This window comes from Mizuhopecten yessoensis, unplaced genomic scaffold (assembly GCF_002113885.1).
Source record: "Mizuhopecten yessoensis strain PY_sf001 unplaced genomic scaffold, ASM211388v2 scaffold10921, whole genome shotgun sequence".
Lineage (NCBI taxonomy): Eukaryota > Metazoa > Mollusca > Bivalvia > Pectinida > Pectinidae > Mizuhopecten > Mizuhopecten yessoensis.
In genome coordinates this window covers 1,083,503-1,155,591 of record NW_018408788.1, presented here as the reverse complement: position 1 = coordinate 1,155,591, position 72,089 = coordinate 1,083,503, and the positions used below count along the sequence as shown (strand labels likewise).

The window sequence follows — 72,089 nt, the reverse complement described above, 5'->3', positions numbered from 1 at the left end:
ATATATCACATACATAACTACATATACACGCGTACTACATATCACACACATGTCTACATATACATGTATACTAAATATCACACACATGACTACATATACATGTGAACTACATATCACACACATGCCTACATATACATGTATACTACATATCACACACGTGACTACATATCACAAATATATACAACATACACATGTTTACTACATATCACATCAGTGTTCTTAATATCACATACATGTTCTACACGTAACATACTTGTACAACATGCCAAACACGTGTACAACATATCACACACATGTATTATGCATCACACACGAGTACAACACATCACACACGTGTACAATATATCACACACGTGTACAACATATCACATACGCGTACTTCAAATACCACACGTGTTCTACATACAACACACGTGTACTACATATTACACAGATGTACTAGACATCACACACGAGTACAACATATCATACACGTGTACTACATATCACACAGATGACTACATATACACGTGTACTACATATCACACACGTAACTACATATACACATATACACATGTACTACATATCACACAGATGACTACATATCACATACGTATACTACATATCACACACGTATCTATATATACATGTAGACCATATATCACATACATGACTTCATATACACGCGTACTACATATCACACATGACTACATATACATGTAGACCATATATCACATACATAACTACATATACACGCGTACTACATATCACACACATGTCTACATATACATGTATACTAAATATCACACACATGACTACATATACATGTGAACTACATATCACACACATGCCTACATATACATGTATACTACATATCACACACGTGACTACATATCACAAATATATACAACATACACATGTTTACTACATATCACATCAGTGTTCTTAATATCACATACATGTTCTACACGTAACATACTTGTACAACATGCCAAACACGTGTACAACATATCACACACATGTATTATGCATCACACACGAGTACAACACATCACACACGTGTACAATATATCACACACGTGTACAACATATCACATACGCGTACTTCAAATACCACACGTGTTCTACATACAACACACGTGTACTACATATTACACAGATGTACTAGACATCACACACGAGTACAACATATCATACACGTGTACTACATATCACACAGATGACTACATATACACGTGTACTACATATCACACACGTAACTACATATACACATATACACATGTACTACATATCACACAGATGACTACATATCACATACGTATACTACATATCACACACGTATCTATATATACATGTAGACCATATATCACATACATGACTTCATATACACGCGTACTACATATCACACATGACTACATATACATGTAGACCATATATCACATACATAACTACATATACACGCGTACTACATATCACACACATGTCTACATATACATGTATACTAAATATCACACACATGACTACATATACATGTGAACTACATATCACACACATGCCTACATATACATGTATACTACATATCACACACGTGACTACATATCACAAATATATACAACATACACATGTTTACTACATATCACATCAGTGTTCTTAATATCACATACATGTTCTACACGTAACATACTTGTACAACATGCCAAACACGTGTACAACATATCACACACATGTATTATGCATCACACACGAGTACAACACATCACACACGTGTACAATATATCACACACGTGTACAACATATCACATACGCGTACTTCAAATACCACACGTGTTCTACATACAACACACGTGTACTACATATTACACAGATGTACTAGACATCACACACGAGTACAACATATCATACACGTGTACTACATATCACACAGATGACTACATATACACGTGTACTACATATCACACACGTAACTACATATACACATATACACATGTACTACATATCACACAGATGACTACATATCACATACGTATACTACATATCACACACGTATCTATATATACATGTAGACCATATATCACATACATGACTTCATATACACGCGTACTACATATCACACATGACTACATATACATGTAGACCATATATCACATACATAACTACATATACACGCGTACTACATATCACACACATGTCTACATATACATGTATACTAAATATCACACACATGACTACATATACATGTGAACTACATATCACACACATGCCTACATATACATGTATACTACATATCACACACGTGACTACATATCACAAATATATACAACATACACATGTTTACTACATATCACATCAGTGTTCTTAATATCACATACATGTTCTACACGTAACATACTTGTACAACATGCCAAACACGTGTACAACATATCACACACATGTATTATGCATCACACACGAGTACAACACATCACACACGTGTACAATATATCACACACGTGTACAACATATCACATACGCGTACTTCAAATACCACACGTGTTCTACATACAACACACGTGTACTACATATTACACAGATGTACTAGACATCACACACGAGTACAACATATCATACACGTGTACTACATATCACACAGATGACTACATATACACGTGTACTACATATCACACACGTAACTACATATACACATATACACATGTACTACATATCACACAGATGACTACATATCACATACGTATACTACATATCACACACGTATCTATATATACATGTAGACCATATATCACATACATGACTTCATATACACGCGTACTACATATCACACATGACTACATATACATGTAGACCATATATCACATACATAACTACATATACACGCGTACTACATATCACACACATGTCTACATATACATGTATACTAAATATCACACACATGACTACATATACATGTGAACTACATATCACACACATGCCTACATATACATGTATACTACATATCACACACGTGACTACATATCACAAATATATACAACATACACATGTTTACTACATATCACATCAGTGTTCTTAATATCACATACATGTTCTACACGTAACATACTTGTACAACATGCCAAACACGTGTACAACATATCACACACATGTATTATGCATCACACACGAGTACAACACATCACACACGTGTACAATATATCACACACGTGTACAACATATCACATACGCGTACTTCAAATACCACACGTGTTCTACATACAACACACGTGTACTACATATTACACAGATGTACTAGACATCACACACGAGTACAACATATCATACACGTGTACTACATATCACACAGATGACTACATATACACGTGTACTACATATCACACACGTAACTACATATACACATATACACATGTACTACATATCACACAGATGACTACATATCACATACGTATACTACATATCACACACGTATCTATATATACATGTAGACCATATATCACATACATGACTTCATATACACGCGTACTACATATCACACATGACTACATATACATGTAGACCATATATCACATACATAACTACATATACACGCGTACTACATATCACACACATGTCTACATATACATGTATACTAAATATCACACACATGACTACATATACATGTGAACTACATATCACACACATGCCTACATATACATGTATACTACATATCACACACGTGACTACATATCACAAATATATACAACATACACATGTTTACTACATATCACATCAGTGTTCTTAATATCACATACATGTTCTACACGTAACATACTTGTACAACATGCCAAACACGTGTACAACATATCACACACATGTATTATGCATCACACACGAGTACAACACATCACACACGTGTACAATATATCACACACGTGTACAACATATCACATACGCGTACTTCAAATACCACACGTGTTCTACATACAACACACGTGTACTACATATTACACAGATGTACTAGACATCACACACGAGTACAACATATCATACACGTGTACTACATATCACACAGATGACTACATATACACGTGTACTACATATCACACACGTAACTACATATACACATATACACATGTACTACATATCACACAGATGACTACATATCACATACGTATACTACATATCACACACGTATCTATATATACATGTAGACCATATATCACATACATGACTTCATATACACGCGTACTACATATCACACATGACTACATATACATGTAGACCATATATCACATACATAACTACATATACACGCGTACTACATATCACACACATGTCTACATATACATGTATACTAAATATCACACACATGACTACATATACATGTGAACTACATATCACACACATGCCTACATATACATGTATACTACATATCACACACGTGACTACATATCACAAATATATACAACATACACATGTTTACTACATATCACATCAGTGTTCTTAATATCACATACATGTTCTACACGTAACATACTTGTACAACATGCCAAACACGTGTACAACATATCACACACATGTATTATGCATCACACACGAGTACAACACATCACACACGTGTACAATATATCACACACGTGTACAACATATCACATACGCGTACTTCAAATACCACACGTGTTCTACATACAACACACGTGTACTACATATTACACAGATGTACTAGACATCACACACGAGTACAACATATCATACACGTGTACTACATATCACACAGATGACTACATATACACGTGTACTACATATCACACNATTACATAGTTATTCACGTGTTCTACATATCACATACGTGTACTACATTTCACCCTTATGTAAAACATTTTACATAGTAGTTCGTGATACACATGTTTTTTGTTTTCCTATATAAAAGCGTTTATTTCGTTACTACCTTCTTAGATATCATGCCTGAGATACCTCGTGCTGAAGTCCAAGGTTCACGAGCAAAACTATTTAGAAATTTATATTTTATATTTGTTATCAACTTCAACAGGATTTTCCCCGTTTTAAGTGTCGTTTTTGCCTTTATTTTAAGTAATGATCATTTGAAATCCACGATTATACATTTGTTTTAATTGTAGAATGAATATTCATTGACCATTGATTAAGATTTTTTTTATCTTAAAGTGCTCTGAAGCTTGATACAGCAGCTGGGCCCATCATACCTGCCGCAGGAAAGACAAAACAAGTCAATTAAATACCCCGTCATGTCAATCTAAACCCGTCTGTAACGGTCTATAACCCCGCCATTAATAATTCACCCAGACAATAGCGCGTTAGATATACCTTTATAGCGTATCTGTCGAAATTTATTCGAAAATACATTTCAAAGCGAATACGCACCAATTTACGTTTGCTTGGCCGGGTTCATTGGGTGTGTGTTTGGGTGACTACCTGGGAAGATGTATGTGACTTCAAAGTCCCCACACCAGCTTGCCCCAGAGTGGTACGCGGTGGGGACAGTCTCGTGCTGCTGATAAGCGACGTAATGAAATAGAAAGTGATTAGTATAATTAATTAATGAGCAAGGTTGACACTATTCCCGGGGCATTAGGTGCATACATTCTGCTGATACTAACATATGGGGTTGTTTTTCAAACTTTTTAAATGTCGGAATGTTACCGATGCTGCACTGTACACATGCTACATTGACATTCACGCCTAATTTTACTCCGGTAATAAATGCCGGGGTTGTATCTGTTTGTAGGTATTCAACGGTTCTATAGCACTGATCGAATGTAAAGTTTATTTACAGACAGGGAAAATTTCACAAGAATGTCAATATTTTTTTCTTTGCAAAGTGATGTTTATATCAGTGGCAATCCTTTCAGTGTGAAGAATGTTGACACGTGACCTCGACCTCGACCCAAGGTTCATTTTTTAAGTGTGTACAATGCTGTATATATAACCGTTGAACAACCCTTATTCATATTATTGATTAGTTTCGCTCATGCACGCGACGTTATGTGTAGTTGTTTTTAGATCATCGGGACCTTGACCTCAAACACGTGCAATTCATAACATCTGAGTTAAAATTACTGCATGCCACGACCTTGACACAAATAGCTTGTCTGGTATCATTGCTTCATATTGTGACTTTGACGTAATGATCTGTTCTAAATCATATTTACTGTAATGTTTTGTACAGTTATCTTTAACTAACTATGGAGTTTATTAACCAGATGTATCACCGCTCAAAGGCCATGACCTTAACCTTAATACCATATGTCCGAATGTATGGCATGCAATGACCTATGTCCAGTGGTTGTGCTCCCTTACATTTGTTTCATGGCCTTGATGCACGACCTGAATGTTTTGACTGCACAATTGGCCGGCATACATGTTAACATGTTGCCAAAAACCTTCATTATTAAATATGACATCAACATGGTTTTTATTTTTCATATTTCTTAATTTATGACATCTATTTTCATACAAAGACAAGTTTGAGTTGCGATCCTCTTTAGGTTGTTAAATTAGTTAGAAATACTCGAGGAATGTTGCAAAATTGTATTGCCTTAACAAGTATAATGACCGCTAGCTCAGAAAATACAACCCTATAAACAAGTACAGGGGCAGAAATATACATAATGTCAACCGCTGCATGTTGTAAGAGTGCTATGTAACCTTCTTAATTGGGGATAGATTTTGTGTCCTCTATTTGGGGACACAAAAGTGACCAAAATAAATCTGCTGCATCAATTGAAACAATTGAGATCTTTGTATATTCTTTTTACTTCCAAACAACAGTTTTGTTTTCTAATACCTTGGCTTGGCAATACCTCATCATCACTTTTGGTCTCAGTGTTAAACGTCCTGTGAGGGAGGCAATGGATTCTGTCCCCAGTCCAGGCTATACAAGAATCCTTAAAAATGGTAGCTGTCATTCTTTATAAAACTTTTAGCATTTTGGGTAATGACAGCAACTGGTTAACCCGTTGTCAGTATAATGTGAACGGATGGAATATTGTGATTGGTGCCTTCGGCATGGTATTTCAGAGAGGAAGCACTCTAAATTAGGCATCAGATCCGCGCTATCGCAAGGAGGCAAATACTTCAACATACCCTGTCTCAAGCACACATACACGCACACATTTCACATATTGAGGCACGCAGTTAAAGGACATTGGCTGTTAGTAGGACGTTACACCCTGTAAAAGATCAAGTCTTCGCGCCAGAGATAATGTTTTTAATGAAAGGGAGAAGGAAATCATATTAAAGTTATTTCTAACCTAGAACTCAGGGTGCCTGGACTCTCTGCCTCAATGGAATTGACATTATGTTCTTTCGTAAGACGAGTATGTTTATGTATGAATGGTCTCATTCACAATCTGCATGCGGACACTGACTCACCTCCAGCGCATGTAAAGAAATATATATAGAAGACCGTTTGAATAAACGACACGTCACGAGTCTCGGCACCGGTTACGACTGTTTCGTGTGTTATTAAGTACAGACATATGTTTAGTGCATTGGTCGTTTGTTTTCTTACTCCCCCAACTATCACGCATTGTCGCCAACGATTGCCTCCGTGATTATTTTGAACCACCTGGAATAGTATCTGATTAGTGCAAATACGTGTTGTAACACTAATGGGGAGTCTTTTGTCATACTCGTGCGCAAATCACTAACTCACTGGAAGTAACGTACGCGCAACATCCTCTGTGGGTACTGTAAAATATGGCGGAGTGTCACATGAAACGTTCCATGAATAGAAACTAGATGTTATGAAGGATGTGTTTTATAATCAGAGTTGTCATATAGGTCAGACCAACACAGCAACACAGACAACACAGCAACACACCAGTATTAGTACTCACCCAGACTGAGAACTAATAATGGGATTAGTAATACCCCATCATTTCAATGATGTGTGGTTGACAATATACAATGTATATTAAGCAACTGCCAAACGTGTTCTTTTCGACACCATCTCAGTGATGACCATATCTCTATAGCGAATTGGCAAAATGCTGCATTTAAGAATGTTTTTTCCCAAAACGACACAGATATTGCTAAATTTGTAGGGGTTGGATGGCGCAGTGGATGGCTGGATGGCGCAGTGGATAGCTGGATGGCGCAGTGAATTGCACACCCGCCTTTCACCAGGACGGCCGGGGTTCGATTCCCTGATCGAGCTTGAAAAGTCATAGGTCACCAGCCCGACCACTTGGGGGCCGCGTTGGCCAAGTGTTTGAGGCGTCTGACATTCTGCTACCACTAGCCCTCCACCACTGGTTCGACGACTACGTTGGGCAGTCACCAGATACTGTCCGTAGGTCGATGGTTTTTCTCCTGGAACTTCGGCTTTCCTCCACCACCAAAACCTGGCACGCCCTCAAATGACCATAACTGTTAATAGGACGTAAAACACAAACAAACCAAACCACAAACCAAACCGACCACTTGGGGGGTTTATATTCGGATCTGATCATCCGGTTATTAGACCAACCATTGACGAAAATGACATTCATCAATCTTGATACACAACAATGACGTAGCACAGCGCGTACTTGGTTCAGGTCCGCCGTGAAACAGCCCTCGATGTTTGTTATGCTAATGTGAATTAACATTAAACATGATTGGCTTGATTTTAAAGCTGAAATAAGTTGTGTAAAGTATATGATAATAATATGCGACTGATAAATTCTGCACTTTAAATGTTGAAAATGGAACTTATAATTTGTTTGTTTTGTTGTCACGCTGTTGTTAGAATCCAAGCAAAAGTTTTACATTTTCCCGCGAAAACACGCCCTTCTCTCCACTGCGTTGCCCCCATGTATAAATAGAAATGTACCCGTACTTTTTCTTCTTCGTATGCTTGCATCGGAAAACTCAAAGCACTTGAAATATTAATATAAAGCCGATATTGTTATGACTTCACGATTATTGAAAACAAATTGCATTCCTTAATTAACCCCCGTGCGCTACAATCCACTAATTACATTAGTGTTGTTAAAATAAAAAGTGTAACATCTACTGCTTAATTGTTGGTTATTCCTTATTTTGGTGTCAGTTTCTTACATTTTAAATCGTCCTAGCCCATGTGATGATTTTACGCATTCGGACGAAAATTATGGTAATAATAAGCTTACAACAACTTAAGTACCAGATTCATTTTGAATTTTTCAATAGTATCTGCTAAATATATTGATCACATGACGGGGAAATGAAAAATCGTATTCCCCTCACGTGCTCTGTATTTTTTTATGCCATGTTTCGATCATTCTGAATGATTCCAGAAAAATGAACAAAAAGTACGTACCGGTACCGTATTCCAATAAATCAACTTAACGCAGATATATCACACTCTCGTACACACATACAAATGCCCATATATTTAAATTATTGGCATAATAAATCAAGGAGTTTAAAAACTGATTACTTTCCGATGTTCATCTCCTTATGTTACCGCAATGTTTGTTGTTTGTTGTTTGAATATATATGTATGTGCATTTGCAAAAAAGAGTATGTAAAGGAGGCGAAAATCTACCTGGTGCCCTCATGGCAATTGTTTGGTATTTGATCTAGGTTTTGTTGACCTGTGATTGTCATGGTAGTTTTTCAATTAAAAGCATTTATTAACACACGATGTGAAAAATACTGCGCACTTTTTATTTGTTCATTGTATCATCTATGTGCTCGATTTCAACACGAGTAATTCTCATCTCGAAACAAATTCTTCAAGAAAGGATATAAAATCCAATGGCGTTGTAGGAAATCACTTTTCGGGGTGTATGCTTACAGCGGGTCGAGCGTACGAGGTGAGGAGCGCCGGAGGATAGGGAGGGTATGGGAAGGACTATAGCTGGAATATAAATTCTACTAGGCCCTAGAAGCAATCTCCCGTGTTCTGGGAATTCCTTATAGTCTGGTTATTAACAAGTAAAACCCTACTTAATATGAATAATATCAACAGGGGCGGGTCCAGGTGAGGGCGTAATGGGCGTACGCCCCCCNGAATATGGCAATTTATCATATTTATCATTAATTAAACACATAAACACTCTGACACTTTAACTATAAAATATACATGCTCCAAGTCAGGAACCGTTACATTAGTGCATTTCACAATTATTTTATGTTTTTTAGCAAAAAAGGGTCCAAAAAATTTAACAATATCCTAGAAACGCCCCTGATCAAAGCTTGTACTTCACTAAGTAGTGTTTGATTTACATAAACTTTCGAGATTTGTCAATGTGTATAGAAATTACATAATACTACTTTATCAGACTAAAACTTTCAAGAAGATTTTTTTGTATTTCTTTCCTTTTTTATGATTGAAATAGACGGTCCATATTTATCATAAAAAAATAAAGAAATTAATAAAAAATATATGATGCAAGAAACACATTCTTGACAAATTTATTCTATGCTTAAGCATACGAGCATTCATGTATGCTACGCCACTGATTAATCGATCTCAGATAAACGACACAGGCGATGTTTTATAAAATCAACATGGAAACAGTCAGAGTAGTATCTGAGCGATGGAACAGAGCCTTTGTTGGAAACCCTATTTTCATGTCGCGCGAACAGAAGGAACAACACGGGTCAACAAATAGCGTGAAATCGGGACCTTTTTTGAGACATTTGAAAGATGAGAAAAGAATTAAAGAGCCGGAAACATTGATTTTTCAGCTTCACAAAAAGCTAGAAAGAATACCGTGCGGAGGACATAGTTCCATATTATGCAAAGTTCGGCGGGGTAGCACGGCATATTGTTAGTCTGGATAGCATGCGACAGCGAATAACGGAGCGTAAATCCGCCCAGTTCTATGATAATTTATCATTTAAATTAAGTCAAGGAAAATTAACTTTTACATCTAGCCGTATAGAGTCGTGAAAATATCGACAGGTATGTGGGTTTATTTGAATGACTTAGGTCATTACTCTGCCGTTATCGGGAATCAATCTGCCTTCCGCCTCATTACCTGGCTCGGCTACACTGAGCCACAGTAAGTTAGCCGACCGGTAGCGCTCGGCATACTTTCGGGGTTTTTCACTCCTCATAAATTTACATTGTTGAAAAGAAAAGAAAACAACGGGACCCGTTTACTGACTGGGGGGAGGGACTTTCATTGACGGTTACGGGAAAACGGCGAGAATAGAAAACCAACCACATTCCACACCTGTAGGTATACTATTATCTTTCAAGACAACGATCGGCCTATACCAATAAAAATTTGGATTATTCAAATTGACAAAGATTTTTTTCTCGCCTTGGTAGAGCTTTATAAAAAACCTTAAAGGTAATTTTGGCGATTAACAATGACCATGTCTCGTGCTAATAGCGCGCAATCCAGAGCGAGGCCATTGAGTGCATTCCCTATTGTCATGTCTGCCCTGCCGCTGAGGAGGTAGACGAACCGAAGGCATTCGCCCCTCCGCAGATTCGTGCTCCCCAGTATAGCAGCGAACTTCCTTGTCATGGTATTCACAGGTATTGAGAGGTACTATCGAAACGCAGCAGGTAGTCCAAAAACACAAACTATTTACCCTCTTTAATTAAGCGAGAAAGACCAATGTATTTTAGCGTGAACTCTTTGATGTTGGAGGTCAGAAGGTGCTCACAGACCAATTAGCACGGGAGTTGTTGTGCGTCGACATTTATTGGTGTTCGAACAAGGCGTATTTGATACCGAATTAATCGGACAGACTTCTGATATTCGAGACTCGATGATACGTTATTCCCTTTCAACTATACTATTATAATCCCTGAAATTAAATCTATATTTTCCACGCAATGGGAGAAATTGTAGTAGCTTTACAATGTAATACCTACCTTATAATGCTAGAACTGTATAATACCTACAGTTACTTTAATAGGGCTCTCCGGTAATTTATCACTACAGTAAGACTGTTTTCTCACTTTGACATATAACCACAAAACTGTTTTTTAACTATATGGTGGATTCCCATCCGATCTGTGCGTGTGAACTCTCCATTGACCCGTCCCTGTTGTAGAGAGATGGTACTGGTTTGTAGATAGCGTACAAGTGTACACTAGAAATCTAGGTGTATGTGAGACTGCAAGTAAAACAAGGAATTTCCTTCTTATTAAATAAAATACTTCCGTAATTTATATCCGAATCCTGTAGATTTATTGAGCGAGGTATTGTGAAATATAAATATACGATTTTTACAGAAGGCATATAAATATGGTTTACATATAATTTTATTCACTTATCCAGAGTAGTAAGATTAAACGAGGGAGATCACATCCCTGTGTATGCTTTCGTAACCTTGGATGACGAAGCGGAGGGGCATTTTGAGCTTACACGACGCCCTCCTTGCTCACTGACACTAGTACTATTACAAGCTAAATACTGATAGGTTTTTACTAAATAATTTAGATCGATTTTGATGCTTTATCAATAAACACTAAGAGAGAAAACTACATTTTCGGAATCGACCTTCCACCTGCGAGGAATACAATTTCATTTTTTGTCGCTGAACATATTTTGATGAGGAAAATAAAACAACTAAAAAACAAAAACAATTTAAAGGGGTTGGTCGGGGAAAAAATGTCATATTTGCTAAAATGGCATACACATGTTAAAAATACCTTCTTATGAAATATACCGATTCAAACTTTGCTGAAATTCATTCCCTAAGAGTAAAAAACATAATTTTATTAAAGAAATCCTAAATCGTCACCTGACAGTGTAAAACTCTTAATTGACCCAGATCAGTGATGTAATTTTACCGCATGCGCGTCATCAACAAGGCCAAATGAAAACATCGCGGCGAAAGAAAAAGATGCATGCAAAAGTCATGACAGGCACGAGGTATCAATACCGTTATATATAACAACAAAATGTAGGTAGGAATACTACACTTGCATCATACATGACCTTTGAAAACAATTATTTACGTATAGTATTGCTGTCTTGTCCGCTAGTTAGTCCGACATGACTGATAGGCGGCGTGCTATTGTTGTTATCTTCACTGCCTCACTTTCGAAACAACCACGTGACATATATAAATAGATCTGCGCTAAATTTACGCGGGGCTTCCCCGAGATTTCAGTGGTCAAAACTGGACATTGCAAGCAGATCTCGACCATCATATTGCCGTGTTATAACTTTTGGAAGGCCAGAGAACGCATTTAGACCGATTTACTTTGTATTTTTTTCCCCGACCAGCCCCTTTAACCATCGCAATTTCAATAATTTGAAAGAGTGCCAAATTAAAAAAATATCAAATTCGAGAGAAAAAAAACAGAGGATAAAATTCACACGTTTTGTGTTTTAAATTCAACGTGGTCGTTATTAGCAAGCAACTTCTTAATCAATTGTGAACTTACATAAAGAACTTGTATCTAAAAAAAAAAAAGAAACAACAAAAATCAAACTACATTATATAACAGGAATCATGTTCCGTGTAAGTTAACTTGAATATCGTTTTAACAGAAAATATTCCTTTTGTTTAACATTGTTACCAATGTGTTGTAAGTGAGTGATTAATTATAGTAAGGAATTTGTCAAACATTTAGCGAACCGATACATTGCGTGAAAACAGTAAACTCTCTCTCTTTAATCGTTTGCCTTGTGCTGGGTCTTTTATTATACACCAAACTCAACTTTCGAGAGTTATATATGAAACATCGTACGTAATTCACCCTCTCCCTGCGGGAAAAAAAAATCACGTGAATTTTAAACAAATAATGTTTGGATTTGAAATGGGTTTTTTTCGTTGTTTCAATAAGAATTATTGTGTCAATAGATATTTACAATTCACTATACAACAGTGCCTCCTATAAATAACACGTTGTCTGTCCCAGGACCCTGTGTCACTGTTAGCACGCTACTGTTTCACACGCCAGAACACCGTCCTCGTTTCCCGCGCCACTGTTAGCCTAGGGGTGGGGGTGCCCTGGTTTCCGCAATACCATTAGCCCAGTTAACGTTGAGGGAACCCTGTCCCAGTTTCCTGTGCCGCTAGTAGCCCTATTTGGACCCGTCTCGAGTTCTCGCACCACTTTTATTTCGTGGTGGAACTCCTATCCCTGGTTACCGCACCATCGTTAATCACCGTTAGAGACCCCTGCCCTAGGTTTCCGCGTCATTGGTATATTATAGCCCCGGAAGGGACCTCCGTCCCAAGGTCATGCGCTACCGTTAGCTCGGGGTGAAACCTCCGTCCCAAGTTCCCGCGCCACTGTTCGCCCCGGTGAAAGACCCCCGTCACAACAGGATTCATTTGCACTCCCACAGACAGCAAATTTAGTCACATACACCCACATAAATATAAAGGATATCTCTCGGAATCACTCCTCGACTTTTAGCAACAAAGATATCGTTTTTCAAAGCAATTTTCTAGTATTGTAAAAACCGGTAGTCAGTCCCGGATTTGAGCAGCTGGGAACGAAATCTCCAGTGATAACAAAGCTCATCTGGTTTTTTATCTGCGAACAACACACTGTATAATTGTCGGTGAGACTGTCCATCCTGGTAAAGTGTTAGCAGACCGTGTATAAGAGACACACAAGTTTGCATGTAATAATATTTAAACTATACCTTCCTAATACCGTAATTACCTTGGTATGTTAAAGTCATTTAATGATTGTAGTGAATTAAAATATAATGAGAATAAAATCTGATGAACATATTGTATGTAGTGCTGTATATTTTTGTGATAAGGACGCAATTCCGTGACTATTTCACTCGATACTGACCACAGCGACTCCCCACCATCCATCATCTTCTGTCCTATGGACACGCAAGCGAATCCACTTATCTCAACCCGATACTACCGTCATTTGTTTCTCCTTTAGAAATAATTAAAATGTTTACCTTCGGAATACCTTTGAGTTATCATGTGATGCAAAGAGTTCCGATATAACAGGTCAAAGAAGAAAACCTTCTAGATTGTGTTAGTTTATCATACGACCATGCTATGGGATACCAAATACATTCACCCCTGATATATAATGTCCCCGAATTTTACCGCGCGCTATCATTCCTTGGATTTTTGTAACATACATACAATTTCGAACGAATAAGGAAACAAGCTTAGAACTATATTTGTTTTTCATTCTTGAGCTTAGTTTTACATGTAAAATAAATCGGCTAGATTCAACCTTAACTGCTTTTGTCAATAAACGTCGTAAATTTAACTAACGTTTAATAACGGATACCAGTGAGTAGATTTCTATAGCACACTGAATTCATATATATATATATATTCAAATAGTCGCAAGTCTCCGGGTACTCCGGTTTTCCTTCACCAGCAAAACACGCCTCGTCCTTAAATGACTCAAAGCTATTACTGAGACGTAAAACACAAACAAACAAACCAAATCAATAGCAGTTCAGTTCCAGTTCATTAAAAAAGGCGTCTTCAGGAGAAGAAATTTTCAGTTAAACTGAAAATAAAGTAAAATGGTTTGAATATAGAATTGAGACTATTAAAGTAAGATATTTGTACTTATCTTTGAACGAAATAGAGATGTTTTCAATTGAATTGACCGTACATGTAACTTTTTGTACACTATACTTACAATGTATCTGCAGTTATTTAAATACAGTAATATTTATTTGAAATACATGTCAATTTTTCGTCCTATAGGTTTTTGACAGTTATTCTATTCAACAGCTATATTTGAAGGTTCAACATCCCAGTATTACTATAGTGCCCGGATGTCCAGACGGTGTGTGACCATATGGTTTCCCTGCCCTGGATTCCGTAATTGGACGGTTCCGTGTTTATAGCGACGTGTGTTTCTTACCTGTAACGGGACATAAAATATCTCTGCCAAAAAACGAGCACTTTACCTCGACCACACAAGCGGCTAAACCGCTAACACAAGTGAACACGTAACACGCGGATATAAAAGTCAATATGCATTGTTATATTTTTTTCAAAACGAGAAATTCATAATGTATGTTAAGCGATCATCAGTGAAGCTGGAGGTGGGATGTATAATTAGTAGGGCTGATACGCCGTCTGTTTACGCTAATTGGTGTTATATTAAGATAAATTGAGACGTTTTCCTGCTAATCGTGACTTGCTACAGTGGCGGTGAATTTGGCGTTATTGCATCAGATGTATGTAGTTACAGTATTTATTGGTTACTGGAGTCTTAATTAGTAATGATTAACTCTTAGCGTCCCCAATACGCACATCTGTCCGTGAATACAAACGCAAAACTATGCTAACAATCGTGCACGCTAGTATGACGTAACAAATGACGTCATTCTCTTAATCGTTTTTGGCACATGTACACGTATAGTTCACATCACGTCACGGGAAATATAATCAGAGCGTGTCTAGTGACAATCAACCCATTATGGCTAGACTAAAAGATTAATATCAAAACTGCATAATCGATAGTTTGTTGTTCTTAGATTTAAGGAAAGAAAACTTTTTCACAAATAGTTAAATTTTAAATTTTAAAATAATTATGAACCGCTTTTAGTCGACCTAGGTTGTTATAGAGTGGTATATAAGAACCTCCAATACTTATTATTTATTATATAAATGCCAGGAGATGTTTACGTTATATAGATAAATTATTGCTAAGGATGGCTAGAATGAAAGATTAGTATCAAAACAGCAACATCGATATTCTGTTGTCCTTATATTTAGCTCAAAGGAAATAAATCTTAATCACAAATAATCAATGAAACTGTCAATGTTCCTCTCATCAAATACTAGAAAGTCTTAAGTTATATGAAATCATTTAAAAGATTAATCATCAGTTTTGTTCAAACAAAACGACAAGATACCGCTTTCTACCAATCTTAGTAGTCGGTATGAGGATGGCCAGAAATACCACGATTCAAATGATTTGCAGATAGGATAGGCGACAAAGTTAGACCAGTTTGGAGGGAACAACACGAGCTTGAGCTTGACAAGTCTCGAAGGACGAAGATAGCCATCAGCGACTTGATAAAGAGGTGGGAGAGGATTTGGCAATGCACATGGAACTTACGAGATTTCTTCTCGACAGGTGAGTTGGAGCACCAAGGGTTATATATACCTGCAAGTTGTCACCAAACTGAAATGACAACTCGCACACCTTGCACAAAAGCGCAACACCTTTACAAAATTGCATAGAGATGATCCACGGAAAAGAAATGGCCAATACAAAGACAAGATTATGGTCTCTTGTGTTGTGATCGTAAGTTTAGTCTTTGTGATAAACGGATTCTTCAGGTACATTCACTTTGTCATTAGTCGCCCAATACGAACTTGCAGTGAGGTAATTAAGCACATATCTAAGAATTAGAGAGCCACTGGTTTTTTTTGTTACTAACATGACACGATTTCCTGATCCGATGCCCTTCCCAATCACGAGAAACAATGACTGTGCTACCGGCAAACACTTTGTGACACACTGGCGTTACTCATTGTCATGGTTAAACAGCCGTGATATGTCTACGTACACAAACACTAGCGTCACCGGTAAACAATCGACGTTGACAATTTTGAATTGAAATTCCCTTTTTAGGTAATTGCAACGTTAGGTATGATGAAGGAGTGGTGTCAAGGAAGGTTGAATAATGTCGAAACCATTCCTGGAAAATGACTGTCGTAATGTCAATAAACCTACAGCACTATACCTTTGTGACAAATTTGTTGACAGACGTTACAGATGTTTAACGAGATTCTGAACAAACAGTATTGTCAAACGTTTACAACATCAAATGTCTGGTTGTATATGACAATACCTTTGAGATATGTCATTGCTATGTGTTACTATGATTGTTCAGACAATAAGATAGCGATGCATTTTTATAGGTATTTTTGTCATTGAACCTTAACGGCTAGCATTAACTAACGTAAAAATGTATTTTTTATTGAAACAATGTTTTTCTGGATCATCCACTGTATTGAAAAGTCATCGCGATAAAAACGATACTGTTTACGTAAGATTGATCTATGACCTTGACCTTAGCACGCGACATCAATGCTGGCGGTGTGAATTAATCGACAGGTTTTATGATTGGATTGTAGTTTGATGGGCCATAACGCGGTGACAGACTCCCGATAATGGCGGGCTTGGTCTGTTGGAGGGCTGTGACTCAAGTCCGAAGCTGCGGGGCTCCATGTGATGATTTTAATTACATAATCTAATGCGTAGCGATGAAGACATGAGTCAATCCAGCATTCCGATACTTAGGACAATAGTTTGCATGTTTTTAATGTCGCGAAGCTGGCGACACGACTTGCCTACTAAGCTGTCTTGCCCAAAGACATACTCAACATGCAAAATGTCGGCAACCATAACATCGACATATGCGGGTGCGCGGATTAATTAAATCATTGATTTTACTATGTATTTGGACATTTATATTTGATATAAAATGTATCACTGATGTTTTTTTTTCATATTTATTAGTTTCAATGAAAATTTTACTATTAAATTCTTTACATTCTCCTTGCATATTCCATGCTAACGTTTAAAATAAAATGCAACAATTATTAACGTCAACACAGGGATGCTAAACGATTGCTGGAAATATTTCTACCGACCTCAACAAAGATATTACAACCCAATCATTCTCCCGATCTTTTATCATCAGTATGTATTACGTCGTGGCGTGTTTCACAAAATATGCTCAAGAATAGGTTACAATAATAGCACACTGTACAAATGGGTTAACGGTAATGAAATTCGCGTCGACAAAATGTCATAAATGTTTGCTAGTGAAATAACAATCATTGTCATACCGTAAAAATTGGCCATTTTGAAGCAATTAATTTTTGAAAGCCTCCGCATGCACCAAGCAAATAAATATGTTATGCTTAAACATTGTCATACCAGTGTTCATTTGTAGAAAGGAATTTTTGTATGTCGCATGCGGAGGCTTTCATTTTTGCATGCTAACTGTCCAAAACACCACATTTTGGCTGTTTCTGCATAGCAACGCAATTTTGGTGCTATGGTAGAGCATCTTCGCATGCTCATTGGAAACCAATTGCACCAAGAAAGATACTCCCAATCAACACATACGATGTGTATAACAGAATGTGGTAAAACAAGTTAAGATGAGATTTTTTCTTTTATGAGGCCGAAAATGACCCATATTGCCCAAAGCCTCTTATATTCAAGGCCCTCATGGGAATACCGATAATTTATCAATTGACACGATAGTATTTCAGCAAAAACAATTATGTTTGGTGAAGTTTGTCTGGTAGTTTTACTAGTAGTGTGCTGTTCAAGTGATTTTATTCTGAGTGGTTTGTCTAATGGTTTAACTAGCAGTGCGTTGTTTAGATATACTATGATCCTCGGTTTGGTTTGTCCAGTAGATTTACTTGCAGGATGTGACATTGAGGTTAACGTCCTCGGAACAGCCAAGGATAAGCGAAGAAAGGTGTTTTGCGAAACATCGCCGAAACGAAAGAATAAGAAAGAAAGAAAAGCAAAGGCGGAACCAAAGTGTTTGCAGTAATGGAAGTAGGAAGATTTTGGCCTCTTCCATGCCTCTTGGAAAACCACCGATTCTTCAGGGAGTACCACATTAGTCGCCTCTTACGACTTTTATGGTATACAGTATTTTTGTTTTACTAGCAGCGTGCTGTGTCAAGATACCAGTTCACTTTATTTATTTTTATATTGCACAATTCTATTTTTAATTTCATTTTGTTTTAACTCCGCGCTGATGTCTTACTTCATATAATTTTTTAATGGAGAATGGTCATCACATTTTAATTTCTGTCGGTAATGTTTCTGTAACAGGCGATTAAAATTATATAAAACATAACCGCATTAGTGGATGAGTTACATGTATACTGACGAATCCTAAAACTATAATGGAATGTTGGCATTGTTTAATTTTTTATTTTCTCTACGGAATTGCCCTATTCAAGCAGTCCTCTATTTACGAGAGTAATTCCTTAAAAGGAAGAATATATCACACATCAATGATCAGAGAAAAAACAGAATAAAAGAACCAATCAATTTATTTCGAATACTCATCTAGTTCCGTATTGTTAGATATGATATCAGATCGCTGTATATACTTCAGACATGGATTTTTCATTCTTCTTTACCTTTAAAACCACTGATAAGACCGAAGTCGACCAAATAGCCATATCGCACAATAAATTGTATACTTTGCTTGGCTTTCTGCATCTACGAACAACATTTTTCAAATAGGTGCTTTTATTCTTCGTGCTTCCATTAGCGATTATTTGGACCAAGGCAACAATTTTATAGTCTGTGACGACAATGGGTATTGGCACAGTGGATGTAAACTACCCGAACTCTCACGAAGTTCTCGCAGTGTCGACCCCTGGGTTGTATGAACAGGTGAGGCTGATACACTGATATCGAGGTGAATGAAATGTAATATAACGCCTTTTGAAGCAGGTGCCCCTGTAATGACGGGGTGTCCGCTGTAACAAATGTCCCGCTCGGCCACCTTTTACATGTTCTCTTTTGATTTTGATCATATCTGTGCTCCAAATACAGGTTTCCTCTCACGTATAAGCCGTCGTCAAAATTCATATAAACTTTAAGTTGTAATCTTATATCATTCTTCGGTACGTTTGTCAGGTACCTTGTTTCGTATTTTAGTACACTAGAGAATTCCATAATGTATTTACTCGTGTTACACGTTAAGTGTAAATCCGCGATGATATCGTCTCCACATATTAATTTAATACAATTATCCATTCAGCCTGCAGAATATTTTGGATAACTTCTCATGACCGAAATTTGTGGAATTTATTAGTTTTGAAGAAAGGGATATTTTGATTTGAAAGGGAACGACTAAAATGCTACGATTTTACACAAATATTAAGGATCCCTGTTCCACTGAAAGCTAAATACAAGAACATACGGTTACTTCCCCTTTAATTCCGTTTTAAATATAATTAGCTTAACTGAGCCAGTTGATCTGTTGGCCCTGTTCGTAAGAGCAACAGTTCGAAGATAGGAGGTCCAATGTCAGGCGAGAAAAAAGCTTGGGAATCCTTAAAGCTTTCATAAATAAAACAAGAGGCCCATGGGCCTTAACGGTCACCTGAGTCTACAGTATTTTTTTTTTTTGTTGAAATATGTACCAATTTGAGTAAAAAATAGTATAATGTTAACTTAACTTTGTCAGGACCATGAGCTGATCATTCCTAGACCAATTTTAAGTGAGATCGGCCTATTAGAATTTAGTAGCAAAATAGCGGCCATGGCAGCCAAATTGTATTTCTGATTGACCCGAAAAATAACAACACTTTGTCAGGACCATGAGGCGATCATTCCTACCAACTTTCAGTTCAATCGGCCCAGCAGAACTTGACTTTAAGTTTGAAATGTAAAATGTTAACGGACGACGGACGACGGACGACGGACGACGACGGACGAAAACGGATAGCAATAGGTCACTTGAGCTAAAGCTCAGATGACCTAAAAATACCGTACTATAATATCATTTATTTGAGATCAATTATTCTCATTTATCCAACGACTGGTTCACCCGTTGTCAGTATAATGTGACCGAGCGGAGTGTTGTGCTTGGTGTCTTCGGCATGGTATTTCAGTGAGATAGCACTATAAGGTCGACATAGGAGGCAACTACACCAACATAGCTTGACTCCGGCACACACACAAACACGCATAAACAACACATTGAGGCACGTCCGTAAATGACCCTAGCTGTTAACAGGACGTTAAACAAAATAAGCCAAACCCTTAGAATGCCGTCATTTTAATAATCTAAAGGAACGTCCTCCTTAACTGGCCCTTGCTGTGATAGGACACTAAACTGGATAACACCAACACCACAATTGGTAACCCCCTCTCCATTGCTATATCGTATATTGATAAAGGCTGATCATTGATTCCTGTTTTATTCTTTTACCACTTATTTAGAAATGCATTAGTTTTTTTCTCACACTACTGCATATATATTTAAGCCCGAAATATTTTTGTCAATCAAAACGCGAATTTTTAAGAAAATTACACCGTACAATAATCCTGGTTCTTGGATCATATTTGAAAAGTCCAGAAAGTGTGGTCGTAGTCTCTTTATATTGTTATCATGAAAATCACTACAAGGTAAGTTTTAAAAGGGATCTCTTTATTCTCTTGACAAAGATAATCTCTCAATAGAGGTGGTCTCTAGAACAGGCTTGATTGTTCCATAGTGATGCATGTACGCATCTGACACCATATCATACATACTTTCACAGATCGGATCGGAACCACTTACGTTGTTCCAATCACTTCAACTGCCAGATTGGTTAAGGATCCTTGAACTCTTGCAAAAAAACATTATAGTATGCATTCGGTCATGCTTATCTATAGCTTTATGTAAAACTGAGCTACCTGATCAAGTGTGTCACTTTAGCCAGTTATTTTATAGATTAAAAACGAGGATGTTACTGTATACGCGGGAAACTACCTTGGTATCATCCACTGTTTAGCATGAGAAAGACATCGTCATTTGAGTTTAAATTTCAGGAGTTTCAATAATGTTAAGTCTTTGTCAAATAGCCAACATATATCATCAACAGACATAGCCGAAATCCCGGCTCCATACGTCTTCCAGAAAGCCCGTAGACATAGCCCAAATCCTGGCTTCATACGGCTTCCAGAAAGCCCGCCTAGACACAGCCCAAATCCCGGCTTCATACGGCTTCCAGAAAGCCCGCGTAGACATAGCCCAAATCCCGACTTCATACGGCTTCCAGAAAGCCCGTAGACATAGCCCAAATCCCAGCTTCATACGGCTTCCAGAAAGCCCGTAGACATAGCCCAAATCCCAGCTTCATACGGCTTCCAGAAAGCCCGTAGACATAGCCCAAATCCCAGCTTCATACGGCTTCCAGAAAGCCCGTAGACATAGCCCAAATCCCAGCTTCATACGGCTTCCAGAAAGCCCGTAGACATCGCCCAAATCCCGGCTTCATACGGCTTCCAGAAAGCCCGTAGACATAACCCAAATCCCGGTTTCATACGGCTTCCAGAAAGCCCGTAGACATGGCCCAAATCCATGCCTCATGCTATTTCATAAATGAACAACGATGATAAAGCTATTGACTAGGTTCCTGTACATTTAATAGCAGCCTCTATGAAGAAATGTGTGTTAGGAAAATAAATAAAGGCAATCAAAAATATAGTTGGAAAATTAACTAGTATATATCCATTTCTTGTTGATCGAATGATAGTTCCATTTTAAAAACGTAGTTTCTATTATCTATTTGATGTAAAACAGGCAAATATACCTAACCGACATTTGATTTAATATACATGACTTATAGTACTACAAATGTACTCAGTAACCCCTGTGATTCACACTGTTGATATGTAGAGAAATTAAAGTCAGCATCCGTTTATATTAATGATTCCCAACGAGCCGTGTTACAATTAGGTCATATATTAGGCAATGTTATCTTGATGTGGATCGGTATCCCACAGTATCATCTCAGTAAATTGTTACGTCGGGAAAATTTGAACCTATTAACCCTCGATCTGACTGATATCAAGTGTTCACTTTGTTGAGAATGTTGTTATATATATACATTGTATCTGTCATATTAAACTCGATAATACAACTGGTGTGAACTTCAGTTATTTTCATGCAATTTGATGTATTCTATCTGAATGACCTCGGCCCGAGCAGATTTTACAATTATCAAAACCAGAATATTAGTCTTACAATATAAAGATGTAGAATACTTGATAACGTTTACAAACAAAATATTTACGTTTCGCACCTCAAATTTATCATTTCGTATTTTCAAAATAAAAATGACTGATTAAACAGGTAAAACAGGTTTATGATAGGCTTTTAAAAATAATTCCCCCCAAATAATTATACTGCGTTACTCATGTCATGGGAGTGTCATTGATTACATTCAGTAGAAAGGGTGGTTTCGGACGAGTCAGAGCTAATCTGCAAACACATGTGTGGACATTCATATTTATTGAAGTGTTACAATCGCAGTTTTCATACAAACATGGCTTCTGGCAAATCATTACAAAAACACGAAAATAACAATCCTGCAATATTAATCAGTCACAAATTATTATTTATCACTGTATATTGATGGCACGATATAATCCTAAGAAATTCATATGGCATTCATATAGACTGTAAATGCCATGACCTATGTTTTGACGTCATCATTATTATGACGTCATAATTGTATGTTTGATAACTATAATTGACTTCAATGGAAGATTTTTGTCTATTCATTGAAAAACCTAATCTTAAACTTGCAATCCTTTTAACTAAACTTGGCATATTAGTAAGCACTTTTTTTTTATTTCGATGACATTGAAATACTCTAAAATGGTAAACAGTGGCATTTAACTAATCATATTTCAGGCAAACATCATACTGTACCCCTGCAGGTCGGAGATCGAGAAACATATCACCTCCCTTTACCCACTGCATGTATCGTAAGAGGCGACTGATGTGTGAACCCCCTGCATAATTAGGGATTTGTTTTTTTGTGCCATCTACTTTGGGACACAAAAGCGAACAAAATAAATCTGCTGCACCCATTTCAATATTTTCTATTTCTTACTAATTTTTATTTCCTAGCGCCCTGCTTGGCAATACTTCACTTTTGGCTTTAATGTTGAGCGTTCGCCCAGTTAAGGAAGGTAATGCATTCATCCCAAGGCCGGGACATACTAAAGTCCTTAAAAATGGTAGTTGTTTTTCCCTGATTAACGTCCAGCAATATTGGTAATGTCATCGACTGGTTCACTCGTTGTCAGTATAATGTGACCAGGCGGAGTACTGTGCTGGGTCCCTTCGGCATAGTATTTCAGTGAGATAGCACTATGATGTTGGCATCAGGTCCGCGCTATCACAAGGAGGTAATTACACCAACATACCCTGTCTCCAGCACACATACACGCATACACATGGCGGCACATCCTTAAATGACCTTAGCTGTTAATAGGACGTTAAACAAAATAAAACCCGCTAAGCTGTGTCGTACATATACACTGTAAATGCCATATCAACACAAATAAATGCTAAAATAATATATAATGAATGATTTCCGTTGATAAACTAAAAACTTATTATTTCATAATATTTCCCCAATGAATTAAGAACGATGCTTTCAATGAAATAAATACACGTCTGTCGGATGATCAAGTGGAAGTCTTGATTAGGAACTTGACTAACAGAATGCTGATTTTGACTTCCGTGTATTGGTTATGAAACCACTAGTTAGTGAATGTTGGTACGAGTTGACTTCACAAGTTGTAATATATTGTACCAATCCTTTTATTTCCAAGTTTGGTCTTTAAATATGTTTAAAATCAGGTTACGTCACATATTAAAAATGTACAGTATTTTCAAAACCTGTGTTAATGATGACATTTTTCAATTGCTAAAAAATAGAATACTGTACTTTATTAAAGATAACAAGTAAGCAAATGTTATGATAAGTGAAAACGTTTTCTACGAAGGCTCTTTAAAAAATCACCCCAGCTGAAACTCATTATTTACGCTTATATTGTATTAAATACCATATACATTTTATAATGCTTACAAGCGTCTCCCTGCCGTCGTCTTTATCTTGTCCCATCTCGTGTAATTTTGTAGCTTTAGATACGCGGTGTTTTGTACTGTTACAAGGCTTAGAATGATAACACGAAAGATTGTTTACATAAGATAATAGGAAAAAGAAAAGTGACTTTTAAATAGAATGCTATGCATTGATATGCTGATATTGAGATGAATTAAAAGAGATACAAATAAAACGCGGCCCCGTTTTCATTTGATAAGATCAATGAAGTGGCTTTCTTATACATTACTATAACATTACCTACGTATCTACGGTAAACAATTTTCGAACATTTAAACAAAATGATTTTATATAGCTATACAAGACTCGACATAAATAGGAAGCTGTGTTAGCTTCAAGGACAAATCCTTGCATATCGGGGAGCGTTATCATTACACGGTAGTTCATTTGGGTGTTTTTGTTGCGTATGTTTCTAGCATTATCTACTGAATATTTGACGATGTTGACGGATCATTTAAGTATTGAAATCTTCCTTTAGCCATTTTCAATTTTAAAATCTTCTATATGAACTTGAATTAAGTAAATCTTTCTGTTATAGTAAATTTAATACACACCAGTATATATATATATTGTTTAATACTCTACATAAATATTCAATTTGAATCATTTAGAGGCAGGTATTTTTTCTTATATATATCTATATTCTGTGGTGATTGATTTACGCGAATAACATATCTGTCGGAAAGTACACAAAATCGTGTTTCTCAAAAGTGCATAACTCGCGGGAATAAATGGTTACGTTATACATGTACCAGAATTCGCAATCGTTAAGATTACGTGACATATCAGTTATATAAACAGTTTCTTAAAATATTCTTGAAAAATCAAGAGGCCCTGGGGCTTTAATAAGAAGCAGTCCTGGTTGAACTCCGACCAGTCATTTAGTAGGGTTTAACTTTAAAAGACAAGTTTATTGACAGATGGACGGAAGATGGACGCAGCGTCAGGGTATCGGTCCGTCGGGTTGGATGAACTAAAATGCATTCCATATATTCTTGCGGTTCTATCGGGTTCATTGATCAAAACATTCTACGTAGCGTAAAATAGTGTATATGGTACTATTGCATGTTAATCTATTAGGAGTATATGTTGAATTTACAGAGATTATATGACAGCTGTTCCATTACTTGTTCATGTTGACACAAACTTATTATTATGCATTATACATGCATATGGAAGTATTATAAATATTGTTTAAACTAATCGTATTTACGGTGTGCATGTTACATAACGGTCACCTACTTGTTCGAAATGTAAATATATACTAACAGACCTATACACGTATAATATTCCCCTTTGAGCGTAGGGTTGCGTAGCACTTGGGTCTAAAATTTAACAGTGAACGTGAACGGGTCTGAAAAATGTATTTTGTTGCCTTTAAAAGCATATATGACGTCGTGAATTGTTCAGGAACGGCAAAGATAGTACTGTTCTCCCGTCTGATGTACTTTTCGTGTGGTCTAACAATGATTGCTCATTACTATTGTTTTGCGACCCATATGATAATAACAATATGGTATCATATATCTCAATTTAAATATCAAATAATAAATGCCTATGACAGCCCATTTTTAGAATCTTTTGGTTATGCAAATACTATGTCTTCGTCGAGCTTTAGGATCTCTGTTTTTCCGTTTCTACTGCAAATCAGCGATTAATATTACTTCCGTTTCACTCTTTGCACACCTACTGTGGAAACGTATGATGAGAAATAACAAATAACTGCTTCTTGTTGTCCATGTTTGTCTGCAGTCGCTGACATTTAAGGTTCAGTCCCATATTCCAGCAGTGAAAAAACGAATAGATATATATACAGAGAACGATGTTAAGATAAATACCAATTATCACTCTGTGTCCAGGCCTCGGGCTTTGCCCATCTAGGTGTTGCAAAGCTGTTCATGTGGGAGAGACAGAATGGGCGCTCAAATAATGAGTAGGAGAACACATTGCTGACACCCGACTTAAAAGGGTTTAACCATTGGCGCATCACTTCATGGCTAGTGGAATTCTTTGACCGACTTGAAGGTCTGTGTTTTGGAAAGGGGAAAAGGGAAAAGTGGAGAAACTGGAGATGTAGGAACCTTGGATAGATGAACTCGACATCAGCAGTAACGTCATGGAAACAATGAAGAAAACGCCCTATTTGTGTTTGAACTTCCTGTATTCAATTATGGATGTGATATAAGGATGAGAATAATTCTAAACATAATGAATGGCTAGGCCAGAATGCTTGGACATAGAGCTACGGGTGCTATTTATTAACTCAATATCGAGTTTTTGTCAGGAAAATATGATGTGAGTATTACGTAAGGTATACGTCATTGTTGAAGTTTTGAGAATGCTTCCTAACAGTGTTTCCATGAAATGTGCAATTTTACGCATTTATCAATTTGTGAATAATCTATCAAAATTAAAATTTGCCGTTCTTTTTGGAAACGAATAATTTCGAACTTTATTTCTATGTAAAAACCATAGGACAGGATAAACGTGGCAGTAAGGTGTTGCAATTCATACGTCCTCTTAATGTCCGTAACTGGTAAAGGCATGTGTATCTTACAGTCTACCATGTCCACGTTGTAACAAATGTGTTCTTTTGAAAATATCTATGTACTTTTTGGTAATATTTGGGATTGCGTTGTTTAGTTTTTCCCAGAGTGGTCGTGTGGTCGGGCGGATAGCGCACTTACCTTTCACCAAGGCGGCCGGATGTCGATTCTCCGATCGTTCGTGGAAAGGTATGGGGTCACCTGCCCGAACACGTGGGTTTTCTCCGGGTACTCCGGTTTCCTCCCACAATAAGACCCCCTGGTCATTTACATATTGTTTTTCTATATTCGTGTTTGTGTCATAAAAAACGTAGGTGATATATGAATCTAGCACATTAGATCAAGGGCAGTACCATTTAGTGCCGACCAGGTATTTGGATGAGAAGCTAGGCTATATATATATTGGAATGTCAAGGTAAACCACTCACCGAGGTCATAATTTCACGAGCTCAGAAATGAATACCAGAAACACTCGATTGATATCGTGCGTTCAATGCTGAAATGTGTGTAAAACTGATAACGCTTCTGTCAAGGATTATCTATTTTTGATTTACAACAAATTAAATTTATAGTTTATCTTGTATCAAGTTGCATACATTCAAACGTAGCGTTTAAAGTTTTTTGTATAATCTTGTTCCTTTTCATACCAATCTGTTACTCACAAAATGCAACGAGGATTGTTGAAGATTGCCAATATCGCATATCAGAGTGAAGCGTTAACGACAACAGGCAGAAATGATAAGAATGTATGTTGATTTTAGAGTCGCTATATTTCGAATTGGTGTTGGCGCCATGTATGACTCCCCGTACGAATTAGCTGGTTAGAACAGAATACAAGAGGCGACAACTACTGTGGGGACGGTCGGTAAATGAGGACAGCCCAGGAGGTGAGGTTTGGCCCCAATGACTCTGGTGGCCTGTTCTCACTGCACTAATTGCCAGGTTCTTTTGTGGAATTGTTAAAGCTCTAATTTCGTCAGGTTCCGACTCACTAATCCCAGCAATCTTCTTTGTATATTAAAACTATATTTATCAAGAATACATGGGACGCTCTTTAATGATATCAATTTGTGTTCTATGATCAAATATCTCCGACATTTACTAGATGTTCGTTTGCCCTTTCCTTTGATGTTATTGTTAGAACGAATATTAACTTTATTTTCGTTTTAGCAAAATAAAAATAACATGGACAACGTGTCTTGATTTTGAGCCTAAACGATCAGTATTTGGCCAATCCTCTTCCTTAAAGGACAGATAACATCATTTCAGGTTCATGTATTTGATGTCATCATTTGTTGCTTATTAGTTTATCGTTTGAAGTTTATAGGAAAAGCATATTTATATGTTTATAATGTTCCACTTTGGAAGACGTACAATTGTCATTAAAGCGATCAAAAAGTCACATTAAATATAAATTGAACTAATATGCTGCATTTGGGATAGTCATTAATAGGCATTGGGATATTTCAAACGTTTTTTATGCTAACTATGTTATTTTGTCAAAGCAACATTAACGTTTGGCTAGCAGTGGTGTTCGATTAACTATGAATGCAATACAAATCTATTTAGAAAGAGTAAAGATAAAATAAATCGATCTTTATACGTTCAACCACATATGTGTGTCTAACGTTCATCTTTTTAAGACACCGGGTGGTAAACTTTGCTGGAAGATTTCTTAGTCCCAGAGGTTTATCGCTTTTGAATTGTTGTATGGTTCACAGTTTACTTTTTATTTATTTGAAAATTCTAGAAAGATGAGCGTAAGAAACACATAGGTGATTGCAATTTTAACATTTTATCATATTCACAATACGAAATATGAATGACACTGCATCATACAGCTGTTTGCCCGTTTAATTGAATTAATGAAAAATTTGTAATAGAATTAAACTGCCTTCTGTTTATCCATACATAATTGTAACCCTACAATTCTTAGCATATGTCTAAAATCCTGTATGACACGATAACTATTATGTGCTGATAGTAACGTCATTACAATAACAGAGCTCATAACTGGTCAATATTGGCTATTTCCTGTTCTATTTATAATAAAAAATATGCCTCAAATTTGATGGACAAATACGGAATATTAAACTGCATTTTGTTATAATCTGTTTAGGGATGATAGGACTTTAACTCTGAACAAAATGTACTTTACTGCTTCATAAAACAGTGACTACTTCAAGCTCAGGTGATCTATACTTTACTCTGTATATATTGTGATGTATATTTCACCATCTACTGTTACACCAGGTTTTCCTGGTTTCACTGCTAATTCACCCCTTCTACATAACGCTACCCCGTGTATATGCCATTATCACTGTTACCTGTCGATTTTATTACACCATTGCTATGTTTATGACCTACCTGTACTTTGCAATGCATTAGTGATAGAAGTGTCACACGGTTTTATCGCTTATATCTTACAGTGAAAAATAAAACTACTTATCCCGCATGTTGAATAATTGAAACAAATTTACTACTATTGATTGATGGAGAGTAAACATTACAAGTTCACTCGGTACATTTCCATCAAATTAAAGAACACCTAGGTAATTGGCGATAAGAGTTTTTCGCAAAGGAGTAACTATTTGATCTAGCGATTCATGATTGAAACATCCAATATGAATTACGAACGTATGTATTGAAACAATTTTCTCCCGATCAGTGTACTTTATATTGTTTGAAAAATACCTTTTTTCCAATGTAGTATTTCATAAATAAATGAAACTGATGAGATATTGATATGGATGATTGAATAAAGGTAGTACTCTCTCACTATCTGTCCCATTTATTCTTGTTTATGTTTTCGTGAATGTATGAAATGAATTGAGGGTACCGAGTACATATCAATACCTTGTTAAAAACTATACACAGGTGGTAGGACTCCTGGGAAATCGGTAGCTGGTCTATTGTAATTGCAATGAGTGTCACCATGAACCGTTAAGTATTCGTTACATTTCGAACTAACGGGTTATTTCGTTTAAATGTTTTATACATTTGACGTTGCTCACAAGGAATACAACTTTAAGTCTTGTAGTTCGTATTACAACTTACTGATATTTTGGTTTGTGCATCAATGTTTTAACCAATTGAAAATAGGACAGGAAGCGGTGCCGGTTAATTTTCTTGAAGTATAAAAACAAATTGTGAACTGTAGATAAATAAAATGGTCTTTGCCTCATCCCATCTCGGCGTTAATGTTAACAGCGATGGGTCCTAAACGGGCGAAAGAGCTTCATGGTGCAGTGTAAACAATGTTAATATCCCGTATCTATTATCTGTTGTCTAGGTACAATCACATGTGTGTGTCCTAAGTTCATCTTATAGCCACCTCATCTATGACTCTTAAGGCTTTGGGTTCTATCCTCTGGCCGAGACATAAAAATAGTAGTTTCTACTCCTGCTTAACGTCAGCAATTTAGGAGTGGGACGAGTCCCTGTAGGTAGGGCGTAATAATTGTACCTGCTGCCCCCATTGCATGATCGTAAGAGGCGACTAAATTTGGGATTTTATCTTTTCTCTTCTTTCTAAACAATTTTTTCTTCCTAATGTCTCTGGGTTCTGCCCCCTGGCCGAGACATACCAGAGTCAAAATGGTAGTTTCTACTCCTGCTTAACGCTCAGCAATTTAGGAGCGGGACGACTGATTCGCCTGTTGTCAGTATAATGTGACCGGATGGGGTGTCCTGCTGGGTGTCTTCGGCAGTATGTTTCAGTGAGGTAGCAATATAAAGTCGGCATAAGTTCCGCGCTATCACAAGGAGACAAACACGAACATATATCAGCCTCCCAAAACACACACACATACACTACACGTATGCATCTTGCACACAGGGGAGGTCGTCCTTAAATTACCATAGCTGTTGATAGGACGTTAAACAATACTAAACCAAACCAAACCATCATTATATAGTCAGATCTCCTGATTGAGAAAAATATGTAGGAAATAGAATCGTTTTAACCTGTGTTTCCGTCATATACTTTGAATAAAGAAGACAACCTGTATTCGCACAAAGAAATTTCATCTCCCTGGAACAACCTGTGTAGAACCTACCTTGTCACTAGTAGCGTCATGGTTACACCAAGGTAAATTGTCTGCGTTCAGATATGAACTGACATGTAGTTGATGTTCCTTTATTCTCTGATGAAGGTCTAGGCCGATATCATACATGGACACAATTCCTGAATATTTTTTAGTAATTAAGATAACTACATTCTACATTTTTAATTATTCGAATATCATAATAAGGCAATTATGCCAATGTGTTGTTTTGTAGATATTTTTTAATTACTGAATTACACATAACATTTAATCACGTTTGGAATACTAAACAAGAATAAATACCATGTGAAGCTACCTTGGATAATATTTGCTAAAGCATAATAAATCACAGGTTAAGCATGAGTAAATCAGACCATTATGATAGCGCGTAGCACAATAACTACCACCTTGCTTGGTAACACCTCACTTTTCTCTTTGATGTTGAATGTTCGCACAGGTGAGAAGGTTGTGGGTTCTGTCCCCTTGCCGAGACATACCAAAGTCCTTACAATTAGTAGTTGTTATTCACTGCTTAACCTTTTAGTTCTTAAGGTAAGGGGAACAACTGGTTCACCCTTTGTCAGTATAATGTGACCGAACGGAATGCTATGCTGAGTGCCTTCGGCATGGTATTTCAGTGATATAGCACTATAAAGTCGACATCAGATCCGCGCAATCACAAGGAAGCAAGTGCACTAATTTACCCTGTCTCCAGCTCACATACACGCATGCATGCTTACACAACACACATGGAGGCACGTCCGTAAATTACTTTAGCTGTTAACAGAACGTTAAACAAAATAAAACCAAACCATAACTATCAAATGTAACCCCAATACAATAAAAAAAAATTAAAATAACGATATTCCTAGCATCAATCTTGTTTTAAATTTGTCTTAGGCAAGACTAGTGAGTATTTATTGCAACAATTTTATCCTTTTTCTAGCACGCAGACATTCTGTCTACCGGGAGTAATGCATGTTTCGTATATTGAAATGATAAGTTCATATATATATCTATAAATATATATATCTGCCTGCTAACGACTTGGATACGATAGTATCATTTCACTACTTACTTCAGATTAAGATTTTCTTTGATGTTAAATACCGTGGTTAGTGAACCCAAAACAATTTACCTTTCTAATGCTAAATATACAATTACACTATTCTTTCTCCTAACACTGCAATTACAACAAATCAAAGGATAATTGTTGAGTGTATCGACATGGTACCTTTTGATAATTTGTTGTCAACAAAGCCCGTTTGTGTACGTTGTATGACGTCGCAAGATACTTAACTATAAACAGTAAAGCAGATACAAATATTTCAATAAAACAATTTACGAACCATTGTAATCCCTGTAACGATCGGAGATGAAAATTTTTCTAACGATATTATTTTAAGATTGATTAATAAAAGCAATGCATTGTGTTCCATGTAAATCGGTGTTTGTTCAATGAACCCGTCATTGGTAAAGTATAAACTTAAGTATCTTAACTCGTGTTCTCATTCTTACGAAACCGCAAACTATCAATTTTAGACAATTTTTTCAGTTAATGTTCCTTTGTCGGATAAAAAACCATCTTATTTATGTTTTCGTTTAAAAATGTATTTTCATTGTTGCACTCAGTCGGATAATTAATATACAATCGCGTTTGACACATGGCGGGTATAAATGAAAGTTCTGTGCAGGCTAACGTCATCATCATCATCAAAGTCACACAAAATATATTAATATGTTTTATGAACTTTTAACTGAAGCCATCACTCTATAATTTTGAATACTTAATTCATTTTTTTAGCAAAAGGTATAGGCATAAGTAAAAGCATCATATAAAATGCAGTCTCTTCAATGAGTATACATATCTTATTATTGTGAGAGCGACAATAATTGTTACATAATATAGCATTTGGGATGTTATAAGAAGGAAAGGGGGAAACAGAAAGGAAATGATGAGAAAATGACGTATTTTCTTATTGTATAATGGATTTAGAAAAGAATTCAACTGATGCTACCCGTCCATTTGTTAGAGGCGACTAATGAGGGAACCCCCTGCAGAATAGGAGATTTGCTTCATTCCCTCTTTGGGGTTACCAAAGCGATCAGTATAAATCTGCTGCAATCATTGCAACTTTTGGGATCTTTATAATTCTCTCTACTTCTAGCTTTTTTGCTAGCCCTTTGCTTGTTAATACCATACATTTGGCGTTATAGTTAAACGTTCGCCCAAGTGGGTCAGGCTATGGGTTTTTGATGCAAGGGTGGGACATAGCCAAATCCTTATCACGTTTAGCATTTTTGGAAAGGCTAACAACTGGTTAACCCGTTGTCAGTATGTATGCTGGCTTCCTTCGGCATGGTATTTCATTGAGGTAGCACTATACAGTGGGCTTCAGCTCCGCGTTACCCCAAGGAGACAAATTCACAAACATACCCTGGATCAAGTTCAAATACACACATGGTCGCATACATTAAACACATGGAGGTGAGTCTTGAATTACCTTACCTGTTAATAGGACGATAACCATGTAAAACAAAACCAAGCAACAATTAGTCCATGTACGAATGTCAGGGACATACTGACTACAACTATCCGTGTACTTCCCCGTTGGTCAGGTTCAGGTTAAGAATATACCTGCTTTATCCCACTGCCGGTCGTCGGAGGCGACTAACGTGTGACCCTGCAAAATTGGGGGAATTCATCTGTATATCCTATTAAAAAAATGTTTAAGGAACCAAAACTCATCTGTTGACGTCAGTTTCTGTCCTACTTACTCATTCTTTAAGCTGGTTTCTAACGCACACGTCTTCCTTAGAAGTTGCAAAGATGTAAAACCAGAATCGAAATGAAAACCAAAGAACAGGCAGCCTTATTGCATATACTATAAAATGACATAATGTTTCAGCAAAATTCGATAGAACATTTCATTACGTTGTGTTACATCAGCATAGTTATACTTTGAATATTTCGGTACCATGAACGCCTAATTTGCTTGAATCAAATCCTCGAAATGAAATTAGATGCGATACTTTGTGTTAAAGTGATATATACATTCAGGAGAATAAATCAAGATGGCCATATTGGAGAATTACCATATGTCTCTCACACGTACACCCAATTTCTTCCACCACAAGTGCACTTCGCTTGTTTCCAGATTGAATCCCGAAATATAATCACACAGAAGTACATTGGCACATTAATAGTGCATGTACTTTTAACAATTACATAATAACCTCCTATTTTTGTAACAAATAAACAATACTGCTTGTCATATTTTGCATTTAGATCCGGTAGGCTTGTGATCGCGTTCATGGTCTTATGCACATGTTTATAACGTGGATAGGTACATGTTATAACGTAGACAAACTCCTTCCATGTCAGATAGTAGTTAAACGCCAACAATTACTTGAAAACTGACTGAATATATTTGTTTGTTTTCTGGTTAATCCGTTTGTCCATAATGATCCTAAATTTTTACTTCCTATCAATCTCAGATGAATCTTAAAATAAAGGGCAAATAATGAACCCAGGTTTCAATTCAGTAACCTCAAATATTGCAATCAAATACATAATTAACATTAATTGCAATTCTAACTTATTATAAGGAAATTTCACTCTTAAGTGATTTAAAAAAAAAATGAAATGCAAATATTGAACACAGTTTTCAATTCAGTAATCTTAGATATTGTAATCGAATATGTCGTTATAATTTATTCAAATATCTTTATTCAAGTTTACCGCTAACAGCAGTTACATAATCGTCAATTTTGTGACAGATTATTAAATAACAAGCATATTTAACTATTAATTATGATAAGGATTAATTTTCTTAAAATGTAATTACAAATTCTCTATATTCATACTGAAAATGCTAAGTTGGGGAAACAATTGAAGATATTTACACGAATATGTTTATTTGGAGATGTAGTTTTACATGCCTTCCAGTTATTTTAAAAATCACAAATGAGTAAAATCCCATCGCATTGTACCTGTACAAAATAATTAGTAGCTGTAAGGATCACAGTGTCTGACCATTGCCTTACAGTCTCCGTCTTCTTTGATGTACGTAACAGGATTTCCTTAACACCATTGACAAATGGCCACAGTACACTTCTACAACCTACCCACCTACCATGGCGGTACCATCAAAGGGGGCTTTAAGTATGTACACCATGAGTACGCCTGCCACACGCCCTACCTTCTAAATTGGTTTGAAGTGGAAACTATAAGAGGATAATCCCCATATGGCCATATATTCGGAAAGCAGGCGATGGAGAATGGCCAGCGATTAAAGAAATCTCTCTGATGTTTTTGACAAATTATTCAATTAAGATTTGTAAAGGGTTAGTTTTGGCCTATTAATGGGAGATGTCATGTGATCAATAGAGCAGTACTATGATATCGTCCAACACACAAGATACTACCGACAAACACGAGCCGGCTGGTAGTATGTCAACGACCCTGCACCTCGATATGTAGATATATCGTGTCAACAAGGCAATGTCCATTCATATGGTGATATAAAGTGGAGTAAGCCAACACCTGGGCTTTAATCATGTACTGTATGTACGGCGTTGAATATATCATATAAACATCGAATAGGTCAATTTGAAAACAACTATGTATTTTTTTAAACAGTATAATAGCCAGCATATATGCTTCGAGTAAACCCATCACCAATGGTATTAATATACTGTAGTTAGAAGAACAGTTGAAAATGACCCTGAGAGGCACGTAAATCAGTAGAATGTTTAAAAATACATTTTCAGTGGATACGTTAACCATTCACAATTTTAACAAATAGAAAATTAGACTAGCTTTATCAAACTAAATGTCATAAGAGGCAACTAATGCCGCCCCCTGCAGAGTCGTGGTTTTTCTTCGGTGTCTTTAACTTATAATACACCTAAACCCAGAATTGATATGTTGCCCCCTCTGGCATAACTAGAGATACGTTCCTATCTCTTCTACATATTTTGTCGACTTTGTTATAAATAATTACAATAAAAATACAAATAAAATAATCAAATATGTAATTTTATACAACATGAATCGAATCAACAAGTCTGTAAACATTTCGATTTCCTTCTTTTTGACGGTGTCTCTCTAGATGATAATCTCTCTAGACACCGTTCTTCATATTATGGCTGCGAATATCAATCCCGAAACAAACATTTAAAGAAACGTATTGATTTTGACAAAATTTGTTTTTGCACGATGACAATGAGATAGCATTTATTTCTGTTATACCTTAGCGGATATCATACTCCCTTATGCAGCGACTGTAACTGTTATAAGTACTCGTACATTTTTAAAACAAAATAACAATGAAAGGAACGTATCAAGCTTGGCATTTCACTTTCAGCTCAACCGACGATAACAGGAAAATCCTCTATGTCCATTATATGACAATAGTTTCTCTATATATTGAGTTGGTTAATAAGATAATCTTTATGTACAATGTAAGACATAGGAAAATAGATACAGCGAACTTTTCATGTAAACTTTATCGCCTATTATCATAGATATTTTCCAAAACATATGCCACAACGAAGGTGCAATATGATCCTACTTATGTACTTACAGACATTTAATAATATTGTTATGAGTAAAATAATATATCACTTATGATTATACTTGGAATAATAAGCAAGGGTCATTCAGAACATTTAGATAGTAAATGAACGAATTATTTAAGTGATCATGTATATTGTAACATATTTACCACACACCTAATAGTAAAGATTATTTTCACATGCATTATTATACTTGTTTTATAAGTGAAGGGTTGGGTGTTCAGAACATACATACACCGCTCTCATTAGAATTGATGAGCAGGAAACTACTCCCACCAAAACGCACACTTAGTGCACATACATCGAACCAAATCGATCACTCGAATGATACAAAAAACAGTTTATAAATATTTACAAACCCGAGAAGTCTATTTTACATATACATCAGAGCTATGACGTACGCGAACGTGTAAAGATAAATATTGACATACCAAGATCACAGGAATACATATTTTCAAAACATAAACGTCTGGAACTGCATGAGAGTTGACCTAACCAATCGTTTTGCTGCATTCACTTAACCAATGTTGATTGGTCAAATATGAATTTTAATGGATCATTGTTAGAGACTCGTTGATCGAGATCCGTCGTGGTTATAAAGCATTGTCGACAATGACTGGGGCATACCTGTGACACGGCGACTGTGGATAGCAGAGAGCACGGTATTGGTTGACGGCATTTACAGCTCGGCTAATTCGTATTTTACTTTATCAATGAATAGTAGTAGCGACGATGTAGACATGTATTGTATTGTCAAGGTGTAGACCGGGGCGGTCAGGGCAGCACTGTTAGTTCATTCATTGCCTTTACACCACTACAGGTATACAGTAGTGAGACGTATGTATACACAACATCAGACAGACGCAGGAAGAAAACGGGGGTTGATCGAAGACATCGGGAAGCTTTAAGGGTATAGGGCGATCGGAAATACCGGTATACCACCAGATGTGATGCTATGGAGGGATGTTAACAGTCGCTCTGCACTGATTGTGAGGTATAGCGGCAAACATGGATACACAGCTGGCCATACCCACGAGAATCTCTTTCTGTAAAACACAGACTTTGCTAAAGGTGTGCAAAGATTTCTAATTTTTGATTAATTAAAATCGCCAAGTTTCACATCTAGATACACATGGATCAATAAGCTCATATATACAAGACTTCTATCGTAAAAAAGCACTCGCATACCAACATTTTCGTTTTTATTGGATATCCGCTATATGATGTCAACATGTGATTTTCCCCGGATTACCCGAGATGTAATATAAGAGATTACATTATTACACTGGATTTACACAGCATATACAGCTTATTGCACACTGTGAAAAGAGGAGCTATACCCTAGTCATCAAATATGCATTACCTCAAGCAAAAAACGTTTTCTTTCATATTGAGTGTCTGTAACTTTATCCAAGTGTTAAGCGTGCTACCGTTTATTACGGACAACAGTTCAGAACGGTTTAGCCTTGATGATGGACAGTGGTCAAGTTCGGGAAACTTGAGGGAGTCCGATTGGGCAGAGGCAGCTTATAACTATGTACATCACTTAGACTGTAATAATGTGTTTTTCACGACCGGGAAAGAGTGTCGGGACCTGGTGACTATCCCCAAATCCTCAATGGTAATACATATAGCTCCAAAAACTATCGTGGGACGGTACAAAGCAGTACTGCCAGATGAGGTTTTAAGCAGAAAAGAAACCTTTGATGGTGTATTGGTAGTAGACCCGTATCCCAATGCAAACTTTGGACATTTAGTCATTGTTTTTGTGATAAAGGAAGAAAATAGGAATACCTGTCGGACGAAGGACGGCCTTTATATAGGTAAGTTATATTTAATACGTACATGTCTTTTATATTTGAATATAAATCTAGATAAAATTAATAATTCATACAATTTACGAAAACATATTTTACATGAATGCACGTGCTTAGAATATCTTATATATAACTCACTACCCTTTATAAAATATTTGGCCTAGATGTGGTAAAGGGATTTCAAGCCATTTTATTTAAAATTCAAACTATGTGCTGCACAACATATGTCAATAACGGATTACCCAGTGTGATATTTGTACAACAGCACCATACGTCCCTAATGTCAACATATAGTGATATGATAACACCGTAAATCTGCTGGGTTTTTTTTCCCCTTGCATGCATTTAAATGATCGCTGCAATGAAAACACATAAATATCCATGGACAGTTTGACAATGAGAACACGGCAAAAAACTACTAAGCCTACAATGGGTTAACACATTCAAAATAATTATTTCACGTCAAACGCAAAAGAGCGAACCATAGCAAAGCTTGTGTACGACTCCTGTAGCTTTGGGAATGACTTGAACGCTAAGGATGTGAAATATGTAAAAACGCTTAGCGTTTGCTAGAGTTCTTATGATAACCTATCCTACAGGTGGTTAATGAAACTCCATCAGACGTATTAGCAACCTCAGGTGAATTGGAACCACAGCGGACTATTTGTTACATTCTTACTACCACTGTGCCTATTGGATTAGCACTCTGTACAGGGTGCCATCACGAGAGTTTGGTATCCGTTCTTTATGATAGCAGTGTTTAGACTGGTACGGTTGTGTGTGCTACCACATGGTCTTGTTACGCCCGAGCACTTGACAGATTGAAGGAAGGGGAGGCCCTTGGAGGCGGGGGTCACATCACCGACCACAGACCACCTACGATTGGTAGTCTGTTACACTCTAAAAACCATAACTATAAGATTCGGTTTCCTTCATGTCAGCACTTCCTTATGGATACCCAAGTGCATTTAGGGTCTGGATCAACAGGTCAACGTTAAATGAAACAGATTTAAAGAGCCATGCGTACACACCCTGCACTAACACCATAACACCGAGTACAACTAATTTACTAACACCATCCCTAGTACGCAGCTTGTACTTGCACCATAACACCGAGTACATTTGATTTACTAAACCATCCGTAGTACGCAGCTTGTACTTGCACCATAACACAGAGTACTTTTGATTAACTAACACCATATAAGGTACATATCTTTTACAAACACTATACCCTGAGTAAAACTCATATACTACATGTAACATCATCCCTAGTACGCATCTTGTACTTGCACCATAACACCGAGTACAATACGCAGCTTGTACTTGCACCATAACACAGAGTACTTTTGATTTACTAACACCATATAATGTACATATCTTCTACTAACACCATACCCCTAGTAAAACTCATATACTAACACCATCCCAAATACACACCTTATGCTCACACCATAACACTGAATACGCTTTGATTGACTAACACCATCACAAGAAGACACTGAACTAACACCATAACACCGAGTACAATTCATTTACTAACACCATCATGAGTACAAATCTTGCACTTAGACCTCAACCTCGAGTACACTTCATTTACTAAGTTGACATTATACTTACAATGTAACCAGAAGTACATTTAATTTGCTAACACAATCATACGTTGTCAAGTTTTACTACCACTTAAGCATTTATGTTCACTTTTTATGTACATTTATTAACATCATCATGTCTCACATTATATTTTAACACCAGTGCCACTTCTACATTTTTAATGGACACTACGACACACTTACACTGGATATAACTTATTAACTAAATTTGTCCCGAGTACACACCATTTACTGATATTTCACTATATATAAACACCAGAACCACTATACATTATCAAAGGACACTTATACACACTTACAACGTGTATACCTCATTTACTAAATTCCTGTCGAATACATACCATTTACTGATATTTCACTATTTATTAACACCAGAACCACTAATACATTATCAAAGGACACTTATACACACTTACAACGTGTATACCTCATTTACAAAATTTCTCTTGAGTTCACACCATGCAATTATATTACATCTGTGAGTAAACAAAACGACGTACACACTATTTACTAACATCTCGTTACAACCGTTTAATGCCGGAGAACAGACAATAGTATAACACTGCCACCACAACTACCAATACAGCCGGTGGCATCGCCACTTAACCCACAGAAATATTCCCTGTTCCCCACCACTAAATCCTCACGAATACCTGCCCTGTTTCTCTCCTGCACTCACCACCACTAACACCATTGAATATCCACCCTATTTCTGTACTACATAAATTGTCACCACTAAATCCTCACGAATACCTGCCCTGTTTCTTTCCTGCACAAATCACTTCCACTAACAGTAACTGAATATTACCCTGGTTTCCTTACTACAAAATCCGCTTCCACTACACAAATCGCCACCACTAAACCTTTACGAATACAAACCCGCTATCTTTTGCTACACACTACTACCAGAAACTCCGCACAGATACCCATTCCGTTTTTACTGCCCAAATCACCATTATTTAACTCATTCAATTCCCACTCGTTTCCTTCTGCAAAGACCGGACCACACGAGTACACATCTGGTGCTATCACAACGCGACCACCATAACCACTGCTACGATGTCACAAGGTCTACTAGCTGAACTAAGAGTACGCACTTCAGATCTGTTATAAAACTGACTTTATTACAAATAACAGTAACATTGTTATTAGATTTTGAATCTAGCAGTACTTCATATCAATTGATTCTGATATAAATGATCAATTATGCATTATTGAACTAACTCAATATGATTTTCATCCGGTTTATGAGTGATGCAAGTCATGCTAGCTGATTTAATTTCGATGTTACAACGACAACGATATGTATTTTGTTGTGACATCACTATAATCAAAGCCAAGCTCATAGTATTTTTTACATTAACACGTATCATATGTCCACCTTTTTGGAAGAAAGATAATGGATTTCACTGATGAGAAATTAGTTTCCCTACTCATAAAAATAATAACACTGCTAAGAAACGCACTGTATCCGTATACATAACTTGATTTAATGCAACTGCACATCAGAAAAACTGGAGATATATACTGAAACAAATTAATCACGAAAAGATAAATTTGGTGCTTAAGTTTATGACTGGTTTATTTTCAGGAGCAATCCGTTCTATTCCAATAGGTACAAATGTATTTGACTTCATTCTTGACAACCGTCATATATCATATGGACTAATATATCTGAACCGCATGGAAGCATATGACGGCTCTGCGCCTGTTTCTGGTTGTTTATCAGCCACTGGGTATAAAGCGATTTGCTGCATGTACTGTATACTCACAGACAGCTTCTGTTTGGCAATTTATAATCAACAGGTTCGTTGATATTCGATATATCGTTTTTGTCCACCATGTATGTTACCTATGTTGCTGCGAATAAATCAGGCGCACTCGATTTATCTCTCCCATTTTGATGCCGCAGTCTCGTTTTACCTTCATGTGGATTGACGCAGGTTGGTTTGTCATTTATAGAATGTTGAACTCCAGAAAGCCTTGTACTTCAGTTTCCAGTAGGTTTATGTAAACTGCATGTGTCTGTATTAAGAAACTTCTGTGTGTATTTCTCTTCCTTCTTTGTAATGTTATACAGCAGCAGAGAGAGTTTGTAAGATGGTAGTCTTTGTGATTTGACTGTCAGTATTCATGAAATGTTGGTATGTGTGGTTTGGTCCAACTGATGTGTTGTACTACGTCAAGAGAGCCATGCCGATCAGGGAGACCCTGTAGACATCGGCGTTCGGGGCACGTTAAGAACATTATCGTATGCCGAATGTTTCACATTGTGTTCACAGAGGATTTTCATTATAAGATTATGGGTAAGAACATTGTATATATTTTTATGATAAAATGGCATTAGGCGTACGTGCCGTCAAACGCTGGAGATGGTTGCCCACTGTTCTCTTATTGGTCTTCACCACTTTACAGCCTACTATATTGCTGAGAGTTCGCATTACCAGATGGGACTAAAGTACACCTAAGAATCATACGAAAGATAATACTCAGATTTATGTTGTGGTACATCAAAGTTTATCTGCGTTTTTTCAACTGCAACCAAGTTTCTAAATGTACCAAGCGTCTTTAATGATCGTGTTATCTTTCTGTGGGTCATTGCGTATTAACATCGATTACATATCATATTACACAACATTGAACAGAGCGTTTAAGGTTTCACTTACATAACGGCATGTGTATATATAGATATAAATTAAGGAAATGGGTTATCACCCATTATTATTTCATCTGAAATAAATGAAACTAAAAGAATATATTAGATAAAAAAAACTAAAGTGATCACTAGACATAAAACGTAAAGAACCACCTCATAAAAGAGTTATACTTTTAAAGGCAGAAAGCAAAACAGTTTCAAACATTTCTTCACCAATTGGCCATTTCGTCCATTGATGTCCCATCAGTGGCACTAAGGACCAACGCAATGGACATCCATGACAGCTCTGTCCCCAAACATACATGTATGACAGTGAAAAGCAGGTGGTGTCTGTAAAACCATATTTAAGGTTACAAATTTTGTACCACATACAATGTTTTCTAATCACCATGACGATGACACTTGTGATGCAGGAAACATTTAACATAAATAACCACATCCGGTTTTCTTCATTGTTGTATTAGCGTTCACGATGCTTTCCCTTTTATTTTGGTGTCTTCCAGTTCTGTTGTAGTTTTGTATACACCTGAGATGTAGATTTTTTATTGTCTGTTACCTAAATGTTATTTTTTTCTATTTTTGCTATTTTACTTGAAACACGTTCTCACGAATTCGCTCCGGTGTGATGTTATTCTAGGCAGTGATACCGTTTATTGTCGGTCACAATAAGTGGGGCGGGGATCCTCTAGCACGCTTTGCTGATTCTCATCAGTGTGCCGACGAAAGCCTGGACGAGGTTATAGCAAGCGTCATTAGCTTAATAAAATATAGAAACTCTACTTTTAAATTAAATCTGTTTTGATGCGTTGATAACATTTTGTTAAACATATCTAAAAACAATATTTTTAAATGCCCGGACAACCATATTTTGCTTTAAGTTTTAATATTGATAAAATTGTCACTGATTGAAATTTTATCTTGTTGTTGTATTAAGTATATGATGCTTTGTACAATTGAGTACCATGTCGTCCTGTTCACTCGAACTAAGAGCATTGCCCCTTTTGAATACATTCTATGTCATGCATATATGCATGGAAATTTAACATCAGCCTATAATTATAGGATCTCATTTCTAACGTAATTAAGTCTTCAATGTCACATTGAAATAGATTATGATGGTGACGAGATCAGGTTGAGCTTCTTTAAATTTCAACATCACTAGTAAGCTGCCAACTATGCTCCCTAGCGTAAATCGTGTTTTGATTTTCTCCGGTAAGGTACACGGCTACTGTTTCTTCAGGAAAGCGACACCACAAAGATGCTTTATTCTACCGAGGAAATAGTATTTGATATATATGTTAATAATCTTATTTCAAAGAGCGTTAGGTAAAATGGGAAAAAATGATCAGTTCGTCAATACACAAGGGCATAATAAAAACTCATATTCGATACAAATACAACAACCGGAACTCGGAAGACATCAAAACGTTAAAAAAAATTATGCACCCTCACATTAAAAAAAAAAGAAAAAAAAAAGAAATGGCTTGTCATGACTTTGCTTTAATTTCTCCTTTTTCTTTTTTCTCAACGCTTTTATATCCGGTAGATGCTTACATTTTAACGTCAACGAATGCATAACTGTATAATATTACAGGAACAAGTTAGCAAGTTAGCACTGTATAAAATTATTATAAAACTTTTCATAATATTATATAATTCAAAAGTACTTTAGTGATAAAACTCATATGAATTATGATAATAGCAGAGATGATAAAACGTTAATGTTTAAAACTTTTGCTCCTTAAAAAAATATTTGAATATATCTAGTAGGTATCATTCAAAGCATTGCAAACATTTCAAGATGCTTCATACTTTCTATTAGTATCATATAAGGCAAACATCGATATTCATCTGTAAGTCAAGGGTGAAAGTAATTCATTCTTGTGTGATGACAGTATGGTATTTTTTTATTCGACCTTTTACATTTAATTCTTAAATGTTGATCTTAAATATTTAATAAAAACTAATAAAAACATATAACGTTTCTGAAGGAAAAGTAGAACTATTCTATTCCGAAACAAGTAAAATGGTGATGAATGTTCGTCTCCCTAATAAGCTAACTATACTTGGTTCGCCTGTAGAACTCTGTACCGAGGAATGTCGACCTTTTGTAGGTAGGTTTTAGATACTTACCTAATGCCAATTAGTCCATGTTGACGGGGACAGTTTGTAATAACACATATGTACGTCTACTTAATTGGCTGGGGAGGGACCAACATGAAGACACTATTATTTGCTAATCTATCATGAAATATTTCAAATCGTTTTTACAAAGGTGCATATTGTCTACTGTACTCCCGAATCTTACCAACAGCCGAGACAAAGTGACTCATAAGGCACACGACCAAACACAGCGAACCCACAGAGGGGGAAGAAATCATTTAGTATCAATCATTAAATCATTTTTAACAAACCTACTGACAAAGAAGTGTTTACTTAATTTAATGGAATTACAATATTTCAAATGGGTTTATTTGTAGAAGTTTATTGCTGTCTTCAAACGTTCCTTTACCTGCCCCTTGGACCGTTAGCTATTTTACCTAGCCGGCTGCCTATACTATAAGAAATGGTTTAGGTGGGGAAAAAATCGGATAAGCTGGAATTGCCTTGAGCATATGACTTAAAGGTAAACACAAACCAATACACATACAAAGAATACAAACCACAATGCCATATATATTAGTCTAAGATTTATTTTATTTATGTGAAGTTGGGTTATTGCCTACATGTAGTACACAGTAATCGACAGAACCCTTTATATAGTTGATGGTTTAATACCCATACCGTTGCGGTTAGCGAGAAGAATTGAAAACATTAAATTCTCAAAGGTAATTCAAGTCAATTCTTATCAGGTAACTACATGGTTAGCACGAGCTTTACGTAGTCCGTCATATCTCCACTCGTTTGTCACTGTGTATACATTACCGACATCAAAGAGGCCGCCATTCTCGTTAACACAGGGAGAATGTACATAGATGCAGTCGGCACAGAATCATCGCCAAAGCTCGGGCAATTATCCAATTACCAGTGTACACTATATACATGCTTACGGTTTCTACTACGGGTGTAGGTTATATACAGAAGGGAAAACGGAACAGAATTGAAAGGGAACATGTTTCCGTTTTCAGTGATTTTTTTGCCACGGCATATTTCTATTAATTTATTTAAAGGGGTCATGATATGTTACTTTTTGTTATGACTCCAATGGTTGTCATTTCGAAACAATTTCACAATTTTGATGTTTTCTGTGCTTGTTGGCACTGTAATATAATTTACACTATTTAACAGATGAATAAGGTTAAATTTGAGATTATTTTTATTTTCATAAAACAGTTTTGACGTCATTTAAACCCCCAGCAATTACATGTATGGTAGTACTATGTTCACTTTCTTAAAATCGATCTCAATGGTCCAAAATGTTTTGGTCGTTAATACCATTAAACGTTAATTTTGTTTCGCTCTTTGCCTCGATTTACTTAATTTCCAAATAACTTTTTCCTTATCACGTATTTCTTCTGATCATTATACCATCATACTACAACTTCATAAACAGGTAGACTTACATGCATTTTTAGATATAATATGTTTGAAACATAGTATTACTAATGTGACAGTTTCATCAAACCCCTGTGTGTTTAATTGAGTTTCTTTTCAAATATCGGCAAATGTAATCAAATATTACATGACTATTTGTAAATGACTTTATAATATATCGAATTGTTTATTCTGTTCCTTGTTTTTACATACAACCAACTACCGGCTGTCTCATTATAACAAATTAAACCGATTGAACATACAAATGTATTGACTATTCATTTATATATTTTTTTACATCTATTCCAACAATTTAACATTACCACCCAAATATGTTATATCCTTCTTGCCTGAATTGATAACAGTATTTTGATATGTAAATTTTGATACAAACAATCGCAAAAGGTCTAGTAGACAGGTGCAAATATCGCATGATATATTTATGATGGTGAATTAAACTAATATTTCGGCATAAGAAATGTACAATAAAGTTTGTTTGATGTGTTATAAAACAGGCATTTATCCGAAAAAGTGGATAAAATGACAACTAAATTAATGTTTTAGCTGAAACATGTGAGGATTTAAAATGATGAAATAGAATTAAAATCTGCAAAATGAGCTTTGTAAACAGCTGTTGGTTTATATGCTGTAGAGCTAGCCAGCGTAATTATCTATAAAAGTCGGGTCTGTTTCTTTCATAAAGAGCCAGTGAAAGGCTTACCCTGAGGCCCTATTAGCCAGTCAGGGTATTACAGACAATAGGATGTAACAGGTGCTCTGCCAGGGTGAAAGGCCCAGATACTACTTACAGGAATGACATGGATCACATACACTTACTGATTAGTCTACGGGATCGCCGTAGCCATTATAAATATACACAAGTACATGTATTTCGTTATATTAATTGGGTAATCAAATCGAACAGATGACATTTCTGAATGCATTTTTCTGTTACATCTTGGCTATCAACAAAACAATCACATCTGTGAAAAATCCTGCAACATTGCCCATGCGAATAATGCACTTTTATTACAGAACACATATGAACCCACGGAGCATTGCAATTCATTTCGGTAATCATATGTTTCTCATCTCAAATGCTAATCCGTGTGTATAGATCTGCCCTCATTGACCCAACAGTACAGGGACACTTTTTCACGCGGATGAACAACACCTGTACTTCGTTAAATTAATGCGCTTTTAATGTCCATGCTAAACACCTGTGGTGCATATTCCTTTGAAATCTCTGATGCAGAGGTACAGACTGTTGTTCAATCCGATTGTGAACTGGGACTAACGTAGGGGCGCCAGGCTAAGTTCGCGAGAAACGGCCAACAGCTCAACATAAAAGTGAAACGTTTGTTTAGCAGTTAGAGTGCTGCTGGTTTATATCCCAAGTCACTGTTTCACTTCTCCTTTAACTACATTATAGTACCATTTCTCGTCTCGAGTCTATTCTGTGAGTGTTTAACACTAAGTAAGCTCTGTACTCACAGCGGTTGTTTGTATATTGCAAACACAAAAATAGTTTACTCAATACCCCTGTCAAACTGTGAGCAAAACATGTGTGGCGATTTCATGTTCATCACCATCCAACATAGTTTTTCGTAATTGCATTATCAGATCAACTAGGCTTTTTGGGTATACCAAGTTCTGAAATAACTCTTCGTCTTTCATTGAACGCATTTTTTTTTTTTTATTAGAATCCTCTTTCATAATACTGCATTGTGTTTCTTCTTTGAAGTAGGTCACTGATATTGTGATATTCTAGTTAAAATTGAGAGGATGGAGGGTGGATTTTTTTCCACAGTAGGGTCACTCTGCAAAAATGATGCTTGAAAAGTTTTACACTATCGTATACATGTACTATTTGCAAGACGAGGTGTGCACTTACACGGCTTTATTTCTGTGGGTTAATAATATGGAAAAATTAGGTCAATTTTAACATTCATGCTTCTTTGTCATATCTAAAACTTATACATGGAATCATCCAGAGGGAAATCCGTGCACTAAAAGCAGTTATAGTATAAAGCATGGCATTTTTTGTGTTTCGTTGATGAACAAATCTTCGTTTTTGTTCGCGGATTGCTTCACATGTAAAAAGTACTAACAGATTAATTGTATTAGTCAAGTTGGACAAATCATATGCATCCAAGTTTGATTAGTCCGAATCCAAAACAAAAAAAGTTTTTGCTTCTTTGCCTTTAATTTCCATTATGAACAATCTAAGTTTTTGTTTCACACAAAATGATAAAAACGTTTCATTTACATTAGTCATTAAATAAATGACATTTTATAATTAAGGTACGTTAAATGAAATCAAAATCCATCCAGCGTTCACTTTGTAGTTGCATGTATATTCGTGCTTTTAGTATGCGTGAGGATGTGCAAGTTTACCCTGTCTATAAATAGAACGACTTAGCAATAATTGATGAGTTATCTAAAAATACAGTTTACAAACTACATATTACAGTGTGATAGAAAAAACTTGCATTGCATCCACCCTGTAAGACATCACTTAATATTTAATGAGAAAAAGAACTGATTAAAAATAACATAACATTCAATGTACTGCACATGAATAAGTCACATCCAATAAGTTATATTAGGAATAGCATTTTTTGGTATATATTTGAGTTTTTCTTTATGTTAAACTTTATGTTAACAATTATAGCTTGTGAACAGAAAACATTTTTTTCAGTTTTTTTAAAACATTTCTTTTTATTGGGACAATTGCAACGTTTTGGATTATGGCGAATATTTTGTGTTCATATTATTCACAATAACCTTTTAATGTACCCAAGTGTTAATTTGGCGTCAGATGGATGTGTCGATTCATCTGTTTCCGACGGTTTTTGAGAATACACTTTGAAAGATTAATGATCATTCATATTTTTCGTTTTCAGGATTTGTGCGCATTTATGAATTAATCAAAATTGTTCCTCAACAAATTGTGAGCTATAACAAAACATAAAGTTCGCTGTCTTATTGTTATTGCTGCAAATATCTTATTATAGATGATGTTGATGATGCTTACTTGTGAACTTTATACCAGTTTTTATTGAAAAATGGTTACTTGTTTTATTTATCCATATCCAATAAGTTGTAATATTTACGGATGTAAATTGAAGTGAATTCCAAAAACAAATCTTAAGAAAACATTCCTAACTATCTTTCCTTCTTTTTTAGAATCATCCGGAGACTGTTTAACACTGGCATTAAAACGTCGTTGTAAGAACGCTATAAAACGCCACGGTCGACGTAAGCACCACGCCAGACGATGTGAGATTAATTTCCTTCCCGTGGTGCACTTCGACACCGGAAGAACACAGGAGTTATACATGGAACAAAGATACAATTTTCTCAAATGTTGGAAAAATAAAGATGGATTTGGACGGTGTCCGGAGCTAAGACCGCTGAATGAATCGACAGAACTCATCTGCAACCCAATCAAGGAGAACACAAAACGATGTTCTACCACACACGAAATGGTGCACACGACGTGTAGAATTTTCGAGATTTGTGACCAGGCGGTTCTCGTGTCTGGAGGATGGAACCGACAAACGACCGGAATCAGTCATAAGCACAATCTGGAACGTTTCTATTGGATGTTACGCCAGTACGCGTTCAAAAAAAGGAATATCAACATATTCTTTGCGAACGGAGCTACCGGCATCAACCGTAAGTAGCAGTCTCGTTATACCAATGATAGATGTGTATAGCTATAGCGTGTGTTTGTTAGCATGCGATAACTTTTCACCTAGGGGTCGAACCAATGAAACTGAGATGGCTGAAGATGTTTTTCATACTAACGTAAATTTGTTCTTTATTCGTGTGTATTTTAGCTAATTCCAGTAACCGTCTCTAACTGAGACAATATTAACACTTATGCAGAAGACGAGGTGCAACGGTGTTAATTCCGTTTGCAATGAAAGCATATAACATTACAAAGCCGCTATTGTGAAAACAGAGTAATATTACGTGCTAATGTTTAGAACCTTAAATGAAGTCTTATCTACTTGTATACTGACTTTGAGTGACGACTTTGAAGCTCTGGTAATAAAAATGAAGGTACAATGTTTTAGAACAGATAGCCGCTCGGTCATTTTAGTACTTTCAAACGACTTCGGGGAGTGAAGAGTTTTACCTGTCTTTAAGCTCTATTCTGATTTTGCATACTGTATCTATTATTGAATTCTTGAGGTGCAATTACTAGTGTGTAGGCAACGTTTATCTTACACTCAAAGTTCAACTGTAAACATATTTTTCATTTTAATATAGCGGGAAAAAAAATTAAAACATACATTTGATCTATTTAATGTCATGAAAAAGCCTAAACTGACAACGTATCCTACCTCATACAATTGCAATCACCTGGCAAGCTCAGCTCTGTAGTAGCTTTGTCCTTGTCACTGGGAACACCATTCTTTATCATATCGTTGTTCTCACTGCTGGCATTATCTGTTTCTGTCTCTCGGGACACTGGTTACAATTAAGATTGTATTTGGCATTTGTGATCATTATAATCACTACTGCAGGTTCGGGAGACGCTTAGAAGCTTATTGCATGTCGAAACAGATGACTAATATTGCCCTCACCCCTTGCAAAATCGAGGCGTCTTCTTCGGTGTCTCCTACGATATACTAAGGTGACATCGAAGAAACCAAATCTGATCTACTATCCCCTTGCTTGTCTCACTTCCCTACTCTTTTTTTACGATAGTTGCTCCTTTGACACCCGTGTATGTGACCTTATCTGTTTTGGACGTTAAACACCAAACAAACGAACAACATCTTAGTTAACATTTTCTAATTAAATTACCATCTGGAGTTACATGAGAGCTGACAGTGTGGATATTTGCGTACTTCTTAAAAGTATATTTTATAGGGTAGAAATCTTCAGTTATATGAAACTTTGTGTCAAAGTTTATACCATCACACAGTTGAAGTCGTAACACGCTGTTAGGGATTCCTGTCCCCATGCAGACAATTATTAAAGAATTCCATAGAAGTTTTGCATACGCACAGTTAGCTCTCGTAATTTTGTTTTGGCTATACCTATATATTTGGATTTGGTCCGGGAACTACATGCATCGGTGCTCAGTTTGCTCTGGTGGTTAGAGTGACTGCATTGTGTTATATCTCACGTTAGGACATAGTTGATTTTTAAAACATTTTGGTTGATATTATTTATTACTATTCCATGTAAATTATTTGTAAGAAACGTTCCAATAGGTATGGATTTCTTTCAAGAAATTATCTATCAAAGATATTGTCATGTTGGATAAAAGTTTCAAATTTATAGTTACAACTAATGGCAGTGGTTCGGGGATCCCTAAGAGCGTAATCATAATGTTTTAAAGAATTGTTCTTTTGTAAACGGGCGATCAATCCGTTAACACATACGCGAGTGATTGTGTGAAATTATTAAATACTATCAAATATACTCTTCGTCCTAAAAAAATGGTGATATTGTCATACAGATCTGCGAGCACACACGCGTTGACCAACTGACACAGAAAACAGCTTTGAAATATAAAACATCCATGCAAAAATAAAACCAGAAGTGTCCCAAAGGTACCCTTAGTTTGATAGTAATAAATGTATCCTTTGTAATCTATAGATCCAGGTCAACAGGTCATTCCGCTGATGATACTGTGTGCGCATGCGTATAATTCACCGTGTCAATCGAATGGGTTGATGGTGATAATATGAGCCGTACGCATGGGACTTTCCTCGAAGGACAACCCGTAGAATTTCCAACATATTCAAGATCAAAGCACTTTTCGCTATTATCTTGATATCGAGTCATTAATATCACGCTGATAGCCATTGATAGCGAAGAGATAAAACTGTCTCTTTAATATCAAAATCTATAAAATTGGCCTGGTGTAGTGATTGTTTGCTAAAAATAACAACCCCTTCCCTACCGAGCTATAATTAAATTATAAATTGATGACCTTTTCAGAAATGAAACCTACTTCAAAGGATGTCCAGCATTTGGTCACATGTAAACGCCTCGGGACTCTCACGGTTGGATACATATAAAGCCACCTGGACCTCATAATGTCTGAATACATAAGCAAATAAACTTAGTAATGATCTTCTTCAAGTCTGAGTCGGTGTGTATGACATTATTTTAGAGGTTAGATATTTACATTACTGTGTGCGAAAAGATTATCTAAATTATACGCTTCAATACCTCAAAACACCTTTATCTACGTTAAATATAAAATATTACACATAACCACCTGTGTATTGTAATATCTATTTTTTTCACACAGGTCTCCGATCGCGATGCTTGGAGTAACAATACTTCTTACCCAATTTAAGATGTGACACAGCATTTGATTGGTCAAATGAAATATTTTGTGACCGTACAAGATGAACGCCCATGTATGACACACACGTAATTTCACCATTTATAATTTGGTAATAAATAAACTATGCCAAAACATGAGATATACTGCATTATATAGCTGTTTCACAAATATTTACTTTCAGCAAGTTTCTCATTTGCATATAAATTCTTTATGGCAATAGTTCGTGACGTAATTTACCAAACCGACTCCGAAACGTCATGATATTGTTAAGTAATTAACCTGCCGACACCGACACGTCATGATATTGTTAAGTAATTTACCCAACCGACTCCGTCACGTCGTGATATTGATTAGTAGTTTACCCAACCGACACCGACACGTCATGATATTGTTAAGTGATCAACACAACGACTCCGAAACGTCATGATATTGTTAAGTAATTAACCTGCCGACACCGATACGTCATGATATTGTTAAGTAACTTACCCAACCGACTCCGTCACGTCATGATATTGCTAAGTAATCAACAAAACGACTCCGACACTTCGTGATATTGTTTAGTAATAAAGCCACCAATTCCGACACGTCATGACATTGTTAAGTAATTAACCTACCGACACCGACACGTCACATATCGTTTTGTAATTTATCCTACCAACTCCTTATCGTAATGATATTGATTAGTTAGTTACCCAACCAACACCGATACGTCTTGATATTTTTAAGTAATCAACACAACGACTCCGATATTTCATGATATTGTTTAGTAATAAAGCCACTAATTCCGACAGGTCGTGTTATCGTTTTGTAATTTACCCTACCAACTCCTACTCGTCATGATATTGATTAGTAATTGACCCAACCGACGCCGACACGTCATGATATTAATTAGTAACTTACCAAATCAACTCCGACACGTCATGATATTGATAAGTGATCAAAAATCTGAACTCGTCAAATTTAGGCGGTTTTGGTTTAAAATTTGGATTACCGTACTGAGTTTTTCGCTCCGCTCAATGTTACCAGTAAACCTCGGTGACACTATTATTCACAGAATTGCTCCCTCTGTTCCCCTATAACTTCACAACAAAATACATTATCCACCTGATCGCCTTCCATGTTGGAGTGACCATTTTCACTTGCATTGTAACAACTTCAAAATTATTAATTAAAACAGGAACACTTATCTAATAAAATTACATTAGATGTATCTTGTTTATACAATTGATAATATGTCCTAATGAATGTGTATAGATCTAATTTTATGCATGGGGAGTTAATAAGGTTGGGTGACCTTATATAGTAAACGGAACATTGCCAACAACAGACCTTACTGCTTATTGGTGTAATGTAAAAAGTCAACACCTATGATTCAGTTTTTAGCAAAATGAACCGTAAACTTTAAATAACATCAAAAGACTATTAGTAAAGAGGTATGATTTTACTTGAAATAGGAAATATAAACCAATAACTCAACTAATAAACTATTGATCTATTGATTATATATTTGATTGTTTGTACTCGTACAACCTAGGGTTTCTTGTGTAGTATAATAATACATAGCGTGTAAATAATGCATATATTTAAAAATCGTTGAATGTATCAAACAAGTTATAAATGAAGCGAACCGGTATTCATGGTTACAATTTTGTATGACTAAAAAATGAAATTTGATAGGTTGGATTTCATTTGTTTCCTCTGTGTTAACTGACCACACGTATTAATTTCAAACTTTGATCTAGATAGCACCATTTTCAAATACCACACATACACAACACGGAACCAGAACACTTGGAGGCCCAAGAAGGGATATTTTAGTTTCTTATTCTCGAACATGTAAAAACGCATAAAAGGACAATCGATAGGGCATTCCGGAAAGAAAATTGCATATACATATATATGGTGTGCGTGTTACCATCCACAACACAAATCATACATATTTATTCAGAAATGGCTTCTTTTTTATGTTTTCTGAAACCTTTTAAAACATGTAAATATCCATTCAGAAAAGCTGTAGACTCTACCGTGAGAGAGTGATATTTTCCGGCCAATTGAGGCCATGCATAATTTCGTGAATGAGTGAAAAGATTATAATGGGCGAGCGAACGAGCGTGAGAACCGGCGATAACGAGAGTGGGCGGGGTCAAGTTTTAACAACACTATCTTTAATGCCTGATTAACGTTGTAAAGAAAAACGCAAAGCTGAATTATTTGCATGAAATGAACGCTTTGTATTTGTACACGTTATTGAAACGGCGACATCCCTTAACGGAATCACACGCAACGCAACGAAAGCCAATGATGATGAAATGGGTTGTAAATAGAAACTCTTTCCTGAAAAATTATATGCGGGTATGTGATGTTTTTAAAAGCAGTATGCGGGTGTTTTCTGCGCTTTGTACCACGAGCCGGGAGCCTAGGAATTAAACCCCGAAAATCTGTATTTTCATATCTACCCCGGAAATGGGTTTGATTATCTGTATTTGACATCGACCGGGTCATCAACTTCAAAAGACGTTAATGTGATACATAATATTTGTCCCTAGTACCAACCTTTACTGCAATGGAGTGCCCTCATTCAGATCACTATTGAAGGTCGACATCAAAGTTGTTATTGTAACATACCTGCAACAGAATGCTTCCATAATGGGTTAGTCGATAGGAAAGGTGTATTTCTAAAAGTGTTAAGAGACAGGTACAGAAAACTATCAACTGAAGATAGGAACGTCTTTGTACGTTAACTGATTGTGTATGGCCTGAATTTATTTTTAGTTAATTTTGGTCTTTATAGTAACATCAATTTGAAATGTCGAAATACAAAATAATGTAGTAGACCATCATTACTGTCAATGCCCCGGTTGTCACTTTGTTAGCGTGCCATTACTTGAATTAGACCTAAATTTATATGGATGGTCTCGTCTATGAAGCAGCGTCTCTGCTGAAATATCTCGTGTTTTAGTGTATTTCAACAAATGTTTCATTTGTTTACATTTTGCCCTAAATATACCATGTTGGTGACACTAAGAGATGGGTTTTTTTACATCCGGTGATTGTAAACCTTCATTCAGAATATAATGGAATACACTACTATTTAAATTAAATATAATACGCATTTAAACCTCGCTTATAAGAATTGAAATATATATCAATCCCGGAATCTTTTTATAGCACTATGACTTATAATTTGAATAAGGATAGTTCTTACACTTTACTTATCTCAAAGTTTGTCCGACCGATTTCCTGATGATGTACTTTAATAAACTTATTTTTAGTCTTTTTCCCTTATATACATTTTGCCATTACAGGTATTCATTTAGATACTACTTCTACACGACATTGTATATTTCTTAGACAATGACTTATTTTGTACAGTAAATTCCTATTTAGTTTCTTCCTAATGTCTTTGTGTTTGTTCTAATCACTTATAGACTAAATATGATCATTCATAAAGATGTTTCTACAAAAAGTACGTTGTGTGTATCATTGATAGAAATTAATAAACTGACAAGAAAATCCTTACTGCTATGTCGTATTGTAACTTTTGGCTTGTACTAAACAAAATATGATATTTTACCTGTTCTATAAGAAACATCTGTTTCAAACGTATACCGTAATAAGAATAAAGTATGGCATCTTTTCCATAATTATTTTTAACTTTATTTTCTTGTTTCGTTCATGAAATTGCATTTCATATCAATCATATTTAATCCTATGTCATTCTGATATAATATCATATCGATTATAAGGAATTTAGTTATGTTCTGTCGTTACACAGTACCGGGAGAAAGTCCTCACCAGGTCCACCCTGCGGCCATGAAGTACGCCCTACGATACCATATCCAGACTCTATGTCGGTCACCCCATTGTGTCAACTCTCTTGTTCTGTACCTCAACAGTCCCGCCAAGACAGACGGAACAATGCTGCTATGGGATGTCAACAATGACGGACTGGTAAGTTGTCTCACTTTGTTAAAACCTTTTATGGTACTATTTTGTGAGGATAAGGATATACTGTGAAATCGCTATTTTTCGAAGGATTTGAATTTCTTTGATTTGGTGGGTCCTCTTCATCAACGAACTATTTTAACCATTGGCATAAAGCTAATTTCCATATTCCACAAATTCATGTATCCACGAAATGGTGTGTTTTTTTCGAAAATCCACGAAATTTTGGCCCCATGAAAATATCTGATTTCAAAGTATATACGTAAAATGTCATTTTCCTTGAAAAACATTGAAATAATTTATCGAAATGTATCATTTATTTTTACGAGTTTGACGATCAAAACATTTAAATAATATGTATTACCGCATAGATGACACCGTGTGAACGTTCCTGTATATTTTAAATTGATAATGATTGATTGTTTCCATTCATAAACATCTTAAAACAAATTCTTATTCTATTTTTGTCTTCATACTCACCTACACAATATGCCTTTTTGCCTATGCGAAGTATTCAGCAACATAATTTCATTCCCTGATTAGGCGACTAACGTGGGACGATCTGCTGAATATTTATATAGGGGTTAACGTCTTATGGTATTTTTTTCTGTATCTCTGTTCGAGGATATTGCAAACAGTTGAAATATTTAAATCTGTCAGAACTGAAAAACAATTGACATAGTAGCCATTTATAAACACACCTATGTTCAAATTTATATCGAAAAAATGTTTATTAAAGAATCTTTTTTATATAAAGTGAAATGTTAATATTATAAAATCGTGAAAATATGTCTGACATGATTGATTCCAATCAAACTATTAGTTCCCATTACAGTGGTTCAGTGTCTATCGACGAGCGTTAAAACTTATCTCTCAGGACACAGCTCAGTGATGCAGTTTACCGATCCCAAATAAAATAATTAAAAAGCATTGATTTTTTTGCACAGAGCTATTGATAAATAACTTCCTTGTCGAAAATCCATGGAGACGCTCATAAAACAGAGTTATCACAGGTGTATTCCCTTGATTTGTAAAATCACGTTGGCAATTATTTATTGACAATATCTATCTCTGAGGTTTATACTAATGAAAAGTGATATGTCCTAGATAAAATATGCATTGGTGATAATTGGGCATTATAATACACAAGTGTTCAATCAACTTTATAGTATTTTGGGGGACTTTCACGTATTTCTGGATAATTTGTAAATGTCATTGTAAAAATGAGTATTACGAACAATTATATTAAAGCAAGTCCCCCCAGCTGTAAATGATCCATTCTCCTGAATAGAAAAACGACGATTTTTTTTATCATTTCATTTCTTTACATTTTTAAGATGGCAATTGCGATAATCATGATTTTTCTACTGTTCCCATTACAAACAATTGGACCTGTAAGTGTTTCTTACCTACCTAAATTCCTTTTTCGCTGCAGTCTCCGTGCAACCTTATATATGGTATATCAAATCAAATCCAAATAAACAAGATAACATATTCGTCAAATAAAACCATACAATACTGTAAATGACTTTATTTTTGCGTAGATATAATTTCACGTGTTTGCTTTCTAAAAGACATACTCGTCGGAATTCGATAACGGCATGTTTATGTTGCCTGGTTAAGATATGTTATTGGTGTAAATTTGCGATGAACCTTGTTCTTGAATTCACAAATTTAATACCTTACAAAATGCATACGTGTTATAGTAATATAAATGACAAATGATAAATGAGGTAACAAACAACTGAAGGTTATGGGCGTTGCCATAGCATTATAATATTTAGATGTATAATTATCATAATAGCATTCCACCACGGCGTGTTGTTTGTGACGATTGTTTACACAATTGTTTTGATGTACCAATTACAATATGTATACATAACAGCACCGAGCGAGTGATGTTCAAGTAAAGTAAGAAAATACATAAACAAAATGTCTATTGTACATGGTAGGAACAAGGTGATAATATGTATCTTGTCACTTAAAAAGATAAAAGCCCATATTTTTCATATTTTACAAACGACGACCAACGAGTGTCTTGACAGCAATCACTTGGACTTACAAAAAATACCTTAAATTAACATCGGAATTGTGTTTAAATTATAAATTTCTGTCTTTTGATTGTGCCTTCTGACATGATAGTTCATGTTTTTATATCAACATTATAAATGTATTGTGTATCTAAAGAAATCATATCAATATCAATAAAACGAAAAAAAACCCGATAATAGTAAGGTTATGAAATTGCGGTTTATTGTGAACGAGTTATGTTATACTGGTGTATGCGAACGTAATGAATAGTTTAAATGGCCACAAATTGAATATGTGATACATGTACCACAATGTTTTACCAGGTGTAAACACAGGTGGGAAAAGTAGAAATTTTAGATCGATTTGAAACCACACGAACGTAACAGTTCGAGTATTTTGGGCTCATTCTAACCATTTGTTATCACACTATAGGCGCCTTATCAGATGATCGAGGGTGGTCTCTATTCATAACATGCGAGAATATTTCCAGTCACGGTCAGCCGTGGAGGTAGAAAGCAGGAAAATGATTAGGTTCATAATATATAAATAGCGATGGATTTGCACCTCATATGTATAAATAGACAACTTGCCGCGCTGTTAAGGTTTTCACCACGAAGTAAGGGATCAATTTAAATTAACAAAGAGTGACTGGTACATTATATGTAAAATGTCATGTCGTTGTAAAATGGTGCAAGGATTTCCTTAGAGATCTGATAATCATAAGTTCAATCAGAAAAGATGATATCATATCAATCCGGTTCATAAAAAAACATAATCATTTTTTAGACATTTGGTCTTTTACTGAATACCATATTGGTTAAGCTTAGAATAGTGTATCTTTGCTTGTGATAATTTTAATGAAAAGTGTAAATGACCCTTTAATTGTATATATTTTAGTCTAATTACAGTAATTTTTAAAAGCTCCACTACTTTTATGTCTATGCTAACTGTGATAATAATTTGAGTGTTCATTTATTTTCTGTTATATCATTGTTTTAGCTAACCCTTTTACTAACAGAGGACCCAGTGGAAGATTAGCTTTGCTAAACCGGTTTTTGTATCCTCATTAAATAAATTTTATTATTATTATAGATATAATCATAACGTAGATATTGACATAAGGGGAAGTCAGTTTTTACTTTGTTCAGCTTTCTGTATCAACAACTTATATTTCAAATAGGTGCTTCGCTTCCTTAATCCGAATTTCTAATGACTAGTATATGTTTGGTTCCTAATTAAATCATGTATTGGTCCTTAATTTCTACTACATATTATATCATAAATAACGTGAATTAAATCAATCACTTCTGAAAACTATTTCTATTCTATTTTATTTTATATTTTTAAGAGATGTCAATTTGCTATTTCGTGTATCGCTTCACCACTCATTAATTCAATATACATATTTGATTAATGATCTTGGCAATGCATATTACCCGAATAACTTACCCGAATAACTCCTATTATATCTTAAAATATTTTGTTCTTGATTTTAAATTGTAAATGAAAGCATCCTTCAAGCTAGTTTTTTCGTTCACGCAATAATTTCAAAGCATAGCAAGCAAAATCTAAAACATAATTTCTTCCATCTGGACAATTTTTACATTCATCGAACAAAAAATATCAAATCGCAAAAAGTATCAATCACCTCAATCTGCATTATTATCACTGTTTTAGGCGGAAGATAATGAGAAGTACCCATTGAGTGAGTTAAAGGAGGACCTCGCACACTGTTCAGCTAGTTATGTACACGTCATTGTGGACCAGAGTTACGCTGGACAGATTGGGGATGCGTTCCGGAACTCTCACCGTCATCGGAACGTGATAGTATTCGCCAGTGGGCGTGACAATGAGTACAGTTTTGACGGTGAATACACGCGACAGTGGGTCAAGGCCAATCACACACAGGAGTGCACGTGGCAGGTTCACAAGGTATGTTGAGAATGTAGCTATTTTAATAGTACGAGCAGGAAAGGTGTAAACATATTTTATAATGATATCATTAGTTTATCACTTTTCATGGCGGAGACCTTGGCTCGGCCTGGTTTAAATAATTTTAGAGCGTGACCCAATGTTCAAAACTACTGTTTACAATTCTTATCTCATTTTATTGCTCTTATAAAATCGTCACAGAAAATGATATTATAATATAAAACGCATTTTATGGAAACGACCATGAATGAAAAATAGCGGCAAATAACGTAAGGACAAGAAATTTCAGTAGTAAATATATGTTTTCAAACAAGTCTTAAGTTACAGTTTGTTCACTGTATCCTATTCGGATAACATGACAGTTGTGATACAAGAATTTGGAACTGTGATTGGATGTTTCCTTCATACCCTGTACGACATGTGTTCTCTCAATAAAAATACATTCTAAAATTTAACACATAATAACGAATATCCGCGAGGTAAAAGATTATATGGATTGCGTACAATTTTACTAGGCATTATTCAAACTTACTTTCCACGAAATGTACCTAAAACAAACTACGATTCACAACCTGTTTATAGAAATCGAAAAATAACAAGAGAGTACAAAAGTGTCAACCAAACCATAATTCGAACTCCAAATCGATGAAACTAAAGATTGACACCAATACCCTTGAAGAAGTACAGGGATAATAAGACCATATGTTCTGAAAAGATAAGCGTCTCCTGCTTCATTGATGATACTCACCATGTAAATCTTAAGTCGAACCCAAGTAATGACACGTCCTCACATCGAGAACAAGGTTAGTGACTATAAAACCACAAGACACTCTAATGAGCATAATCAAAACCTTTGACCTTCATATCATAAAATACCACATGCATCTTGTCCATAGGATTAATTACTCAAATTTGCTCAAATTTCGAATGTCATCCTTGAAAGGTACATTTGTATTCATAATTATTTTATATACATTATAATATGCAGCCGTGACAAGTCTAATACAACAACAGACAACTAGTATTAATGCTTTGACGTTTAAATAATTGGCATGATTTATTGTAGTTTTTATTGTAGGATTTAAATCATGTTCACAAGGTTGAAGAACAGCAATTAAGTGATATTTTATTAATTTTATTTGACGTGTAACTATCACAAATTAACCAAACGTGCAGTAATGTCAGCAGGTATTGACAGACAATTTACCACATGAATCAATGCATAAAAACTGCACATTTCAAATGGCATTATCTGAAGTATCTTAAGCACTGATATCGGTCAGGATAAGAACATTATGAGATATGGGGATCCTGCAAAGGTTAGAATCTATTCTAAAGCCATGCACTCTGTGATCGTAAGAGTCGATAATGTTTCGTTGAGGCAATGAAGGGTTGGGAAGGGGCTGGCCTGACCCCTTTATAATCATAGACACAAGTAATGAAACATAATAGATAAGGTCAAGAGTCAACGATTTATGAGACGTGATCACATTCCTGACAAGTGTAAATGTATATTAGTTTAATGGCCTGTGTGAAGGTGGGTTGACGCGTGCACATGATTACACTGAAATAATAGAACAGGTCGTAGTCTAGCCCATTGATCGAGCCCCAGAACGTCTAAAGCAACATTCCTCAGAAGTGTAAAACTCAAATTTGGCTAATCATGGCGGTAACATTAGGACCATCATGAAATCAATCCTCTAGAGTTTGATATCAAATCTTCTAATTTTATCGGTCGGCCTTTTGATATATAAAACCACGTTTATCTATTTTAGGAAGTTATTACTTGGCAATATATTCAACATGTTATTCAGAAATGTTCTGCGTACATTCACGAGTAATTTGAGACCTGCTAATTAGCAAACCTTCACCTTGATATACGTCCAAATTGTGTCAAAATTAAATTATCAATCAAATTGATAATTTATATCCGTCATGCAAGGGTCATATCACGAAATCATATCACGGTTTTTTTATCCCCGATTTGCATCATCATGTTGTCATTGTGCCATGAATGAAATTGTACACCCTTGGACCTACCAACATATTATCAGAGTGTGATCGGGAAAAGTGTCAACTCATACGGTTTACATTTTTATTATTTTTGAATGGAATTGGACGTACCTACACTCCTATCTCAGTGGTGCTTTTAAAGGATTTTCATTTTCAAATAGACTGTACTTTGTATACGTCGTGTGTGGCATTTGGTTTACACGTTTTGTCACGTGACTGATTATTCTTGAACGCACTTAAATGACATTTTATAGAATATATCATTCAACAAAATTTTCATTCATATTCTTTTCTTATAGCACAGCAAAAATTCAATCAAACACTCGACGCCGGAGGTGAACGAGGGGTCACGTGGTGCAGTTAGGACTACACTGTTTGGCGCCCCATGCAACGTCATTCCACCCTTCACCCAGCGTGAACTACGTCACAACTATTTGGGTTGTCAATCCTTACCAACCGCTCTCTGGATAACGAAACTCCTTTCACAGTCCGAATACAAATCAAAGGATGCATCGCCATGGCGACGGAAATGACGTCGAAAAAAGGGAGGTTATCATGTCTGATACTTATCAGAACTTAATTTCCTTCCATCCCAGACTTTTCTAGAAGGGAAGCCTCTCAATGTTGGATTTCTTCTTTACTGAAAACAATTGTGATCCAACTGTTCATGAGGAGCCTACACCAAATATTTCTGTAACCACAACGGTTATTGCATTTCTTGTGAATATTCGTGTGAAAAGATTTAAAAGGGTGCATCAAATAGTGGATAAAAAGAAAGCAAACTGATCATAATGTGTATCAATGTAGTGGTTTTCACATCTAGAATTAAACCTGTCGACGAGATATTGGTGATAAACCAGTGCTGTAGTATTATATCTATAAAGTTGTGTTAATACTCTGACACTAAATGCATACAGTGGAACTGTGTATGCATGGTAAACTAACTCTGAGACCAAATGTATACAGCGGACCTGTTTCCATGGTGAACAAGCCCCGATTACCGATAGTTATGCAGTTGTGTTTTAAATAGCACCAATGTAAGGACATCGGACATGTCTCTAGGAGATCATATATAACACCAATTAGGTGTCGACAAAGGAAATTCTTCTTGAAAAGAAACACTAGTTTACACAGTATCGTATATCAGTCGGTAAACGAATGACGCATTAAACAATGTGTGCTACGTCATATATATAAGAGATGTATTGTACACACAAACCGATGATGGAGATAGTTTTGTGTTGATGTAATCAGCGCTTAAGGTATACCATATTGGAATAGTTATACCTGATACAGACTTGTTGGTTAATTAGATCATGTTGATAATTTATATGTACATAATTATTTGGATGTATACAAACTGTTGAAAATTACCATGTTGTACCATGTATTTTGTTGACATCAAAGAAATAATTGTTATTGTAAAATGCATATGTTTGTTACGTATAACCTTGATCCCAAATAAAATACTGTAAATGTTCTGGTTTTCGTTGGTTGGTTCAGTTTGCACAAAAACTCATAATTATCGAGATTCATGTTCGCAGGTTTATGTTTACGATAAAAAAAACATTGTTAATTGTCTAAAAAAACTAATTGATCAGTTTTTTGCGGAAATAAACATCAACCGCAAAAAGATAAAACTAATAGCTATACGAAAATGAGAATTTTTGCAGTATAAATATACATATTGAACAGCGGTACATCATAAATATTTCAAATATTCATTAAATTCAAGTTATTAAAGAACAATTATAATATGTATTTTAATTGTTATAGTATGCATATAATTTTAGAGAGTTATTTACACAATGACACGTGGCTGATTTCTGGTCCTCTACTGAAATATTTTTTTTACATTAAGACGGGACTGTATAATAAGCAGTGTCCTCAACTTGAAAAATCAATAATATTATTTGGACTGAAAAAGAACGCATTTTACAGTATTATTGTTTGCCATTTTTTCATAATAGATGTTTACATTCAATACATCATGTATCATATCAGATGTCGATTTCACTAACATGTGAACTCAGATATTGACAGTACTCTGGATTTGCAACATGTTGGATATTGTAGTCTAATGGTCATTATTTGTGTTATTAGTAACTTTAGGGACATGATGGTCTAGTAATAACGTTCAGGCACTATTGTATTTCTCAATACCAGACCTAAGCGTCTGTAACAGAAGGGACTGACTGATATTTTTTCAATCACGACTATCTACCCCCTTCCCGTTAAAAAAAGGCAAAATGTTTGTCATAGAATGTAAAAATATGTGGTAAACATCAGTATTGTACATAGGAGTAATTTAGTCGTGTCTAAGATCGATTTGTGTTTACCAATATCAGCATTCATTGCAAACGTTTTAGTTAGCAAAGACGGTTCACAATAGCAGGACGTACACACATTTACCAACATACATATCCCTCTCAATGTGTGATCAATCCCAAAATTGTTAAATGATCGTTAAATGTCATAGCTATATAATTCCCCTATTGATAGTCATGATGTACTTTTACATATCAGTCCAACTGTTCCTTTTCGACTTCTGTTAACAATTCTTACACGTAAGAAATATTGAAAACAAATCCGTTTTGTATGATATTGTATAGCAATACTTACTTGAAATAAAGGGCCACTTTTATCATCCAATGTATTAAGTCATTACGTCAGGTAGTTTTGGGGTCATGACACATATTAAAAGATTTGACGGCTTCAATATAGGCAACAATCAATGGACGTGTGGGGTTAACATCACATATGACAGGACAGGGGGGTTATGGGGGTAAAACACAAATTGCAAGCGAGAGACATGTGGGATAAAGGAGTTATCGGTTGAGAATCGACAGGATAACCCATTGCAAGCAAGGGGTATGTGGGGTAAAATACACAAAACAAGTGAATTATTTGTGGGGATTACAACACATATGACAAGCAGCCAGGGTTAGTTGAGAGTATAAACCAGAAAAACACACATTGCAAGCGAGCGATAATGGGTTAAAATACGCGCAACAGTCCAGGTACTTGTGGGGTAACAACGCATTTAAATAGCTAGGAAGTTATCGGTTAGCCATAGACAGGTCAAGTCAAACTGAAGTGCGAAAAAGCACATACTGTAAGCGATGAATAAGTGGGGTAAAACACACAACACAGGAATTGTACTTGCGGGGGGCAACAACACATGAAATGCTAGGGAGTTGAGAGTTAAGAATAGACAGGACAAGCAAGATAGTTTTGAGGTAAAACACATATTAAAAGCGTGGAATATGTGGGATTAAACACAAACAACAGGCCAGGTACCTGTGGGGGTAACAACATATTCGGAGTTTTGGGTTAACTGTACATGGAACAAACCATAGAAATATGGGGTTAACTACAAATATAAATGGCCAGGAATGTTATGGTTCATATGCTTAGCCTATGAATGGTCGAGTACAATGTGTCTTATACCTAGACATTATTAGGGTCGGGATAGGAGTGGGCTCAATAGCAATGGTCCTTAAAAAAGGGAAAATCTCTTTAATGGAATGTGAAATTCATAAAAAGGAGCTGTCGTTATCAATAATATATTTAATTCTTAATAGTTAGAATTTATTGTAGTAGCCCCTTTCATAATCATAATTATATTTATGATCGAACCATCAAATCTTATATTGACTTCCAAGTTTGCTGCCGCCATATTGTATCTCAGTGTCTGTGATTGTGGCTATACAATGCTATGATATCGTGGCGTTATTTATATATATTTTGTGTGATGTTGTGCAAATGTCAGACTTGTTAAGTTATTGCTTGTTAAAATGCATCAAAATAAAAAATACTCTCTTTTGTAAATGGAGTTATTTCTTGTTTTAAATTACTAACAAACCAAATATTTGTATGGCAATGTTAGTATCCTTAATTTATTGTTAATATTTCTATAAATAAGCAACAAAATATGTAAACTAATAACTATATTCGTGAGAAAAATGGCTTAACGTAAAGGGCACACATAGCACTGTAGTAGTGTTATATTCAAAGAAGGGTTCTACATAAGAGTTTTTGTTTCGAATTTTTGTATTCTTCATTTAAAATAAGAACCTAGCTTAAAAGTTGCTTTCGTTGCCAAGAAATTCATATCTCATTTTGATGCTTTGCATTTATAATGCATTCATAGAACTTGTAAAAATAATAGAAAAGTCAGTGGATATGTTCCTGGTTCGACCCGTACGCTTTTTCTATTATCGTTATTATTACTTTTTGTTTTCAAATACTCATATTTCGAACATCTATAATTCTGTAAAAAGTATCACAGTTTTTTTTATACGGCATACTTCTGAAAAAAGTGCATATAACCTACAAACAATTTTACTTTTAACAGTAAAAGAAATACTCTCAAAGCAGTACAAATGACTTATGTAACGAATCAATATATTTTCAGTAGAATATGGAGAAATCCATCACAGCAAGTATGTGGTTATATGGAGATAGAAAATAACGTTCTTAGATGCCGAAATCATTTTACTTTCATTCATGAATTAAAATGTCAGCTCATTTACCAATCAAGTGAAATTACTTTCATTTCTGTCACAGAGGTCTCCTGAAGATACATCTTTAAAAGAAAAACTGTACTATGAAACATTTTATGTAAAGGTTATTCTGAGCTGCAAAAACAGAAAAGTAAAAATCCTTACAAATATGGACACTGCGGTGTCCTATGACAGTGGGTTGTATGGTTCTATGGTAAATAGCGTCTCGGCGTGGGGGCTGGAATGTCGACCGCCACGAATACTACCACTGTCATTTATTGACAGAGCTAATCGATTAGGCTGAAGTACGTAATAACTTAAGTGTCAGTTCGCGTGTTAAGTAAGTTGGCGTTTGAGAGCAGACGTACGGGCATACTGGGAGGGGGAGGGAATATTTGACAAGTCATTATGTTGAACAGTAGGTGAGCGTCATCCAAAAGTCAAGTGCTATCTTTTTCATTTAAATTCCTCCCCTGAAATATCCTAATAAAGCCGTATTCATCAGGGCTCTTTGAAGATAGTTTTGAACTATATAATTAACGATGATGTAGAACAGAGTTGTGGGTGGGAGTAGGCGGTAACTCTTCACGTACTCAGCAGTTAAGGCTATTTACACATGCTGAAGTACATTCTTGTGATAAGTAGCTTTAGTCGATTTTCGTTTTATATGAATAGGATTTTATCGAACAGATACCTACTCGCTTTATCTGTTTATGTAATCGCCACGTGCGGTTACCTCCTACTTTATACAATATTACAAGTAAACACAATTATATATACATTTATTTACAAACCAAATTTTCAAATTTTCCTTACTTGCATACATAGTAGCAGTATTGATATTATAAGCATTGTATATGCTAACTTTGATGTGTGGAAAGTGTTAATACCGGAAGATTGCCGAGTGAAAATAGCTTCATGATTCTTGTATTCGGATCACTTCATGAGGTACTACGGCAATGTTTATCCGATAACACGGTCAGATATATCGGTGGAATAGCTATCATGAAATACCAGCTTTATGATTTGCACCAAGACGCAATAGACGGAAATCAATGAGATCTTCTAGCTGATGCAGGGATTAGGACATCAGAGGGTTGCGGATAAGGTGTGTTATAGGAAAGTGACATACCTAAGTACCCCAGCATCTCTACATATCCCTGGACTAGGGAGTCGCACCTACATCAAAGCCAGCTCGGAGCGAATCGACAATCTTATATTAACATGTCATAAAAAGTTGAGAAATTCATATCATCAAACAAGTGTTCACAACCCTTTATGAAAGATGCCAAAAGGATAAGCCATTTTTTTCATGTAATGTTATCACAGTATGTCAAAATAAGCAGTTTTTTTCTTTTTATTCACATCACAAAGATATTTCAAAATCATTACATATTTACTGTACTATCTTGCTGGGAGGTAGATGTTTTAAGATGCCATCAGACGTCCAGGGATCAACGAAACACTACTCTCTCCAACTGATTCTTCTTGTATATATCAACCAAACTAACAAATAATCGTGGGCGCCCTCTAAATACAGAAAGCTTGTCATAGCTGGAAATATTAGACAAAACTGCAGGTGTGGGTGTTAAAGTTGAAATAAGTTGTATGTCAGAAAACCTTTTCAATTGTTCAATTCGCATTGATTGGTTTCGGTTCTATAGGGTTTAACATCCTATTAACAGTTAAGGTCATTTAAGGACATGCCTCCACGAGTATAATGTATACAAGTGGTCTGGCAGAAATATGTTGGTGTTTTTGCCTCGTTATGAAAGTCAGGATCTGATGCCGACTTAAGGATGATACCTCACTGAAATGCAATAACTAGTACAGTATGATTACCTGAGGACGTTAAGAACAAAACCTTTTTTAACGTATTCAAAATTTTAAAAAAACACATAATTTCTAATTGCTTTAGATTTTAATAGTTTCCAACAATACAAAGTCACTATTATCAGTATTGAATTTATGTAAAAAAAATCGTAAAAAAACACGAAAATATGGCTTTTCCCATTTGAAGTTTTAATGCAATGTTGTTAGTAAGCTTAGCAATGTCAAATAATGTACAGCGTCAATGATCAAGGACAATTTTTTTTAACACGCAGTGACAAATACACCATAGTGGACTACAAAGACAGAATATGCCGTAAAGTATAATGTTACACGCTAAAACTATCAGTTGCCACACCTCGATACTTTTGGTAAATATAAAGATCGAAACTCAAAAGCCCGAGCTCTACAACCCCAAGTTTCAACACTTCGAGTGACGTCGTTTGACCCTTGATATCTATATAAACTTTTTTTTATTTTACAACAATTATGAAACAAGTTATTNACCCTGAGAAAACCCACGTGTTCGGGAAGGTGACCCCATACCTTTTCACGTCCGATCCCTAGCCAATACTAACAACGCTTCTTTCCGTGGTTAACAGATTTCCAAATATGGCGGCGATAACTGGCGCAGAAGATTTGTAAATTGAAATAATGAATTATTGAAAAACATATTTTAATACTTTGTAAGAACGAAAATTTTGTTTATACATAACAATTCTAGCTATCCTTAGTGTACCATTGTTAACACTGCTACAGTGTTACCCTCGTGGTGTATTGTTACAATTTTTGAAGATTCTAAAGTCCCTTTTTTGTTTTAACTGTACGATTTTCATTGAATCGCTGCGTTCTTACAGTGTATTTCATAATGTCCGCTAGACCAGAGCTTTTACTCTGCATTTCATTCATACAATAGTTGTCATTATCATCTAAAAATTCTAAGAAGACATATGACAAGTTGATCCATAGGCGCTGCACATTTTGGTTACTCGCATATGAAATGTAGTCAGTGGGGTTTACTGATTTATTGAATCCAACTACATCCATGTCTAATAATAGGTTGTGACATCACTAGGGTTAAACCTATAGTGTCACTTGAACTCTTAACATGTGTAGGGAGTGGTATGTGAAGTCCCCTTTCAACACTAATGATTTATTCTCGAGCATTTTAATTTGAGTGTCACATTTATTAATAATCATTTACAGATTTGGTATAATACTTCTTAATTTATAAAAATTATATATAGCGCTTTACATAAAAAATAGATCTGAAACGTCCACTTTCACATATTGAAAAGAAACCAATGCAATATACGGTTTTAAAGAGCTGATTTCTCAAAGATCGCTTGTAAACAAAATTTGTCTAACATGGGAATTTTCTTCTGCGTCTTCAGCTTAGGTGACATGCGTCATTACATCACTTGGAAACTCCGATGTTTTCTTATTTCACTTCCCTACTCTTTTGTTTGGTTTGAGCCTCCGAAGGTCCCCGTCTTTATATGACCGAAGCTGCTACGAGGATGTTAAATTTCCAAACAAATCTTGTAAACGGTAAACGATCCACATATCCCAAGTGCTGCTCATGTAATAAAACATAAGATTTCCAAAAATGTCGGTATAGTTTTTCGGAACAGTCAGTATACAACCAGACTGTAGTCGTAATGGTATTGTTGGAACATATGCTAGTACGAATTCTCTCTCGAAAACATACAAAACAAGTTTGTACTTGGGACAGTCTTCTGCTGACTTCCGTGTACGTTTTATAAGAGGTAAACACGTAAATGGCAGTCCGGTGACTGGTTTAATTCCATTGAACAGGACATTCCCTTGTCACCAATGCATAGACAAGTGTCTTGCAGGTGTTTGTGATCACGAACTTACAGATTAACTAATAATCATGATATGGAAAAACTCCCTTTCTGATGTTTGGAGCAACGATTTCTGTTTTATTTATTTTGAATTTTAACATATTAGATCTCAATCCACCAGTAGAGGCCAACAGGATTCCAAGTTTTCAAGATGTCTGATGACCGTTTGAACTGGGCCAGTGAAACAACAGGAAAATTGCAATTGCCACAGATGTCTTCATTTTGTTTCGGAAAGAGACAGTTCGCTATTCCTATTCCTAGGTCTTAGTTCCAACGCAGGTCGTTGCAGTACCCTAAAGTCAAGAGTTAATCATGAGATGTGACCTGACCAAAGAAATTGCAGCA

At 35.8% G+C, this 72,089-nt stretch overlaps 1 protein-coding gene across 1 annotated transcript; it reads left to right on the top strand.

Moving 5' to 3' along the window:
* The first annotated feature begins 38,254 nt into the window (after positions 1 to 38,254).
* Positions 38,255 to 67,356, top strand: LOC110463723. The gene is made up of 5 exons (XM_021518543.1): positions 38,255 to 39,504; positions 50,488 to 50,979; positions 57,396 to 57,571; positions 61,274 to 61,528; positions 63,841 to 67,356. Exons 1-5 carry the CDS (start codon positions 39,036 to 39,038, stop codon positions 64,072 to 64,074), a joined length of 1,626 nt encoding a protein of 541 aa, XP_021374218.1. The 5' UTR covers positions 38,255 to 39,035; the 3' UTR covers positions 64,075 to 67,356.
* The last annotated feature ends 4,733 nt before the right edge of the window (positions 67,357 to 72,089 follow it).

Excerpts from the sequence above, each read along its gene's own strand:
- LOC110463723 (XM_021518543.1), top strand. The coding sequence starts at position 39,036 with ATGCATTACCTCAAGCAAAAAACGTTTTCTTTCATATTGAGTGTCTGT. Across the intron at positions 50,980-57,395 it reads CGGAGCTACCGGCATCAACC|TACCGGGAGAAAGTCCTCAC; the intron begins GTAAGTAGCAGT and ends GTCGTTACACAG. Across the intron at positions 61,529-63,840 it reads GCACGTGGCAGGTTCACAAG|CACAGCAAAAATTCAATCAA; the intron begins GTATGTTGAGAA and ends CTTTTCTTATAG.